The following is a 72,089-nucleotide window of genomic DNA, read 5'->3' on the forward strand; positions in this document are numbered from 1 at the left end:
TTTTTATTCAGCGTTCACCATGCGTTATAAACTACATGTTAACTTTATTCTGCGGGTCAGTATGATTCCGGCGATACCTATTTTATAGCACTTTTTTATGTTTTACAACTTTTTGCACAATAAAATTACTTTTGTAAAAAGAATGTATTTTTTCTGTCGCCAAGTTGTGAGAACCATAACTTTTTAATTTTTTTGTCGACGGAGGTGTATGAGGGCTTGTTTTTTGCGGGACGAGCTATAGTTTTTATAGGTACCATTTTTGGATACGTGCGACTTTTTGATCACTTTTTATTCTAATATTTGTAGGGCAAAGTGACCAAAAAACAGAAACTCTGGTAAAGTTTTTTACGTTTTTTTTTTAACGCTGTTCACCGCGTGCAATAAATAATATAATATTTTGATACCTCAGGTCGTTACGGTCGTGGCGATACCAAATACATATGGTTTATTATTATTTTTCAATAATGAAGGACTTGATAAGAGTAAAAGGGGGATTGTGTTTTATTTGATTACTTGAAACTTTTATTGTTTTCAAACTTTTATTTTTTGCACTTTTTTTACACTTTTTTATACTTTTTTTACACTTTTCTTCAAGTCCCACTAGGGGACTTGAAGGTCCAATGGTCAGATTTTTTTTTTTCTAATACATTGCACTACCTATGTAGTGCAATGTATTAGATCTGTCAGTCATTCACTGACAGCAAGCCGATTAGGCTTCGCCTCCCGGCGGGGCCTAATCGGCTTCCGTAATGGCAGAGCTGGAGACCATTGTGTCTCCTGTTGCCATAACAGCAGTCGCCAGTCCCGATTGCCTGTCGGGGCTGGCGATCTGCTAGTAACCGCTACGATGCAGCAATCGCTTTCGATTGCTGCATCGAAGGGGTTAATGGCAGGGATCGGAGCTAGCTCCGGTTCCTGCCGTTACAGGTGTATGTCAGCTGTACGGTACAGCTGACTTCCACCGCTGATGACGCCGGATCAGCTCCTGACCCGGCGCCATCTTGCCGGCAGCTACGGAAGCCGATCAGGCTCCGCCGCCGGGCGGATCTTGACCGGCTTCAGTGCTAGGCAGACCGGGAGGCCAGTATTAGGCCTCCGGTTGCCATTGCAGCCACTGGAACCCCGGCAATTTCATTGCTGGGGCTCCGATGAGCTGCAAACACCTTAAGTGCAGCGATCGCGTTTGAGCGCTGCACTTAAGGGGTTAATGGCGGGGATCGAAGCTAATTTCGGTCGCCGCCGTTACAGTCGGATGTCAGCTGTAAGATACAGCTGAGATCCGACGATGATGGCACCGACTCAGCTTCTGAGCCGGTGCCAAACATTTGCCGTAAATGTACGGCATTTTGCGGAAACTCAACTTTCCATGACGTACATTTACGGCAAATGTCGGGAAGGGGTTAAAGTGCATAACTCAAGGGTACTTTATTGCCCCATGTGCAACGTTTTTTTTTTTTGTTAAATGTGGGGCATACTGTAGGCCATTTTGTACTGGGGGACCACAATATATATATATATATATACACTACCGTTCAAAAGTTTGGGGTCACCCAGACAATTTTGTGTTTCCATGAAAACTCACACTTATATTTATCAAATGAGTTGCAAAATGACTAGAAAATATAGTCAAGACATTGACAAGGTTAGAAATAATGATTTTTATTTGAAATAATAATTTTCTCCTTCAAACTTTGCTTTAGTCAAAGAATGCTCCATTTGCAGCAATTACAGCATTGCAGACCTTTGGCATTCTAGCTGTTAATTTGCTGAGGTAATTGGGAGAAATGTCACCCCATGCTTCCAGAAGCCCCTCCCACAAGTTGGATTGGCTTGATGGGCACTTCTTGCGTACCATACGGTCAAGCTGCTCCCACAACAGCTTTATGGGGTTGAGATCTGGTGACTGCGCTGGCCACTCCATTACAGATAGAATACCAGCTGCCTGCTTCTTCCCTAAATAGTTTTTGCATAATTTGGAGGTGTGCTTTGGGTCATTGTCCTGTTGTAGGATGAAATTGGCTCCAATCAAGCGCTGTCCACAGGGTATGGCATGGCGTTGCAAAATGGAGTGATGGCCTTCCTTATTCAAAATCCCTTTTACCTTGTACAAATCTCCCACTTTACCAGCACCAAAGCAACCCCAGACCATCACATTACCTCCACCATGCTTGACAGATGGCGTCAGGCACTCTTCCAGCATCTTTTCAGTTGCAGCTAGAATAGTCATTTAGCACATTAACAATGTATAGTGTATTTCTGATTAATTTAATGTTATCTTCATTGAAAAAAACTTTCTAAGTGACCCTAAGCTTTGAACGGTAGTGTATGTGGAGAGAGATTAATTACCTTAAGATGGCTGGAGGATTCACCCGTCTTAGGCATCCTTTTGTTTGATTTTTGTTTTTGTGTTATTTTTCTTTTTTGTCTTGTGCCATAAGAGTGATAGGTCCGTTGACGGGACCCACCCTCAGATTCGCTTTGAGAAGATAGTGATGTTACTGAAGTTGAATGATTCAGTTGTGTCGAAAGATAATTTTTTCTCCATTTATACACTCTTTTCAGTACATAGTCGTTAGTGTCTCTGGAAAACTTCTTCGATTTTGTTTCTTTAATTTATTTTTCCCATTCTATAAACTGCTCTTCAAGTGTATGGCTTTTGAGGATTAGGAGGATTTGTTCCTCTATTGAGGTGTTTGAAAAGCAAGCCTATGACCTTACAAATCGTTTCTTGGCCCGTGGATACAGTAAAATATCTATCAAAAAAGCGTACCATTGTGCCAAGAATACTTCAAGAGAAAATCTCTTATTCCCTAAACCAAAACACAAGTCTGAAGTGCAGGTAAGGTTCACAACCAATTACCATTCACGTTGGTTTCAAATGAGAGAGATAATGAAACAATTCTGGCCTATTTTACTTACAGATCCCACTATTGAAAAATACATGACTAAATATCCAAGTGTCTCTGCTCGACGGTCGCAAAATCTTAAAAACCATCTCGTTAGGAGTTACTATTAACGTAATAGTCTTAAGTTTCCATTCGGTACTAAGGGCCCAAAGTGGTGGGGTTGTAAGGCGTGTGGATGCTGTATCACATGTCCTAACATTGAGAGGGCAACTTCCTTTACTGATTCAGTGGGTAAGAAAACTTTTACTATCACACATTCCATCTCCTGCTCAACAAAAGCAGTAGTTTATTATGCCATGTGCCCCTGTCCAAAATTGATGTCGGTCTTGAGAGAGAATTTAAGGTTCAGGTTAGAGAACACATGCAAAACATTTTGGGAGCAGTGGAGATAGAAACCCTGGAGTGGCTGGGCTATCTTGCGGTCTATGTGTCTGTATCGCGGTGGGTGTGGCTTTGTGACGTTAGATGCCGCTGACCCACGCCCATCTCGATGACGCATGGCCGGAAGTGTGCCGTCGGCCATCGTTATACCTGGCGCATGACGCCAATACAGGCAAACACATTGCCCGGATAATTTCACCTTACACTTACCTGATTGGTTGAACTAAGTTTAAATGGAGGTCTCCGCTGGAGAGACGCCACCCCCGGACGAAGGCATCCCGCCGAAATGCGCGTCGGGTCCGACGTCTCTCTCTCTCTGCAGAACGTTAACATGGGTATGTTTCTGTATATACATTCTTTCACATAGGTCTATTCAGACTTTTCTACTCATGTTACTGATGATCCTACCTTGTGATCAGTTACACAGTATACTTGTACTTTCATACATTGTGTAGTCATTATATTTGGGGATTTATATGGACTTCCGGACATACACATTTAATATCTCTTGTAAGTCTTATATGCATACTTCATGCCCGTGTTTTTCATTATTGCTTGTATATGCTCTCTGCACTGAGGGACGTCTCTTTCATGCTTTGCATGACTCATTTTTTATTTTTTGGCATACAATTTGTATTTTTTTTAAACATGACTATGTGTTAATTGTACCCCACACTCTGTAGGCTGTATACTAAATATTGTGGGTCAATACACCAAGATATACTTGGTTTGAATATGCTCTTGTCCTCACATGGTTCACAATAGAGACTTTACATGTGTATGCTATCAAGACTTTTTCCTGAATGTACCAATAGGTTATGTAAAAAAAAGTCTAGCAGGAGCAAGAATATTCTCCTAACTGTTTTTTCCCATTTTTCCCCTGAAGTAATGTTATAAAAAAAATAAAAGTTAACATAACTGGTATTATTGCATCCGTAAAAGTCTGAACTGTAACAGTATAGCGTTATTCAACCTGCTAGGTTAACGCCATAAAAAAAAAATACAAAATATATATATATATATATATATATATATATATATATATATCTACATATCTACATATATACATATATATATATATATATATATATATATATATATATATATATATATATACATATATACACACATCCACATATATATATATATATATATATATATATACATATATAAAACACGCAGATTGCTGTTTTGTGGTCACCTTAGCTTCTCAGAGAAGAGGAATACAACGTGATCAAAAAGTTGCATGTACCCCAAAATAGTACCAATTCAAACTACAGCTCGCCCCACAAAAAATAAGGCATCACACCGACAGAAAAATAAAATAATAATGGCTCTCAGTATGTGGCGACACAAAGCAATCTTTTTTTTTTTATCAAATAATTTTTTATTTATATAGGTGGTACAATTAAAAAAATAAAAATAAATTGGTATCACTGTAATCGTAATCATTTAGCACACAGTCACTTCACAGGGGAAGCAAAGATTTCTAATGTGGTTGTGACAGAGGATAGTGGGCACATTTAAATGTGGAGGTTTTAACCCTTTAAGGACATGGTCAACTTTGGTTTTTGAATATTTGTTTTTTCCTCCCCGTTTTCTAAAAGCCATAAAAGTTTTTTCTTTTTTCATCAACATAACCGTTTGGAGGCCTGTTTTTTGCGGGACAAGTTGAAGTTTTTCATGGCCCCATTATTGTACCATATAATGTACAGGGAAACTGAAAAAAAAAATTAAGTTGTGCCTTTCATTGTGCAGTAAAAACTACATGTTCAGTCTATTCTATGGATTGATACTCTTACACTTCTAATATGTGATTTATGGAAATAAGGAGATCAACCATTTGAGTGAACCAAAGAGATTCTGAAGTGTATTCTTGACCTCTATATAAACATAATTATATTTCCCTGTCAATTGTATCTGGTCATATACTTTTCAAAATTCCTTTTATTTGGGTTTAACAGCTTGCTACGATCTTGTGAGAGCACATTTCTGTATGCATCTCTAAAGATCTTTTTTGATATCCCATTTCTGAAAAACTCTAAAAGAAGTACTTAGATTTTGATATGAACTCTCCCTCGTTGGAGCAGTTCTTTAATAATCAAAGGTACTGCCCCTTCAGGATCCCACTTTTAAGAAGTAGAAACCTCTATAAATCCTGCCATAGTAACTTACTTTGTAGCCCTATACTATTATGGGGGCACTGCATATAGCAAAAATATATCAAAGACATTTGGTGCTGTACTGTATTATATATATATATATGTACTGATCTTGGTTCTGGCACTTTATATATGTATTGATCTTGGTTCTGGGGTTGTACTTATGTACTGAGCTTTGTTCTGGTGCTGTATATGTAAAGGATCTGCCTGGCACAGCTTCGGGGTTAACTCCCATAGGTAATCAGTCTACACCTGAATCTACGTCTCTGAGACTGACTCCATCTTCCACCACTCAGGATGGCAGGCTTAGGAGTGGGAGAGCCTATCGCAGCCTGGCCAGACAGAGCTAGCTCCCGCCCTCTGTCTATTTATACCTGCCTTTCCTGTTCCTCCCTTGCTTGTGATTCTTTCCGTGTGGTTTCCTGGCCCAGCTACAGCTCCTAACTATTTGATCCTGCTCCATACTGAACCTGGCTTACTGACTACTCTCCGGCTCTGCGTTTGGTACCTCGTGCTCTCCTGGTTTGACTTGGCTCGTTCACCACTCTGAGCGTAGGGACCGCCGCCCAGTTGTACCCCGTCGCCTAGGGCGGGTCGTTGCAAGTAGGCAGGGACAGAGTGGCGGGTAGATTAGGGCTCACTTGTTCGTTTCCCTACCCCCGTTGTTACATAATCACAAGCCCATACCTAGTCTACCCTGGTCGCTGACACCACTATGGACCCCCTTGAGACCCTGGCTCAGCAAATGCAGGGTTTCTCCCTACAGGTCCAGGCCCTGGCTCAGAGGGTCAACCAGCCTGATGCTACCTTGCTAGTTCCCCTCACCTCACCTCCTGAACCCCACCTCAAGTTGCCCGACCGGTTCTCAGGGGACCGGAGGGATTTTCTCTCCTTTCGGGAGAGTTGTAGGCTTTACTTTCGCTTAAAGCCTCATTTCTCAGGTTCTGAGAACCAGCGGGTGGGTATAATTATGTCCCGGCCCCAGGAAGGGCCCCAAGAGTGGGCCTTCTCCTTGGCTCCTGATGCCCCTGAACTTTCCTCCGTTGATCGTTTCTTTTCTGCTCTCGGACTCATTTATGACGAGACTGACAGGACTGCCTTTGCCGAGAGTCAGCTGGTGACCTTACGTCAGGGTAAGAGACCTGTTGAGGAGTATTGTTCTGACTTTAGGAAGTGGTGCGTAGCTTCTCGGTGGAATGACCCTGCCTTAAGGTGCCAGTTTAGTTTGGGTCTGTCGAATGCCCTGAAAGACCTGCTAGTTAGCTATCCCTCTTCTGACTCCCTAGACCAGGTTATGGCTTTAGCGGTACGACTTGACCGACGTCTCAGGGAACGACAACGTGAACGTTTATGTGTTTTCTCCTCCGACACCCCCATGATGCCTCCCGAGGTTCCGTTGCTTCGTTCCTCCCCGGAAGACTCAGAGGTACCTATGCAACTCGGGGCCTTCGTGTCCCCCCAACAACGTAGAGATTTCCGCAGGAAGAATGGTCTCTGCTTCTACTGTGGGGATGACAAGCATCAAGTGAACAACTGTCCTAAGCGTAAGAATGCAGCCGGAGAACTTCCGCGCCTAAGTGATCATCGGGGAGGTCACTTGGGCGCACAGGTATTTCCCGTAAATATGAAACGTAATAAGATCTTGCTTCCCTTTCAGGTCTCATTTGGTGGTAGGTCTGCTACCGGCAGTGCCTTTGTGGATTCAGGGTCCTCTGCTAATATCATGTCTGTGGAATTTGCTATGTCTCTTGCTATGCCTTTGATTGATTTGCCTAAACCTGTCCCGGTAGTGGGTATCGACTCCACTCCTCTTGCTAATGGTTATTTTACACAGCATACCCCTGTTTTTGAACTCCTTGTTGGCTCCATGCATTTGGAGCAGTGCTCTGTACTGTTGATGCAGGGATTATCGTCCGATTTGGTTTTAGGCCTTCCCTGGTTGCAGTTGCATAATCTCACGTTTGACTGGAATACTGGGGAGCTTACCAAATGGGGTAATGAATGTTTGACGTCATGTTTTTCTGTTAATTCTATTTCTCCCCCTGAGGAGGTGAACACGCTACCTGAGTTTGTTCAGGACTTCGCTGATGTTTTCTCTAAGGAGGCCTCCGAAGTGTTACCTCCTCATAGAGAATATGATTGCGCTATCGAATGGGTACCAGGAGCTAAGCTTCCTAAGGGTAGGATATTTAATCTTTCTTGTCACGAACGTGAAGCCATGAGAGAGTATATCCAGGAATGCCTGGCCAAGGCTTACATTCGCCCCTCTACTTCTCCGGTAGGTGCTGGCTTCTTCTTCGTAGGGAAGAAGGATGGTGGTCTTAGGCCATGCATTGACTACCGTAACCTGAATAAGGTCACTGTAAGGAACCAGTATCCCCTTCCTTTGATTTCTGATTTCTTTAATCAGGTTCAGGGGGCCAAATGGTTCTCTAAGTTTGATCTACGGGGGGCGTATAACCTTATCCGCATCAAAGAGGGGGATGAGTGGAAGACTGCGTTTAATACCTCGTCATGCCCTTTGGGTTGTGTATTGCTCCGGTGGCCTTCCAGAATTTCATAAATGAGATTTTGAGAGATTACCTGGGGATATTTCTTGTAGTGTACCTTGATGACATACTGGTGTTTTCCAAGGACTGGCCCTCCCACATTGAGCATGTCAGGAAGGTGCTCCAGGTCCTTCGGGAAAACAAACAGTTTGCAAAAACCGAAAAATGTGTGTTTGGGGCACAGGAGATACCATTTTTGGGTCAAATCCTCACTCCTCATGAATTCCGCATGGACCCCGCCAAGGTTCAGGTTGTGGCGGAATGGGTCCAACCTGCCTCCCTGAAGGTGTTACAGTGTTTCTTGGGCTTCGCTAATTATTACAGGAGATTTATTGCTAACTTCTCGGTCATCGCTAAGCCTCTTACGGACCTCACTCGCAAAGGTGCTGATCTCCTCCACTGGCCTCCTGAGGCTGTCCAGGCTTTTGAGGTCCTTAAGAAGTGCTTTATCTCGGCCCCGGTGCTGGTTCAGCCCAACCAAATGGAGCCATTTATCGTGGAGTCTGACATGTCCGAGGTGGGAGTGGGGGCTGTCTTGTCCCAGGGTACCAGGTCCCTCACCCATCTCTGCCCCTGTGCATACTTCTCCAGGAAGTTTTCGCCCACTGAGAGTAACTATGATATTGGCAACCGCAAACTCTTAGCCATTAAATGGGCATTTGAAGAGTGGCGCCACTTCCTGGAGGGGGCTAGGCACCAGGTAACGGTCCTTACCGACCACAAGAATCTGGTTTTCCTAGAATCTGCCCTGAGGCTAAACCCGAAACAAGCTCGATGGGCGCTATTTTTTACCAGATTCAACTTTTTGGTTACCTATAGGGCTGGGTCTAAAAATATTAAGGCCGATGCACCGTCGCGTAGCTTCATGGCCAGCCCTCCTTCGGAGGAAGATCCTGCTTGTATTTTGCCTCCCGGTATAATCATTTCTTCTATTGATTCTGATTTAGTCTCTGAAATTGCGGCTGATCAAGGTTCAGCTCCCGGGAACCTTCCTGAGGACAAACTGTTTGTTCCCCTGCAATACCGGCTAAGGGTACTTAGGGAAAATCATGAATCCGCACTATCTGGTCATCCAGGCATCCTGGGTACCAAACACCTCATTGCCAGAAACTATTGGTGGCCTGGGTTGCCTAAAGACGTTAAGGCCTACGTCGCCGCTTGTGAGGTTTGTGCTGGGTCCAAGACTCCCAGGTCCCGACTAGCGGGCTTACTACGTTCGTTGCCCATTCCCCAGAGACCTTGGACACATATCTCCATGGATTTTATCACCGATTTGCCTCCATCCCAAGGCAAGTCGGTGGTGTGGGTGGTAGTAGACCGCTTCAGTAAGATGTGCCACTTTGTGCCCCTCAAGAAACTACCCAACGCCAAGACGTTAGCTACCTTGTTTGTCAAACACATCCTGTGTCTCCATGGGGTCCCTGTCAATATTGTTTCGGACAGAGGGGTACAATTTGTTTATTTGTTTTGGAGAGCCTTCTGTAAGAAGTTGGAGATTGATCTGTCCTTCTCCTCTGCCTTCCATCCTGAAACCAATGGCCAAACTGAGAGGACTAATCAATCTCTAGAACAATATTTAAGGTGTTTTATCTCTGACTGTCAATATGATTGGGTCTCATTCATTCCCCTCGCTGAATTTTCCCTTAATAACCGGGTCAGTAACTCGTCAGGAGTCTCCCCCTTTTTCTGTCATTTTGGGTTTAATCCACGGTTCTCCTCCGTTTCACCTGGTAGTTCCAACAATCCCGAGGTAGAGGTCGTTCATCGGGAACTGTGCACTATCTGAGCCCAGGTTCAGAAGAACCTAGAGGCGTCCCAGAGCGTACAAAAAACTCTGGTTGATAGAAAACGTTCTGCTAACCCATTGTTTATGGTCGGGGATCTGGTGTGGTTATCGTCTAGGAACTTGCGTCTTAAGGTCCCGTCCAAGAAGTTTTCTCCCGGTTTATTGGGCCATATAAGGTCATTGAAGTCCTCAATCCTGTCTCCTTCCGGCTGGAGTTACCCCCATCTTTTCGTATACACGACGTGTTTCATGCCTCCTTCCTTAAACGCTGCTCCCCGTCCTTGGCTCCCTCGAGGAAACCTCCTGTTCCCGTTCTCACCCCTGAGGGGGTGGAATTCGAGGTGGCCAAGATTGTGGACAGCAAGATGGTCCAAGGCTCCCTCCAGTACCTGGTCCATTGGAGAGGATAAAGGCCTGAGGAGAGGACTTGGGTACCCGCCCGGGATGTTCACGCTGGGGTATTGGTCAGGAAGTTCCACCTTCGTTTCCCCAGTAAACCAGGTCCACTTAGAAAGGGTCCGGTGGCCTCTCATAAAAGGGGGGGGGTACTGTAAAGGATCTGCCTGGCACAGCTTCGGGGTTAACTCCCATAGGTAATCAGTCTACACCTGAATCTACGTCTCTGAGACTGACTCCATCTTCCACCACTCAGGATGGCAGGCTTAGGAGTGGGAGAGCCTATTGCAGCCTGGCCAGACGGAGCTAGCTCCCGCCCTCTGTCTATTTATACCTGCCTTTCCTGTTCCTCCCTTGCTTGTGATTCTTTCCGTGTGGTTTCCTGGCCCAGCTACAGCTCCTAACTATTTGATCCTGCTCCATACTGAACCTGGCTTACTGACTACTCTCCTGCTCTGCGTTTGGTACCTCGTGCTCTCCTGGTTTGACTTGGCTCGTTCACCACTCTGTTGCTCACGGTGTTGCCGTGGGCAACTGCCCCTTTCCCTTTGCTTTGTATTCCCTTGTATGTTTGTCTCGTGCACTTACTGAGCGTAGGGACCGCCGCCCAGTTGTACCCCGTCACCTAGGACGGGTAGTTGCAAGTAGGCAGGGACAGAGTGGCGGGTAGATTAGGGCTCACTTGTTCGTTTCCCTACCCCCGTCGTTACAGTATATATGTACTGAGCTTGGTTCTGGTGCTGTATTTATGTACTGAGCTTTGTTCTGGTGCTGTATTTATGTAGTGAGCTTTGTTCTGGTGCTGTATATATGTACTGAGCTTTGTTCTGGTGCTGTATTTATGTACTGAGCATTGTTCTGGTGCTGTATATATGTACTGAGCTTTGTTCTGGTGCTGTATTTATGTACTGAGCTTTGTTCTGGTGATGTATTTATGTTTTGGGCTTGTTTTTTGGTGCTGTATATATGTATAAACTTGGTTCTGGAGCTGTATTTATGTATTGAGTTTGGTTCTGGGGCTATATTTACAAAGTGAGCTTGGTTCTGGCGCTGTATATATGTATTGAGCCTGGTTCTGCTATTGTATTTATGTACTGAGCTTGGTCCGGGTGCTGTATTTATGTACTGGGGTTGGTTCTTGTCATGATCTAGGGGTATGTGAACCAACTAGGCAGCTCCGCCGTAGCAGAGTGGCAGCTGGCCAAGTCACAGTCTATACAAAGTTCATAGCACAAGGGTACCTGAGAAAGTCCAGACAGTAGCAGAAGCTTTTTAACACAGATGGGACTTAATGTGGCAGGTAGCGCCAGACGTGGCAGATGATACCAGTAGTGGCATGTGACACCACATGTGGTTTGTTACAGCAGGCGTGGCAGGTGACACCAGACGTGGTGTATAACAGCAAGTGTAGCGTATGACACCAGACGTGGTGTATAACTCCAACACTAGAAAGGCTCAGGAACAAATACAGCACGGGGTACATAATACAGGTAGCAGAGCACGGGAACACTGGGAGCAGGATACAACTAAGGGATAATTTGCAAGATGAACATGGCTAGACAACAACAACATCGCCCAGGCAAGGAATAGAAGGCCGGAGCCCTTTTTATAATCCAGGATGATCAGGGATAGATTAGGAAACCTAAACATATGCACGCACTGGCCCTTTAAGGCTGGGTCCAAGCGCGCACGCACACCCTAACATCGAGAGCAGGGTCGGGCGGCCACGAGTGCCGGCATCTACTAGGAGAGAGACACTGGCAGAATGCCAAAGGTCTGTGGCCGTGGCCGTCGCAAGGTAAGGAACGGCGGCGGTCCGTGACCACGGCCGTGATAGTTCTAGTATTGTATTTATGTACTGAGCTTTGTTCTGGTGCTGTGTTTATGTACTGAGCTTGGTTCTGGTGTTGTATTTATGTAATGAGCTTGGTTTTCGTGTTGTATATATGTACACAGCATGGTTCTGGTGCTGTATATATGTACTGAGCTTTGTTCTGGTGCTGTATTTATATACTGAGCTTGGTTCTGGTGCTGTATTTATATACTGAGCTTTGTTCTGGTAATGTGTTTATGTACTGAGCTTTGTTTTGGTGCTGTATTTATGTACTGAGCTTGGTTCCGGTAATGTATTTATGTACTGAGCATGGTTTTGGTACTGTATTTATGTATTGGGCTTGGTTCTGGTGATATATTTATATTTTAGGCTTGGTTCTGGTGCTGTATACAGTGAAGGAAATAAGTATTTGATCCCTTGCTGATTTTGTTAGTTTGCCCACTGTCAAAGTCATGAACAGTCTAGAATTTTTAGGCTAGGTTAATTTTACCGGTGAGAGATAGATTATATTTAAAAAAAAACAGAAAATCACATAGTCAAAATTATATATATTTATTTGCATTGTGCACAGAGAAATAAGTATTTGATCCCCTACCAACCATTAAGAGTTCAGGCTCCTCCAGACCAGTTACACGCTCCAAATCAACTTGGTGCCTGCATTAAAGACAGCTGTCTTAAATGGTCACCTGTATAAAAGACTCCTGTCCACAGACTCAATTAATAAGTCTGACTCTAACCTCTGCAACATGGGCAAGACCAAAGAGCTTTCTAAGGATGTCAGGGACAAGATAATAGACCTGCACAAGGCTGGAATGGGCTACAAAACCATAAGTAAGACGCTGGGTGAGAAGGAGACAACTGTTGGTGCAATAGTAAGAAAATGGAAGACATACAAAATGACTGTCAATCGACATAGAACTGGGGCTCCATGCAAAATCTCACCTCGTGGGGTATCCTTGATCCTGAGGAAGGTGAGAGCTCAGCTGAAAACTACACGGGGGGAACTTGTTAATGATCTCAAGGCAGCTGGGACCACAGTCACCAAGAAAACCATTGGTAACACATTACGCCGTAATGGATTAAAATCCTGCAGTGCCCGCAAGGTTCCCCTGCTCAAGAAGGCACATGTACAGGCCCGTCTGAAGTTTGCAAATGAACATCTGGATGATTCTGAGAGTGATTGGGAGAAGGTGCTGTGCTCAGATGAGACTAAAATTGAGCTCTTTGGCATTAACTCAACTCGCCGTGTTTGGAGGAAGAGAAATGCTGCCTATGACCCAAAGAACACCGTCCCCACTGGCAAGCATGGAGGTGGAAACATTATGTTTTGGGGGTGTTTCTCTAGCATGGAGGTGGAAACATTATGTTTTGGGGGTGTTTCTCTGCTAAGGGCACAGGATTACTTCACCGCATCAATGGGAGAATGGATGGAGCTATGTACCATCAAATCCTGAGTGACAACCTCCTTCCCTCCACCAGGACATTAAAAATGGCTCGTGGCTGGGTCTTCCAGCACGACAATGACCCGAAACATACAGCCAAGGCAACAAAGGAGTGGCTCAAAAAGAAGCACATTAAGGTCATGGAGTGGCCTAGCCAGTCTCCAGACCTTAATCCCATCGAAAATTTATGAAGGGAGCTGAAGATCTGAGTTGCCAAGCGACAGCCTCGAAATCTTAATGATTTACAGATGATCTGCCAAGAGGAGTGGGCCAAAATTCCATCTAACATGTGTGCAAACCTCATCATCAACTACAAAAAACGTCTGACTGCTGTGCTTGCCAACAAGGGTTTTGCCACCAAGTATTAAGTCTTGTTTGCCAAAGGGATCAAATACTTATTTCTCTGTGCACAATGCAAATAAATATATATAATTTTGACTATGTGATTTTCTTTTTTTTTTTAGATAATCTATCTCTCACTGGTAAAGTTAACCTAGCCTAAAAATTCTAGACTGTTCATGTCTTTTACAGTGGGCAAACTTACATAATCAGCAAGGGATCAAATACTTATTTCCTTCAATGTATATGTACTGAGCTTTATATTGGTGCTGTATTTACGTACTGAGCATGGTTCTGGTACTATATTTAGGTATTGAGCTTGGTTCTGGTGTTGTATTTATATACTGAGCTCGGTTCTGGTGTTGAATTTATGTGCTGAGTTTGGTTCGGCTGCTATATATATATGTATGTATGTACTGAGCTCGGATCAGGTATTGTATATATGTACTGAACTTGGTTCCGGTACTGTAGTCATGCACTGAGCTTAATTCTAGTGCTGTATATATGTACTGAGCTTAGTTCCTGTGCTGTATTTATGTACTGGGCTTAGTTTCTGTGCTGTATTTATGTACTGCGCTTGGTACTGGTTCTTTATTTATGTACTGAGCTTATTTCTGGTGCTGTGTCTTTATACTGAGCTTTGTTCTGGTACTGTATTTCTGTACTGAGCTTGGTACTGGTTCTGTATTTATGTACTGAGCTTGGTACTGGTTCTGTATTTATGTACTATGCTTGGTACTGGTTTTGTATTTGTGTACTGAGCCTAAACATCTGGTAGTAGGAAACTTTTATATATGATTACTGCAGCTGTGGTGAATTTTCATTATTCACACATGGATTCAACCATATTTAAAACTGTTTGTATAAAAACTCTCATTTAAAATGAGGATGGACTGGGTAGAGGCTTATTTAAAAAAGGAAACACATGTACAACAATTTTTTTTGAAAATTGAGAGAGCTCTATAGCAATCTTGCCTAGACACACACAAGAATTCATTAGAAAATGTTTTATTTAACAACATTTATTCAGGGTCAAATTTTATTGACTGATCCACCAGCCTCCCTCATATGATACAGACAATAAATTAGTATTGTGCGGAGGAGTTCCTGGTTCTACTTTGCTCATCTGGCCGTGGTCTTGTGCCAAGTCGGGTATGAGTTCTTAAAGTTCGATGAGAAGTTGTAAACATTAATATTGGGATTTAATATAAAAACAAAATTGTTACTATTAATGTTTATATTGCTCCCTCTTTTATTTACCTAACCTCACCATACGCAACTTTCCCCTTTCTTCCCCTCCCAGCTGAGATGTGAAAAGGTAGTATATACAGCATTTGTTTGTTTGTTTGTTTAGCTTTCCTTAAAAAAAAAAGCCCTTGTCATCTAGGCAATCTAATTGTTAAGAGATCTACCCTCAACTACAGGTTATATTTATATTTCTACTTTTAACTCATATTGATGTATCAGGACTTTAACATGTCCCAAACTTTTTTGTTTGCTGTTAAATGTTGCAAAAAGTTAATAAAAACATTTAAATACTAACATTAAAGCTCTATTCACATGACAGGGTCAAAGTGTCGGCCGTTAAAAACGTCCGTCTTGGTCCATTTTTGACAGCCGTTTTGCATCCGTTTTGCATTTGTTCCGTGTCCATGTTTCCTTTATTGATGGCCGAATGTGATACGATTTGCATTTGTTTTTCACTGTCCATTTTAAAAACTGATGAATTTTATTTGTAGATACTTCCACAGTGCACTCTATAGATGGTGCCACAGTTCCCTCTGTAGATAGTGCCACAGTGCCCTCTATAGATAGTGCCACAGTGCCCTCGTAGATAGTGCCACAGTTCCCTCTGTAGATACTGCTACTGGGCCCTCTGTAGATAGTGCCACAGTGTTCTCTGTAGATGGTGGCACAGTGCCCTCTGCAGATTGTGCCACAGTACCCTCTGTAGATAGTGCCACCAGTGACCTCTGTATATAGTGCCACAGTGCCCTCTGTAGACAGTGCCACAGTGCCCTCTATAGACAGTGCCACAGTGTCCTCTGTAGATACTGCCATATAGCACTCTGTAGAAAGTGCCACAGTGTCCTATGTAGATAGTGCCACAGTTCCCTCTGTAGATAATGCCACTGGGCCCTCTGTAGATAGTGCCACAGTGCTCTTAGTAGATGGTGGCACAGTGCCCTCTGCAGATTGTGCCACAGTACCCTCTGTAGATAGTGCCACCAGCGACCTCTGTATATAGTGCCACAGTGCCCTCTGTAGATAGTGCCACAGTGCCTCTGTAGATAGTGCCACAGTGCCCTCTATAGATAGTGCCACAGTGTCCTCTGTAGATACTGCCACAGTGCACTCTGTAGAAAGTACCACAGTGTCCTCTGTAGATAGTGCCACAATGCCCTCTGTAGAAAGTGCCGTTTGTAGATAGTGCCACAGTGCTCTTTTCAGATAATGCCACACAGCCCCTTGTAGATAATGCCACATACATCCTCTGTTGGAAGCGCCACACAGAGCCAACTGTAGATAGTGCCACACACCCTGTAGATAGCGCAACACAGCCTCCTGTAGATAGTGCCACACATAGCCTTGTAGATAGTGCCACACACCCTCTTGTCGATAGCATTGGTGCACCCTCTAGGAGTGTAATCCAGGGCATTGACGAAGCTCTGACCTGGGATTCCGCTCCAGAGGGAGCCCCTGACGTCAGTGTTTATATATGGACAGTGGCGTCAGAGACTCCTCCTGGAGCGGAATCCCTGGTCAGAGCATTGCCAGTGGAAACATGATAAATGCTTATGGCTGAAATGCCCCTTTAAGATACCCAAATTTTGTATTAACCTTATTCACATGAGACATAAAATCAAGAACTGCCACAAAAAAAGTTACATTTTTGGGATGTTTTCTGCAATTTTAACATGATTATAAACTCAGGAACCGGTCGACAGTTGACAATATTTGTTTGGATGTTTTCCATTGAAGTTTGGAAGCCTTCACCTCAGGAATCTTTTTGTGTACTTTTTGGATAATGATTTACAAACCTACTGTGTCTACTTTATCTAGAAGGCTGTTTCACTATTTTCCAATATCCTGTTTGTTTTTCAGGCTCTGTTGGCACAGGGCTTTGGTAGGTAGACCATATATGTACAAATGAATGGCGGAAATGGGTCAAGGGGTTGAAACAAGCTATACACAATATATAAATAATGATAAATTTTTGTTACATTTCCTAATTGCTTTCTTATTTATGAAATCATAACCAGTCCTCAGAGGTTCAATTACAATTTTCTTAACATATAAAAGCAACCAGACATAACCAGTAGTTTCTCGATATCCAGCTTCCGAAACTATACAACGTAAATAGAGACGTCGGCTTCTCTGACAAATGTGGACTCCTGAGGAAACCTTCAGTTATACATTAACTCGGATGAAAATCTTGAGACTAGATTCTAGCAGGAGATTACTCAAATGCTAAAACAACATCGTTTTATGGTAGGAGAAAGCAAAATCATGATATTTGCTTCTGAAAATCATTACAATTGTTAGTTATTTGCGTATAAAATCCTTATTAATTAGGTGGATCCTACTACAATCAATGAAATCACAAATTGCATGGGACTTATATAAACAGTATAGAATGTTTTCTCTAAAAAAAATTAAGATATAAAACTATTATATATCGGGCCTATTCCTGGTTGGTCCCATTTCTTTGCTATTGGGTGGTAAGAATCTGTTTAGGTCTCTTCTCTCTAGATAAACGACACTGTTAGCAAACAAGGGGAATTAATTGGCCAATGGGACATGGAAAATGGGTGGAAGGGAGAACAAAAACACCTTCAAATAATAAATTTTTTAGAACATTTTTAACTTTCCTTTTAATATGTATAAATTATTTTTTTTCAAACAAGTAACGTAAAGTAGTTAAACTTTCTACTATGAGGAGCAATGAATGGTCTTGGTGTACAAAACAAGGCAGGCTTTATGATTTTCTCTCTCTCTCACTCTCTTTTGTCTCTTTGAGATGCAATTTAAAATTACAACTGTGGGGGCCCACCATAATTTACATTTTATTTTAATGGAACAGTAACACACAAATAGGCCATTCTTCTCTAGGGTTTTCACTATCAGACCCCAAAATGAATCAAGACCCCTAAATAAGTTCAGATACACAGCGAGTATGTGTTTTAATTATCTGAGTGTTATGTAGAGTCAATATCATTTATTGTAGAGCATATGCGCTGAGCTAAATATTGTCCTCTATACAGTGGGAGCTTTCTATACCATTGGACCTCATATATATGTTGTTCTCCAATAGAGAAGGTTCATGGCTTATATTTCAAATTTATTGGACTTATAATAGGGTATTCTGAGTTGATAAAAAATATGAGGAAAGTGCCTCAATGCTGAACATGTGATTGCAACGCAGCCCAAAATAAGTTTTTTTTTTTATTGTTTGGACAATTCTATATAGCGCCCTTGTTTACATGCTGTCAGGGCTTGCTGTGGGCGGGATCACGATATCGGCAAATATCTATAAAATTATATTTCTATCTTCCGCCCTCCGGTCACTGCTCTACAGTTATACTTGCCACTTGTACAGTGATTTACTTTTCCTCATAAAAAATAATCTTCCCCTGGCTGTGATGTGCTTAACACAGAGGAGGAGGGAGTGGGAGAGAAATGGCATGTGATATGTTACATCCCGTACTTCTGGGCTTAATACCACATTAACAAAGTCCGAAAGGTTACAAAATCAGTCAAATTAAAAAATAAAGCAAGATCACGTGAAGGCATATCGGACGACTTTCAGAGACATTTTCTTGACACACAACACATTGGTGAGTGTTAAGCTGTATAATATTTATACCATTTAGATACATTTTTGAGGTTCAGAAAACCCCTTTAACTAAGCACTTAGAGTAATGAAAAAATCTTGATCTTTATCCCACTTAGTACAATTCATGTTTATATATTTTTCAGGCATTAACCATGACTGATGGAAACCAGTCAAGAGTAACAGAATTCCTACTTCTTGGTTTCCCGGGACTTAATGGTTTCAAAATTGTCGTCTTTCTTCTCATTCTTCTCATTTATATCATTACAATCTCAATTAATCTCTTTATTATTGTATTGGTTTCCACCAAACAGAAACTTAATTTCCCAATGTATTTCTTCCTCAAGCACCTCTCCTTAACAGAGATTTCCTTCTTAACCGCTGTCGTTCCCAACATGTTGCGTGTGATTTGGAATGAAGGGGCCACCATCTCCATAACTTGCTGCATTACTCAAACCTATGTCTATGTTGCTCTAGGAAGTACGGAGTGTTATCTCCTCACAGTAATATCCTATGACCGATATCTGGCCATATGCAACCCTTTGCGTTACACCACCATCATGGACAAACAACAGCACTATCTTGCCATTCTTTCCTGGGTTTTTGGATTCCTAATTACTCTAATTACACTCGGCTTCCTATGCCAACTCCATTTTTGTGGGCCAACAGTTATAGATCACTTCTTCAGTGATCTTATTCCTTTTGTAGAACTTTCATGTTCTCATACAAATGCCTTACAAATAGAGATTCTGGTCCTCACTTTTCCTATAGCCGTGATACCATTTTTTATCATTCTTAGCAGCTACTTATGTGTATTGATAACTATCCTGGGAATCTCTACCACCAGTGGAAGGAACAAAGCCTTCTCCACCTGTAGCTCCCACCTTTCGGTGGTGTCTCTGTATTATGGCACCATGCTTGCCATCTATTTGGTACCTGCTAAGGGACACTCGTCTAAAAACAAAGTCATAGTGTTAATGTACATAGTGGTCACACCTTTGTTTAATCCAATCATATATTGCTTGAGAAATCAAGAGATGAAGGCATCCATAGGAAATTTAATAACAAAAAAAACAGGAAAAAAAGTAATGGGGAATCATAGTTACAAGGAGAGATAAAAAAAAATCCTATTTAGCCTTGAAAAGAGAAAACTAAGGGGGGACATGATTAACTTATATAAATATATGAATGGCCCATAAAAGAAATATAGTGAAAACCTGTTCTATGTAAAACCCCCTCAAAAGACAAGTGGGCACTACCACAGTCTGGAGAAAAAAAAAGGTTCAATCTGCAGTGGCGACAAACCTTCTTTACTGTGAGAACTGTGAATCTTTGGAATAGCCGACCACAGGTGCTGGTTCTTTAATGTAAGAGCGGTGAATCTGTGGAATAGTCGACCACAGGTGCTGGTTCTTTACTGTGAGAACTGTGAATCTGTGAAATAGCCAACCTCAGGAGCTGGTCACAGCAGAAACAGGAGATGGCTTTAAAAAAGTCTTAGATAATTTCCTAGAACGAAAAAGTATCAGCTCCTATGTTAATGTGTAGAATTCTTGTTTGAATGTTGATCCGGTCTGATCACCACTAGGAATCAGGAGGAACATGTTTCCTTTATTTAGGACAGATTGTTTAATGCCTCATGTTTTTTTTTCTTTTTTTAAAACATCCTCTTGGTCAATTGGGGTAAAACAAAGTACTATATCCCTGCCCTTTCATCCATCCCTTGGCTGAACTTGATGGACATACAAGTCCCTCTCAATTAATTAGAATACCATCAAAATGTTAATTAATTCCAGTAAATCAATTAAAAAAGTGAAACTCATATATTCAATAGATTCATTACACACAGAGTGATCTATTTCCAGCATGTTTTTCCTTTAATGTTGAAGATTATGGCTAACAGTTAATAAAAAAAACTGAATTTAGTCTCTCAGAAAATTTGAATATTGGGTAAAAGTTCAAGATTGCAGACTCATGGTGTGACATTCTAGTCAGCTAATAAACACAAAACACCTGCATTGGTTGCCTAAGCCTTTAAATGGTCCAACAGTCTGGTTCAGTAGGCTACACAATCATGGGGAAGACTGCTGACTTGACAGTTATCCAGAAGACAGCCATTGACACCCTCCACAAGGAGGGGAAGCCACAAAAGGACATTGCTAGAGAAGCTGCTGTTCACAGAGTGCTGTATCCAAGCATATTAATGAAAAGTTGAGAGGAAGGAAAAAGTGTGGTAGAAAAAGGTTCACAAGCAACAGGGATAAACGCAGCTTTGAAAGGATTGTCAAGAAAAGACCATTGAAGAATCTGAGGGAGATTCACAAGGAGTGGACTGTGGCTGGAATCAGTGTTTCAGGAGCCACTGCACACAGACATATCCAGGACATGGGAGAAAACTGTTGCATTACTTTTGTCAAGCCACTCATGACCCAGAGACAACGTCAGAAGCGTCTTATCTTGGCTAAGGATAAAAAGAACTGGTCTGTTGCTAAATGGTCCAAAGTTCTGTTTTCAGATGAAAGGAAATTTGCATTTCATTTGGAAATCAAGGTCCTAGAGTCTGGAGGAAGAGGGGAGAGGCGTCAATCCAAGTAGCTTGCGGTCCAGTGTGAAGTTTCCACAGTCAGAGATGGTTTGGGGGCCATGTAATCTGTTAGTGTTGGTCCACTGTATTATATCAAGTCCAGAGTCAGCGCAGCGTCTACCAGGACATTTTCGAGCACTTCATGCTTCCCTCTGCTGGGAAGCTTTATGGAGATGCAGATTTATTTCTCCAACAGGACTTGGCACCTGCCCACACTGCCAGAAGTACCAATACCTGGTTTAATAACCACAGTATCACTGCGCTTGATTGGCCAGCAAACTCTCCTGACCTTAACCCCATAGATAATCTATGGAGTATTGTCAAGAGGAAGATGAGAGACACCAGACCCAACACTGCAGATGAGAAAAAGGCCGCTATCAAAGCAAGCAGGGATTCCATAACACCTCAGCAGTGCCACAGGCTGATCACCTCCATGCCACGCCGCATTGATAACACCTCAGCAGTGCCACAGGCTGATCGCCTCCATGCCACGCCGCATTGATAACACATTAGCACTGCCACAGGCTGATCGCCTCCATACCACGCCGCATTGATGCAGTAACTCATGAAAAAGGAGCTCTGACCAAGAATTGAGTGTATATACTGTATATAATTTTTCAGTAGGACAACATTTCGTTATTAAAAACATTTTTGAAATTTGGCTTATATAATATTATATAATATAGACACTACATTTTGGGTTTTCATTAACTGTTCCCATAATCATCAACATTAAAAGAAAAAAAATGCTGGAGGAAGATCCCTCAGTGTGTGATGAATCTATAGAATATATGAGCTTCACTATTTGAATTGAATTACTGAAATAAATGAACCTTTTGATGATATTCTAATTCATTTAGAAGGACCTGTACATTCTTTCAACCGTACTATGTAATTATGGATCCCTGTGGTCCTTCTATTCCTATTTTATCAAGTCTTATCAATGTAGGAGTCAATCAAACCTAACATTGTATGTGCAACTCAACTCTTGGATGTCTCTAAAGACCCATTTATACAAAACAATTTTTTTATTTGTTTCCACTCAGTCTGGCGGGGAGTGTCATGGCTGTCTAGCCCCTTCCAGACAAAATCAGGAGGGAACTAGATAGCAAAGGCATTTTAGGAAATGACCACTTATGTCCTCCCTATGCTCCTGGGCTTCCGCTTCCATCTCCCTTCTGTCTAGCATGAAATTACTGTGGAAAACCTGTCCTCTTCCACCCCTCGCACTGTTCAGAGAAATGCCCAATTGAACCTTTAGCTATTGATAAATGTTCATAAAGGGAATCAAGCTTATAGAAATCCAGAAAGTAGTCAGTGAGTGGGGCAAATGATTTGTCTTGGCCAATAAGCCGAGAGTGACTTGTTGTTTAGCATATATTATACATATGTCTCCTTTCAGATGGTTTCAATGCACCTTATACATCTTATAAGTACTTTAACATGAAGATGTATCTGTAAATAGATCCTTTTCATAATCACTAGTCTGTAATGTGTGGCATGCCATTATAGGAAACCATGTAGATGGGCAAAGCCCATATGATGACATAACTAGGGTTGGACCTGGGCACATTAGATAAAAGTATGTGAGAGAGCATGCATAAAGGGAAAGAAAGAGTTAACAATAGAATGGGTTCAGCCAAAGGGGTTTTCCAGGATTACAAAAACAAGGCTTCTTTCTTCCAGAAACAGCGCTTCAGCTAACCAATGGTTGTGTCTGATATTGTAGCTCCGTTCCATTTAAAGGAATACCTCAAAACTGCTGACAGGCTCATATAGTGGAGGGAATTTTAAGCTTATGTTTTTTCTTGAACGTGCAACTTGTATGACCAAAAACAAAAAAGGTATTTTTAAAATGCCCTTTCTCTCCACTTTATCGCCCAGTCAGCAGTTTTGAGACCTGCTGCCAGGTTCCCTTTAAGTGAATGGGCTAAACTGCAATTCCACACACAACCTGCGGACAAGTGTGGTATTGTTTTTCAAAGACAGCAGCCTTGCTTTACTAACCCTGGACGACCCCTTTACCTCCTGCCTCTTGAACTCAACCAATAAGATTGATAAGTATGGGTGATGAGCATTTTTTATTTATTTTTTTGTGGTATGGGAGCCAGCAGAGAGAGTTTCTACTTTTCTACACCTTTTCAGCTAGGCTGGCGCGTTGCCCGGGCCCAGAGAAAGTGACCATCTGAGTCTCAGTAACAAATACACTGGTGAGGCTACTCTATAAAGTGCGGTCAGTGGCAGGACCATCATAAGTAGAGGTCTAAGCAAGGAAATTCACAGTGCCCCCAAAATCAGGGCCATTTTAACACATTAATGGGCAGAGTGCAAAGATCTGATGAGTGCCCCCACACACGTAATAATGCCTATTTGGTGCCTCCTTTGTGCTCCACATATTACCCCCTTTAGGCCTCACACACTAATAATGCCCCCTTTATACTCCACTGTAATAGTTCTCCTCTTCATGTTTCCCATAGCAAATATATTGCCCCTTTTTTGCCCTACTGAATAATAATACCCACACAGGGTCATTAAGCAGGACCCCCTTTCTTCCTTGCCTCTACACCCCGTCGCTCTCTCCTGTGTTCTCTCACAAAACAGGTCCTGCCTCCTCCTCACATTCCTGACATTACCGCTTCAGTCTCCACTTTATGGGAAAGAAGATCAGAACTGGTTGCTGCCGGGACCCTCGTCCATAACAGCACTGCCCACAGCCTGCAAGCATAGGGTAAGTGATGCCCTCTGCTCCAAGTTTTAACTGTACTCATGTTAAGAAAATGGCGCTGCTGCCAAAGGGCCAGACACATCTTCTCTGTTTGACTTATAGCTAAAGCAGGCCTGCCCATGACAGTGAGAACCTCCATAATAGTAGCAGTTACATATGCCCTCAAAAAGTGTGACAACATCATGCCTCATAACAATCACAGTGCCCAATAATAGTGACAAAAAGCCATCATAAAATTGACAGCCACAGATATACCCATAACAGTGACAGCCACAATACCTCTATAACAGGGACAGTCACAGTGTCCCCTTAACAGTGCCAGCCACTGTGTCCCTAAAATAGCAATATTAACTGTGCCCCAGTTGACGTTTCTGCCACAGAGACACAAGGCCAGCCTAAAAGCCTCAATAATTATGCTAGCCAGAGGGGCCCCATAACTGTGCAAGCCACATAAGACCTAAAACTATGCCAGCCACACTGTTTTCCTTACTATATCAGCCATAGGGCCACCTTAACTGTGGCAGTCAGAGTGACCACGTATCTCCAAATGTCCAGACTAGGACTAGGACTGCTGATATGAATACAAAGGTCCTACCTCCCTCTGAGCTTAGTCGGACATTCCCTCCTCCAATCATCTATAGTTAGCATGCAGGTAGTGCTGAGTCAGTGTTTTGGTTTGCAATGCAATTCACATAGAGCTCCCCCTGTTGGCCACCTCTGACATTGTTTTACCAGTCCCTAAGTGCCCATGGCTAATAATGCCCCTAAGGTTCCACATCAACGCCATGATGGTCAACATTCCCAGTAGAAGCCTGGCCTAAGTGTAGTTCATCTTGGGGTTGGATGTTATAGCAGCCTTGTGTACGAAATATAATTTGCTGAAAGTTTTTTTCTAGCTATTAATTAATAAAAAGCTCAACCACAAATTCAGGTGATTTAGACTCTTCCTTTCAATAAGTCAATGGAGTGTGCTGTTTATGTGCACCCTGCTGCATTAGAACTTATCATGTTGCATTAAGGCCGTGTTCACAGAGTTTTTTGTAGGCAGAAAAAATCTGCCTCAGAATTCCATCAGGAATTTTGAGGCAGATTTTAAACTGCTTGCACGTATTTTTCCGAATTTTTTTTGTAGCGTTATTTGTTCACGGCCTCCGATTTCAATGGAAGGACAGGGGCAGAAATCGCACCAATGATGGACATGTCGCTGTATTTTTTCCGCGAGCGGCCAACAGCATCTGAGAAAAAATGCCTCTGCTTCCCATTGAAACCAATAGGAGGGGGGGGGGTGATTTCGGACATATCTTTGCTCTAATTCAAAATCAGCACCAATAAAACTCTGTGTGAACTGACCCTTAGTCTACCAGCTCTGACCTCGGATTTGTATAACTAGGCTTCTGTTTATCAATTCTGGTACCTGGTTTAGGAAACACCATCTGTAAGGCATCAGCAATAGCTATTGGAGACTACGGTATTGATTCCGACAAAACGACGGAACCCTTACACAATGGAGAAAAACAAAAGCCATTTGCACGAGATTGGTCACCATTGAAATCAATGGTGGTGCAAACGGAAACCTATGGTTTCTGTTTGTTTCAGTCAGGGCTCATAGAAAGCTCAGATGGAATGCCTGAACGGAGCCCTGACGAAGATGTGAATGAAGCCTTAGATTCTGCCCCCGATTAAGCCTAACCAAAAGCAATAGTGACACAGTGCACCCACGCCCCTGTCCAGAGGTAGGACGGTGACATGGATTATAATCAAAAACAACTATAGACATTTTTAGAACATATTGGAAATATGAAATATTTTTTGCTCAAATCCTCGGAAATCTATTTTAAGAAAAAATATATCATATTTGTTTTCAATTTCAGGTAATTTTACCCCTTCCAGCCGCCATTTTTCGGATTGTCACTTTCGTTTTTTCCTCCCCACCTTCCAAAACGCATAACTTTTTATTTTTCAGTCGATAAAGCCGTATGGGGCTTGTTTTTTTCAGGACGAGTTGTAGATTTCCACGGCAACATTTAGTGTACCAAATAAAGTAGTGGGAAACGGGAAAACAAAATGTGTGGGGCGGAATAGGTAAAAAACAGAAATTCCTCAATATTTTGGGGGGTTTGGTTTTTACGGTGTTCGCTGTGCGGTTAAAATGGCATTTTAACTTTATTCTGTTGGTCAATACAATTACGGTGATACCAAATTTCTGTAGAGGTTTTTTATGTTTCCTACAAGGAAAAAAACTGATTGTTAAAAATACAATCTGTGATTTGTCACTTTATTCTGAGAGCCGACATTTTTTTTTAGTTGATTGAGTGATATGAGGGCTTATTTTTTGCGGTGCGAGCTGTAGTTTCTATTGGTACCATTTTGGGGTACATGAGACTTTTTGATCACTTTTAATTCCATATTTTGTGCGAGATGACGTGACCAAAAAACTGTGATTCTGTATTAATTATTTATTTTTCACGTGTTTCACTGTGCGGGTTAAATAATGGTATATTGCGATTGTTCAGACTTTTATATATTCATTGTTTACATTGTGCTTGAGGCAAAATGGGAAAATATTTTTTCTAACTTTTAATATTATTGTTTTTTTATAGTATATTAAAAAAAAACTTTTACTGTATTTAACTTCTTTTCCTAGGGCTTCAACCAGCAATTGTTGGATCGCTTGTATGATCTACTGCAATACTAATGTATATCGTTATACTGAAAAACTCTCCTATGAAGCTCTGCTGGAAGCAGGGCTACATAGGAGTACAAAGATGGCAGACCTGGGGATCTTTATCAGGCCCCCAGGCTGCTATGCCAACCATCGGCACTGCACGATTGCATCGCGGGGGGGGGGGCGTTGCAACGTTACAGTTTTTCTAACCACTCAGTCACTATTAACCGCTGCCACTAAGGGGTTAAACGTGCAGGATCTCGCTCAAGCGGGACACCACTCATTACAATGGAGTGTCAGCTGTAAGATACAGCTGAGACGCTTGTTCATTAGAGCGGGCTCAGCCCGTGAGTCTGCTCCATACTTCCCCACCCGACGTGCAACATACATATACGCCGGATGATGGGAAGGGGTTAAATTAATAAATGCAAAGGACAGAATTGATTTGCCTAGTTCAAGATTTGCTGACAACCAGGTCCATTCATGAACTCACAAGAATCATTAGAGAAGATGTTTTTTTTTTAATGTATAGATATAAAATTAATAAATATGTTCTTAAAAAATCTTTCATTGCTTCATTACCTCAGTCAATTAAGCTAAACTGCAATGTAAATCCAAAGGTTTTTAACTTTGGCACAACCTTTCACAATGTTTTTAACAGATAATAAAATATTGGCCAGGATGTTTTTGAATGTGAATTCACTTCCCACGACATCCACAACTCTTCTTAGACGTGTGTATTATTTATTGTTAATGAATCCTGACTCCAACCTCTCTTACCACAACCTTCTCTCCTTTACTATCACATATTCTCTGCCTCCTCAGGTCATCCCTACCTGTCAGACATACAGAAATCTACATTCTATTAACACTCAGCAACTCATAGACAGTCTACAGTCCTCATTGTCCCCTATCTCTTCCCTCTCCTGTCCCAATCTGGCCATCAAACATTATAAAAACACTCTAAAAAACGCATTGGAAGAAGCAGCCCCCCCTACACTCCGAACCACTCGACAAAGACGACGACAACCCTGGCACACACCCAAATCCAGCTTTCTTCAGCGGTGCTTGAGATGTGCCGAACGACTGTGGAGAAAATCACATTTGGATGCAGATTTCCTCCATTACAAATTTATGCTCAAAATTTACAACTCTGCCCTTCACCGAGCCAAACAAGTCTACTTCACTTCTCTCATCTCCACACTATCTAATAATCCAAAACGCCTCTGATACTTTTCACTCCCTCCTTAGTCCTAAAGTGCAGATCTTAGTGCTGAAGAACTGGCCACTTATTTTAAAATAAAAATTTACAAGCATGATATTATCTCCCAGTCCCCGAGTAACATCGATCCCCTTCCCCCGCACACTCCCTCTTCTTCACTTTCAGCGTTTGACCCAATAACAGAAAAAGTCACTGCCCTCTCTTCATCTCGTTCCACTACCTGTCCTAGTGATCCTGTCCCCTCAGACCTCCTCCAGTCCCTCTCCCCAGCTCTCACTAGTCACCTGACTAATATTTAACCTTTCTCTTTCCTCTGGTATCTTTCCCTCCTCTTTTAAACACGCCATTATAAACCCATTACTGAAAAAAACAACTCTTGACCCAACCAGCGCTGCTAAATACGACCAGTCTCTAATCTGCCCTTCATCTCCAAACTCCTGGAACGCTTGGTCTACTCTCGCCTTATCCACTATCTCTCTGCTAACTCCATTCTTGACCCCTTACAATCTGGTTTCCGCACTCTACACTCCACAGAAACTGCCCTTACTAAAGTCTCAAATGATCTCTTGGCGGCTAAATCGGACGGTAAATCCTCTCTCCTGATTCTTTTGGATCTCTCTGCAGCCTTTGACACTGTAGACCACAAACTCCTACTTAACATGCTCCACTAAATTGGCTCTCTCTTGGTTTTCCTCCTATCTCTCTGACCGCTCGTTCAGTGTATCATTTGCTGGTTCTACTTCTTCTCCTCTTCCCCTTGCAATCGGGGTTCCTCAGGGATCAGTCCTAGGTCCGCTCCTCTTTTCTCTCTACACAGCACCTATTCGACAAACTATCATCAGATTTGGCTTACAGTGCCATCTCTATGCTGATGACACCCAATTATATGCCTCTTCCAGTGACATAAACTCTGCCCTAATACAAAACACTAGTGATTGTCTGTCCGCTGTCTCTAACATCATGTCCTCTCTCTATCTAAAACTGAATCTTTCTAAAACTGAGCTCCTTGTGTTCCCACCATCTACTAACCGACCTAAACCAGATGTCTCCATCTCAGTGTGTATCACTATCATAACTCCTAGGCAGCACGCCCGCTGTCTCTATCACTACCATAACTCCTAGGCAGCACGCCCGCTGTCTCTATCGCTACCATGACTCCTAGGCAGCACGCCCGCTGTCTCTATCACTACCATAACTCCTAGGCAGGACGCCCGCTATCTCTATCACTACCATAACTCCTAAGCAGCACGCCCGCTGTCTCTATCACTACCATAACTCCTAGGCAGCACGCCCGCTGTCTCTATCACTACCATAACTCCTAAGCAGCACGCCCGCTGTTTCTATCACTACCATAACTACTAGGCAGGACGCCCGCTGTCTCTATCACTACCATAACTCCTAAGCAGCACGCCCGCTGTCTCGAGGTTAGTTTTGGCATCCGATCTTGCCTTTACTCCTCACATTCAATCACTTTCACGCTCCTATCATTTTCACCTCAAAAACATCTCCAGAATCCACCCTTATCTTACGGAGGAAACAGCCAAAACTCTCATTGTTGCTCTGATTCACTCTCGTCTTGACTACTGTAACTCATTATTAGTCGGTCTTCCCCTCACTAAACTCTCCCCTCTCCAATCTATCCTCAATGCAGCAGCCAGGCTCATCTTTCTGACCAACCGCTACACCAACGCCTCTACCCTGTGCCAGTCACTACACTGGTTGCCCATCCCCTTCAGAATTAAATTCAAACTTATTACTCTCACCCACAAAGCTCTCCACAGTGCTGCACCTCCTTACATCTCCTCCCTCATCTCTGTCTACCACCCTACTCGCGCTCTACGTTCTGCTAACGACATTAGATTAAAATCCTTCATAATCCGAACCTCCCACTCCCGTCTCCAAGATTTTTCTCGTGCTGCACCGTCCTCTGGAATGCGCTACCCCAGACAACAAGATTAATTCCCAATATCTACAGTTCTAAATGTTCCGTCAAAACACATCTTTTTAGAAAGGCCTATAATATCCCATATCTGACTCCTTTCCTTGACCCCATTAGTCATCAGAATAAGATTTCCTCACACCTCTTGCACCGTGCTGCACTTCATGTCCGTCATACACAGATACTGGCTGGTGACCGGCTCATGCAGCTTTATGTGTACCACCCATGGCTGGACTATTGTACTGAACAAACACTTTTACGCATGGTGTCTCCCTTATTACCTCATAGATTGTAAGCTCTTGCGAGCAGGGTCCTCAATCATCCTGTCTGAATTGTAAATTAGCTTTGTCACTATGTAATGTCTGATATAGTCTGTTTATATTCCCTCTAAATTGTAAAGTGCGGCATAATATGTTGGCGCTATATAAAAAAAGATTATTATTATTATTATTATTATTATTATTATTATTATTATTATTATTAGTCCTCTCCAGGCTGCTGTCTGTTTCCTGTAGATGATGTAAGGCTTTAACCAACCAATCATATCTGTTCTTCTCTGTAGTGGGCTGGAGTCTGCCCTCTGCCTGTGGCATGCTGCATGCTGCTGCACAGGGCACTGTCTCCAGCCTCTCCAGTGTGTTACACCTCAATATGTGGCTCCCAGCATTCTGTTCACATCCTGTTCACATCATTTGTAATTATTTATGTACTCTATATAGGATACCCATCCCTACAGTTATATACAATCAAGCACACATCCATGCAATCTCCATAGGCAAACATTGCTAGTAGGTCGGGTGATACTGAAAAGCTCAGTCACTTTAAAAATGATACTATCATAGGAGGCCTCCTTTGCTACAGGTCAGTTTCTGAACGGCTAGATCTGTTCCAGTCACCTTTGAGTATTGTTATTGTAAAGCGGAAGCATCTAGGAGTAACAAAAGCTCAGCTACAAAGCGCTAGACCACGTGAAATCCCAGAGCGGGGCCACTGAGTCCTGAAGCGCTTGGTACATACAAATCTTCTATCCTCTGCTTTATCACTTATTACAGAGATCCAAACTGACTCTGGAAGTGACATCAGCACAAGAACTGTGTATTGAGAGAGCTTCATGAAATGGGTTTCGATGGTCGCTGCACATAAGTATAAAATCACCTTGCACAATGCCAAGCGTGGGCTGGAGTGGTGTAAAGCACGCGTTATTGGACTCTGGGGCAGCGTGTTCTCTCGACTGATGAATCATATCTCACTATATGGTAGTCTGATGGAGAAATCTGGGTTTGATGGATGCCAAGAGAATGCTACCTACGAGAATTCATAGCGCCTACTGCAACATTTGGTGGAGAAGGGATAATGGTCTGGGGCCGTATTTCAGCGTTTGGCTGATTATATCCATTAAAGGGTAATGTTATTACTAGAGAATAGATTTTAGACAATTGTTTGCTTCCATATTTGTGTCAACGAACACACTGAAAAATCTTGTGAAAAACCTTCCCAGAAAAGTGGGGTCTATTAAAAGGAAACCCATCTCCATATTAAAGTCCACGGGTTTTGGAATGGGATGTCTAATATGCTCATACAGGTTGGATGGTCAGGTGGTCACATACTTTTGGTTATATTGTGTAACTTTAGCTACTGATAGACATGATATAAGCCACACTTCCTCATGTGATTTCATATCAAGGATTTTTTGGTATGAAGTTAGCAGCTCTACTGCCGGCAGACACTGATTTCTGCAATGAAGACGGTGGACGGAAGCTGGACTAATCTTTTATAAAATGCAAATTAGAGGTGGATAGAGGGAGAATAGAAGAACATGAAATGCGTGCTAGGTTAGGTGGAGACGATGTTATAATGTGCCTACGGTTCTCAATAGAGATATATCTTTGGACATCTTTCTGGCTGAACCAAAGTTACACTTTTTGTCTGGAATATCTCTGCAGGAAGGATAAACTTTCGGACTCCCCACTTCAAAGTCAATGCCCATTGATGAGACACCAAGGATGGACTTCTGGCTGGGACACCCAAAGGTATTGTCCAAACCAGACAACCAAGCAAGATAACCAAGCCAGATATAATATATTCAGTAAATTATGTGACACGTTTATTTTTCAGAATAGTTTTTGCCTATCGTTTATCTTTCCCACTAAATAACTTTTTCATAACAACTCTCATGCCTTGATTCCTCAAGCAGTATATGATCGGTTTGAGCAGATGTGTTACTATCGTGTATAAAAAAGCAATCAATTTGTTGAGGGCCAAGGTCTCCTCATTGGCCGAAACCATGTAGTTAGTGATGAGTGTCCTGTAGTACAACATGGGCGTGGTGAGGTGGGAGCTACAGGTGGAGCAGGTTTTCTGTCTTCCTTGTGCAGAGGAGATTCTAAGAAATGTTATAAATACACAAAGGTAGCTCATGATAACTAAAATAAAAAATATGACAATTGAAGGAATAGCAACAAGCAGAATGTGTTACTGCATCGTGGCTCCCTCCGGCAGTAACAACTGGTCACTAAAGTTAGAGAACTCAGACCCACAATGCTCGGCTTTTTGTCCATGAGACTTTTCTGTATCTGTCGTACAAGTCAGATAATAAAACTAGAAAGGGCGCGTGTCTGTAGTAAATATGACAATTGTCACTTGCACTTTTCCTTCCCATTAAGCCACTTTTTCTTACCTCCCATTGTTTATAGACCAGTGAAGGAGATTTGAGTACAACAGCTGTAATAGAAGTGCCCTCCCCCCCACAAGAAGTCTTCAGCTATACAACCTGATTAAGGGATCTGTGGAGAATAATGACATTGGACTGTATCGAAAGAAGGTCACCTTAACCCCGTTTTGCCTGGTGTAGTTGGCTGCAAGCTGCCGATTACAGGTAGGGCCTAGTAGAGAGGGAGAAAGCTCTGCTCGGCTGTTTCCATAACTCCCATAAAGCAGGACCTGCATCTATCAGACATTTATGACATATCCTGTAGATACACCATAAATGTCTAAGATGGGAAAACACCTTTAAAAAACAAGCATTTATTTTCTTTTACACATCGTCGTATTCCAGGAGTCGTAGCTTTTTTACTTTTCCGTCGATTATGAGTCATCAAAGTCAAAGTATGCCAGCTTCACTCCAGCGTTTTAGGGTTCAGGTGGCTAAAAAATTCAGAGCGCGCTAGAGTGTGTTTTAGAGTCTATTTTACCTTTTGGGACTGAAAGTTTTGTATGGACAGACGCGGTCCGTTAAAGCATTTCGCCGTCACCGCTGGTGGTGAAAAGTGAAAAATGAAATCTTCAGGGAAGCGACCGGCGTCGTTTCTGACTCCGGAAGTTTACCACTAAAGTTCTAAGCAAGAAAAATGTGCAGTTTTGTGGTGGTGGCATGCTCGGTTCACGCCCAGCAAAAATGTTCAAAGCGCGTTGGCGAACATTGTTTTCTTTTTAATTATTGTTAGTTTGTGTTTTTATTTATTTAAATATTATATTCAATTTATTTATGTTTTCCTATAAAATGTTTTTTTTTATTAACACTTTTTTATTTTTACATGTGCTTCCATTTTTTTATTGCATCTCTTCACAATACATACACAGATGCTATACGGCAGCTACAGGGCATAGGAGAGTAGGGACGGGAGACGACCCTATCCCCTATGCTTCTGCTGTTGTAACTCTGAACAGTGCATGCTCTGTGGAATGCACAGTTCACATAGACCCAGCATAGAAGCTGGTTTGTGGGGGGAAAGACAGCGCCATTTTTTTTAGGACCGGCAGCAGGTAAGGTGCATGTGTGTGTGTGCGTGCGTAAGGAGGAGTGTGTGTTGTGAGGGTGGGGGGGGGTGTTTTGCATGTGAACAGGGCCTAAGAGTGCATACAAACAGTGCGGTTTTGCTGCATTTTTCTCGCACAGCCTAAAACCACATTGAAAAATGCATACGTTTTTACCGCAGTTTTCAATGCGGTTATGATGAGAACGTGCCAAAACCATACTGTGTAAATACACCCTAGGAAAATATTTTTTTATTGAACTAAAATCTCCCCCAAACAATCCTCAGAAAAAGTTTTATTTAAAAAAAATAACGTAATTTGCGACACATTCCCTTAAAAAATGTTCCGACAAGGATGGGATTTGAACCCATGCGTGCAGAGCACAATGGATTAGCAGTCCATCGCCTTAACCACTCGGCCACCTTGTCTACAGCTATTTTATGGTCATACCTCGTTCCTCAAAAGTGTTATACCATGATATTATATACATATTAGAAACATTCATTGTTTACTTCCAGGGAATACAATTCTGTCCATGGTCATGTGATGGACACACAGGTGCTGGGATCGTTACAGATACACTACGTGTTTCAAGCTGTGTCTTATAATGATGCCAGCACTGGAAGTAAACAACGAATGTTTCTACTAAGTAACAACAAGCAGAGATCTTGAAAACGGTGAAGAAATAATACAGAAAGTATATTGGAGAATTACATAACGTTTTTAAAAATTTTAACGGAAACACAAAGCGGAGCCCCGGTCCAGAGTCCTCGAAACACCCGTTAAGACCATAACCGAACATCAAAGAAAAACAAATCTAGAAATGATACAATCTGGGCCTTCAGAGCAAGGAGATCCTACTCCTACAGAAGAAACAGTAATAGGAGGTCCATGACAAGAAATATTAAGACTGGGTCCAGGCATGCCAACATTTTACATTACACCGATGTACATTAAACTTACAGGTTAACGAGGTTTAATTATAACAATGACTGTTTACTCTTCTGATAACCTCCGGGAGAGAAGTGGAGATGGGAGACGTCCAAGACCTTGTGATGGCCATTCTGGTGCTAAAAGATTATGATGAACTGTAAAAGCCGGAGAAATCTCCAGTAGCCTCATATGTAATACAGCTAGGACACGATTCCCTCAATGTCTGCACTAGTGAGGTCTGAGATCATTGGAAATACCTCACTCCATAGGGTTACCATAGTCAGACATGACCACCACATATGAAGGGATCACCCGGGTTGGCCACATTCTCTCCACTGTTAACCCCTTCATGACGGAGCCATATTTTCATTTTTCATTTTTCACTCTCTGCCTTCCAAGAGCCATAACTCTTTTATTTTTCCATCAATGAAGGGTGTGAGGGCTTGTTTTTTTGCGGGAGAAGTTGTAGTTTCTATTGGTAGCATTTAACCCCTTCCCGTCGTAAACAACTTTCAGATTTTTATTTAATTAAAATTTTTCCTCTCCACCTTCCAAAAGCCATAACGTCTTTATTTTTCCGTCGATATAGTACTATGAGGGCATGATTTTTGCGGGACGAGTTGTAGCCAGGGGCGTAACTAGGAAAGACTGGGCCCCATAGCAAATTTTTGACTGGGGCCCCCCTCCCCTGGGTGTCACACCCCCCCCCCTTGTAGATAGTGCCTTTTTTACAAACCCCCCCCTTTTGATAACGCCATACAGCCCCCCTGTAGATAACGCCATACAGCCCCCTTTGTAGATATCTACAGAGGGGGCGGTATGGCGCTATCTACAGGGGGGCTGTATGGCGCTATCTACAGGGGGGCTGTATGGCGCTATCTACAGGGGGGCTGTATGGCGCTATCTACAGGGGGGCTGTATGTCGCTATATACAGGGGGCTGTATGGCGCTATCTACAGGGGGCTGTATGGCGCTATCTACAGGGGGGCTGTATGGTGCTATCTACGGGGGGGCTGTATGGCGTTATCTACGGGGGGGCTGTATGGCGTTCCCTACAGAGGGGGCTGTCTGGCGTTATCTACAGGGGGGACTGTATGGCGTTACCTACAGGGAGTCTGTATGGCGTTCCCTACAGGGGGCGTCTGTAGGGAACGCCATACAGCCCCCCTGTAGGGAACGCCATACAGCCCCCCTGTAGGGAACACCATACAGCCCCCCCTGTAGGGAACGCCATACAGCGTCGTCCCCCTGTAGGGAACGCCATACAGCGTCGTCCCCCTGTAGGGAACGCCACACAGCGTCCCCCCCGTAGGGAACGCCATACAGTCCCCCCCTGTAGGGAACACCATACAGCGTCGTCGTCCCCTGTAGGGAACGCCATACAGCGTCGTGCCCCCTGTAGGGAACGCCATACAGCGTCGTCGTCCCTGTAGGGATCGCCATACAGCGTCGCCCCCCCTGTAGGGAACGCCACACAGCGTCCCCCCCCGTAGGGAACGCCATACAGTCCCCCCCTCTAGGGAACGCATACAGCGTTCCCCCCCTGTAGGGAACGCCATACAGCGTCCCCCCCCTGTAGGGAACACCATACAGCGTCCCCCCCTGTAGGGAACGCCATACAGCGTCCCCCCCTGTAGGGAACGCCATACAGCGTCCCCCCTCCCAAAAAAATGCGACCTACAGTGTGTCCTAATAAAAGACATGTATCCCCTATCCACAGGATCGGGGATACATGTGTGATCGCTGGCAGCGATAGGGAGAACGGGGGACTGAAAGTCCCCCAAGTTCTCCATCACTCACCTCTGACTTCCGGCGTCTGCGCAGCTCAATAAAAATGAAAGGAGCGCTGGTCACGCATGCGCACAAGCGGGACTGGCGCTCCATTCATTTCTCCGGAGCTGCCGACACAGACCCCGGAAGTCCGAGGTTTGTGATGGAGAACGTCAGGGGACTTTCAGTCCCCCGTTCTCCCTATCGCTGCAGGCGATCACACATGTATCCCCTATCCTGTGCATAGGAGATACATGTCTTTTGTTTAATGGCAGAGCGGGGAGATACCTCCCTGCTCTGCCGTACTGTTCAGTGGCGTCCCGCTGTAGCAGCCATAGCGGCTGCTAGCGGAGCCTCCGGCCATGGTGGGGGCCCATGCCGGCGGGCGACACGGGCCCCCTCATGCCGCAGGCCCCGTAGCAGCCGCTACTGCTGCTACGGCGGTAGTTACGCCACTGGTTGTAGCTTTTCGTAGCACCATTTATTTTGCCATATAATGTACTTGGAAACGGGAAAAAAATTATCTGTCGGGTAGAAAATGAAAAAAACAGTGATTCCTCCATGGTTTTTTGCACGCCGTTTTTACAGAATTCCCTGTGCAATTAAAACAACATGTTAACTTTATTCAGTGGGTCAATACGATTATGGCGATACCAAATATATATTGTTTTTTCTATATTTTACTACTTTTACAAGTAAAAACCTAAGTGTAAAAAAGAAAATTTATTTTGTGTCGCCAAATTCCGAGAGCCATAAGTTTTTATTTTTCCGTCGACTAAGTGATATAAGGGCTTATTTTTTGCGGGACAATCTGTAGTTTTTAATAATACCATTTTGGGGTACATGCGACGGTTTGATCACTTTTTATTTCATTTTTTGTGGGAGATTAGGTGACCAAAAAATAGACATTCTGGCGTTTCCAATTGATTTTATTTTTTTACGGCGTTCACTATGCGGGTTAAATAATGATATATTGTAATAGTTCAGACTTTTACGGACGCGGTGATACCAATTATGTTTATTTATTTAATTTTTTACTATGCTCTAGGGGGAAAATGGGAAAAGGGTTTTTTTTTTAACTTTTAATTTTTAATTTTTTTTTACACAAAAAAACAACTTTATTTAACTCATTTTTACTTTTTTTATTAGTCCCCCTAGGGGACTTCAACCAGCGATCGTTTGATCGCTTGTACGATATACTGCGTCTGGGCCTGGACTTTCCCCAGGGTAAATGGCTTAGATTGGGACTGCCATTGGGATTCCTTTAGGTTCGGTAGATTGAGACCCTGGGGACAATCACTATAGCACATTTTCCTTTTGACAATATTTTCACCAGATCCTCAGCGCCTCAGATTGTATAGTGAGTCATAATAACTCCTTAATTGCTCTGCAATGTCTTGTGTGTTTGTGAGTGTATTTGATATAGGATTGTTTTTGCCTTCTTTTTGGCTATTAGAGCCAATAAGTTTAGTTCCCTTGTCACTATATACTGGTACTGTACATCTTGTGCTGTCTATGCTGTACAAATAAGTCTTAGCCACTAGCAGTTACAGCCTTCTGTGTCATCTCATTGATAGATGAGAGTGAATGGAGTAGATATTTTTTTAATGCAATGGCTATTCCTCACTTTTTAGATGGTTCGTGGTTTGGGTGATATAATTTACAGAAGTAGAAGGTGGGATGGGAATTTTACCTGTAGCAAAATGTGTTTCCTGTAAAATTGCTATTTCAGTACTGTTGGACCTGAGGATTTGGAATATTGTAGATTGTTTTGTGGGTTAGTTTATTCCCTTAACATTCCATGTAGTTACATGTATATGTTCATGGTCAACTTGGATCAGATCACCTATCAAATAAACCAACTGGATGTCAACATGAATGTTAGTTAGGCACCAGTGTTTTCTTGACAGCAGTTGCTAGTATCTGTGGTGTAATGGGGGGGGGAAGGTGGGGGTGGAAGGAAATAGTAGGACTGTTACCCATGAATATAGGGCTTTGGCTTAATTTCTCTCTCAGAAGATAGAAAGCACTAATGTCTCCTCTAATGAGAGGCAAACCTTCATGTTAATGGTAAGAAGCTCCACTTCCAAGTGGATTCACATAGAGAGAAATCAAACACTGTCTAGAAACTTAGAAAGTTGAACAGTGATTCACAATGGGTTGGTGAATGTGTTGGCTCATCACGGTGAGGTCTCAATGACCTGTCTGTTGTGGAGCATCTCTTGTGGCATTAATGCTCTTTAACTGAATGCCAGGGTAAAACCTTGGGAGGACTCAGGAGGACTGTAACATCAGTCATGTGTAGTCAAGACGGGAGCTTTTCTGGTTCCAGGCTGAGGTCATTATAAAGAGGCAAGAGGTCATCTGGTCTTCTAAAGGTTTTTAGAGAGCCATTGACAGTGGAGGACAGGCTAAATGGAAGTAGCCAGTGGTATGGCATGGTGTTTGCCTTTAATTCATCAGTCACCTGCTTTAGTTGCCTGGATTTGATGAGGTTATCTTTCAAAGGTCAACGCCATAAACTTTCTGGCTTTTTTAAGCGCTTCGTCTCGGTGTGTGAAGTTTAGAAGTCTGCATGTTTCGGCTTTGGTCTGAGAGCCCGGTGTTCCCTTTCTGCCCCCATGGATGTTGCATGTTTTGGCCTCAGTATTGGTTTTAGCATGGCATAGGTTTTGGTTATAATATCCGGAATAGTAACGCTTTTTGGTATCTGTCTCAGATGTTTTTGCTTCTTCTTCCTCTGTTGTCTTGGTCTTCTATAGAATATTTAGATTGGTCTGACAGGTTTTGAGAGCAGTATTTGAAAACTCGCCATGTAAGGAGTGAGGCCTTAGTTTCTGCCAGGTGCTCTACAAATCCACCAATTTACCTTTTTTTCCATGTTTCAGGTTAACTTTTTTATGATAAGTTTGAGAGAGTTGTTTTGTATTATTTTTTGCATGGTCTGTTGTGACAGTTGGATGAGGGAGGTGGCACCACCATGTTCTTCACCACAAAAGCTTTCTGCGTCTAAAGAATCTGCAACATCTGACGCTGGAATTGTTAAGGGTGCCATTTTGTTAGGGCCTCTATTAGCTGCAGAAGTCTTTTGCCTACTTTGCCCATACTGGTCAGTATGCTGAGTCTTTAGAATACTACCAGGAGGTTGATATAACAGAATACAGTTAGAACGCATTTAAATAGTCTCTAAGTTAAGCTTCAACCCCTTCCCCTCAGGTTTCTCAAGGGAGGGTTATTGACAAAAATAGTCCAAGGAAAATTTAGATCACAGGCCCTCTGAATTATCTCTTTGTGAGTTGGTGAATTTGAATGTTTAAATGACTATTCCAGTAAATGATCTGGTGTTCAATGAGAATCAGGTGGATAGGCAGTCTTAAAAAATTGGAGCAGTGCTCCCAAAATACTGGTAGCTAAAGGTAATTTTCAAGACAATGTATGTAGGTGCCCACTATGGCTGACATGCATTGCCAGAGTTCCAACTGGTGGATTATGGGTTTGAAAGCAACAGGGACAGTACAAATGCCCTTTCCCCCTCTTCAGATGACAAGTCAGTATGCAGCAGCATTGTGTAGATCCAGAGGTCTCCAAAAGTGTGCCCGGCAATGCAGGGCTTGGATGAGCAGAAAATTGAGCCCATTCCTCAGTTTCACAAAAACGCATCTTCAGGCACGTCAGCTGTGGCCTCTTAGAGGCAATATATATTTGTCCGAAGGTGAGGATGGCTGCCAGGACCCATTCTTGTGGCAGAAGCTCATTTAGTAGCGGCCTCTCACTTGTGAAATGTTGCAATGCCGACCAGTAACAAATGGTGAAAATGTATGACCTTCGCTGCTTCCCCAAGGTGATTACAGATGCGGGGACTCATTTTTATGGAATTTAATTGCTTTGCAGGCACAGCTGGCACTGGATTAGGCTAAAATGTAGCAAAGTGGATAGTGTGTCTTGTTCGGCGCTGGTACTGGCCATGCAGCCTCATCATGAGTATTTTAATTCACGATAGAGACCATAACAGTGATGCATCCTATATGATAATGATGAAACTTGTTGACAATAGGACACTTATAGTATATTTGCTGTGTCTTTCTTTACTGGATAAAATAATAATGAGCTGTTATTTCATCATAAATACCCTAGGTCTTGCAGCCGGCAATTGTACCTGCTATGTTTTTAAGTGGAACCTAAACACATTAATTTAAGGACGATTTCTACATATGATATTTTTATGAAATGATTCCTGTACGGCATTCTTAATGTCTGTATTTCTCAGACTGTATATAATGGGGTTGATCAAAGGGGTAAGCACAGTGTAGAGCAGGGATAGGATCTTACTGATGGTCGATGAGTGACCTCTTGTTTGAACAACATAAACAGCAAATAGACAGCAGTAAAATATGGAGACCACAGTGAGGTGGGAGCTACAGGTGGAGAAGGCTTTCTGTCTACCGGTACTGGATGGAATCCTTAAGATGATGGACACAATTTTAACATAAGACGTAATGATTAATATGGTTGCCATGATGACTGCAGGTATACCTAGTAAGGAGACTTCAAGATGGATGATGAAGGTATCAGAACAAGCAATTTCCAGCAAGGGGACAAGGTCACAGAAAAAATGGTCAATTGTATTTTGTCCACAAAATGTTAATGTTAGTGTATTTAGAGTATTAACGAATGCACAGAAAAAACCCAACAACCAGCAGATGACGACCAGTTTCACACATGATGCACTTGTCATGATAGAGGTGTAACGGAGGGGGTTACAGATGGCCACATATCTGTCATAGGACATCACTGTGAGGAGAAAACACTCAAATACTTCCGAAGTACAGAAAAAATAAAACTGAGTGATGCAACTAGTAAAAGTGATGGTCTCCCCATTTTTCAGTATAATATGGAGCATTTCGGGGACAATATCTGTTGTCAACAAGATGTCGCTGATGGACAGTTGTGTGAGGAAGAAGTACATTGGAGTGTGGAGGTTCTTGCTGATGGACACCAGGGTGATGATCAGGAGGTTCCCACATATCGTAAAAAAGTAAATAACAATGAAAAGACCGAAGAGAAATAATCTTAAACATTGACTGCCTTGAAATCCTAAGAAAAAAATCTCTGTCACCTCCGTCAGATTATTTTCCTGCATTTAGAACAATAATGTAGATCTCATGTTTAGTCCAGATATTCTGAATACAATATCCCTATATTTATAATAAACTAAAAGACATAATTCCTTATATAATAAACCCACAACTTGAGTTCATGTCTGTTCCTCTTCATTATAACCTTCAACACAAAATACAAGCAAAGTGGCCCATTGGATTAATGTTGTCAAATCCCACAACAAACTAATATAAGAAATTGTAAGTGGGGAAGAGGGGGGGAGGAGGACCTCCAGCTCACCATTCGTTGTGTCTGGGGACAGACAGCGCCCGGATTCCCGCACGGCCAGCGGCAAACAACAGGAGAAAAAAGTGAACCAAAATCCATCGCTGGGTGAAAGTAAAAAGGAACTCCTGTTCCAATTTTAATGGTATGACAATAAAAATAACTAAATAGGATAGTTCTGCAGTGTGATATATTTAGATAGGTATTACCCTCTTACAATTTTATATATAATATGTTGGAGTAATTCACACTAGGTGTACACGACCAATTATCGATATATGAAAAAAGGAACGGGGAGTGGGAAAAGTAGTGTGTTACATCAATGTTAAAAATAAAAAATACTTTATTGAATAATTATTAAAAACAATGTTAGATGAAAAAATGATGACGTTGTGCCAAAGTCCCCTAGATTGGCACACTGAGACAATATTATGTCTAAATTAATTGCTTCGTTTTATTAAAGATATATGTGTCTAGCCTCCCCCTGTGTATATGCGAGGAGGCTCTGCAATAGTCCCTGATCCAGAGATTAAAGTGTTAATTATTAGCAAATGGCTGTCCCCCTCAGTATCAATGACGAGACAGTCAACCTGCATATGACACTAAAGGTTCCTCCAACGGGCTGTAATTAAAGCCCTGCGGTGGAGAAATCCCTGCATCCTCTAAGAGGACTAGCTAGCACGCAACAGTCTCAACTCTGCTGTGCCGTGTCTACTTGCATGGGACACATGCACATACAACCCATATGGTTGTATTGATGCAGGGATTTCTCCACCGCAGGGTTGGAGGAACCTTTAGTGTCATATGCAGGTTGACTGTCTCGTCATTGATACTGAGGGGGACAGCCATTTGCTAATAATTAACACTTTAATCTCTGGATCAGGGACTATTGCAGAGCCTCCTCGCATATACACAGGGGGAGGCTAGACACATATATCTTTAATAAAATGAAGCAATTAATTTAGACATAATATTGTCTCAGTGTGCCAATCTAGGGGACTTTGGCACAACGTCATCATTTTTTCATCTAACATTGTTTTTAATAATTATTCAATAAAGTATTTTTTATTTTTAACATTGATGTAACACACTACTTTTCCCACTCCCCGTTCCTTTTTTCATAGTTCTGCAGTGTGAAGAGTACAGGGATGAGTGATGGGTAAAGGATCAAAGTTTTCCTTGTTGGAATGTGCATACGCGTTTCTGACACATGCATACCATGAATAAGGACGAGACGTGTCAGAAACGCGTAGGCACATTCCAACAAGGAAAACTTTGATCCTTTACCCATCACTCATCCCTGTACTCTTCATACTGCAGAACTATCCTATTTAGTTATTTTTATTGTCATACCAATAAAATTGGAATAGGAGTTCCTTTTTACTTTCCCCCAGTGCTGGATTTTGGTTCACTTTTTTCTCCAACAAACTAATATATATGGGGTGTCCCCACTGTCCCTAGATGGGAGAAATTGGGGGAAATAAGGATCACTCAAGTTCTGCCAGGAGATAAGCTATCCTCGCTTGGCATACACAGTAATGTGCAAAAGTTTTAGGCAGTTGTGGAAAAATGCTTCAAAGTAACAATGCTTTCAAAAATAGAAGTGTTAGCAGTTTTTTTTAATCAATTAACAAATTACAAAGTGAATGAACAATAAATCTAAATCAAGTCATTATTTGGTGTGACCACCCTTTGCTTTCAAAACAGCATTGTTTCTTCAAGGTACACTTACACACAGTTTTTGAAAGAACTCAGCAGGGAGGTTGTTCCAAACATATTTGAGAACTAAGCACAGATCTTCTGTGGATGTCGCTTCCTCAAATCCTTCTGTCTCTTCATGTAATCTCAGACAGATTCGATGATGTTGAGATCAGGTCTCTGTGGGGACCTTATCAACACTTCCAGGTACTCCTTGTTCCTCTTTACGCTGAAGATAGTTCTTAATGACATTGGCTGTATGTTTGGGGTCGTTGTCCTGCTGCATAATATATTTGGAGCCAATCAGACGCCTCCCTGATGGTATTACATGATGAATAAGTATCTGCCTGTATTTCTCAGCTTCGAGGACACCATTAATCTGGACCAAATCCACAACACATTTGCTGAAATGCAGCCCCAAACTTGCAAGGAACCTCAACCATGCTTCACTGCTGCCAGCAGACACTCATTATAGTACCGCTCTCTAGCTCTTTGGAGAACAAACTTCCCTGTTACAGCAAATATTTTACATTTTGACTCATCAGTCCAGAGCACCTGCTGCCATTTTTCTGCGCCCCAGTCTCTATATTTTCATGCATAGTTGAGTCGCTTGCCTTGTCCCCACATCAAAGGTATGGCTTTCTGGTCGCAATTCTTCCATTAAGGCCAGACTTCTCCGAACAGTAGATGGGTGTACCTGGGTCCCACTGGTTTCTGAGCTGATGGCATTGCTGAACATCTTCCAATTTTGAAGTAAGGATGATGTGCCTTTGATCTGTTGCACTATTTCCTTGGCTAATCACTGTGTCTACGGTCCTCAAGGTTGCCATTTCTTTGTACTTCTTTAAAAGAACTTGAACAGCATATCTTGAAACCCCAGGCTGCTTTAAAAATTTTGCCTGGGAGAGATCTTGCCGATGACTGCTATAACTACCTTGTGTCTTGTTGCAATACTCAGTCTTGCCATGGTGGACCTCTAACATTAGACTGTTTTCCACAACCTCACCTTTGTAGCAGAGTTTGGCTATTCCTCACCCAGTTTTAAGCCTCCTGCACAGCTGTTTCTGTTACAGTTAATGACTGTGTTTCAACCTACATATGAAAATGATGATCATTATCACCTATGTAGTACGATTAGTTAATCATATACCTGACTATAATCCTACAAAATCCATGATTTTGTGCAAGTGTACCTAGAAGTATTGATGCTGATTTGAAGGCAAAGGTTGGTTACACCAAATATTGATTTTACTTATATTTCTCTTCTGTTTATTCACCTTGCATTTTGTTAATTGATTAAAAAAAATGTTTTATTATTTCTAGTTTTGAAAGCATTCTTACTTTTCAGCATTTTTCCACAACTGCCTGAAACTTTTGCACAATATTGTATGTATATATACATATATATATATATATATACACACACGATTGAAAAAGGTGAGACTCATATATTGTATAGATTCACTACACACAGAGTGATCTATTTCCAGCATTTTTTTCTTTTAATGTTGATGATTATGGTGACAGTTAATGAAAACCCAAAATGTAGTGTCTCAGAAAATTAGAATATTACATAAGCCCAATTTCGAAAATGATTTTTAATACGGAAATGTTGGCCTATTGAAAAGTATGTCCAGTATCTGCACTCAATACTTGGTCAGGGCTCCTTTTGAATGAATTACTGCATCAATGTGGCGTGGCATGGAGGCGATCAGCCCGTGGCACTGCTGAGGTGTTATCAATGCGGCGTGGCATGGAAGCGATCAGCCTGTGGCACAGTTGAGTTGTTATCAATGCGGCGTGACATGGAGGCGATCAGCCTGTGGCACTTCTGAGGTGTTATCAATGCGGCGTGACATGGAGGTGACCAGCCTGTGGCACTGCTGAGGTGTTATCAATGCGGTGTGGCATGGAGGTGACCAGCCTGAGGCGCTGCTGAGGTGTTATCAATGCGGCATAGCATGGAGGCGATCAGCCTGTGGCACTGCTGAGGTGTTATCAATGTGGCGTGGCATGGAGGCGATCAGCCTGTGGCACTGCTAAGGTGTTATCAATGCAGTGTGGCATGTAGGTGATCAGCCTGTGGCACTGCTGAGGTGTTATCAATGTGGCGTGGCATGGAGGTGACCAGCCTGTGGCACTGCTGAGGTGTTATCAATGTGGCGTGGCATGGAGGCGATCAGCCTGTGGCACTGCTGAGGTGTTATCAATGCAGCGTGGCATGTAGGTGATCAGCCTGTGGCACTACTGAGGTGTTATCAATGCAGCGTGGCATGGAGGCAATCAGCCTGTGGCACAGCTGAGGTGTTATCAATGCAGTGTGGCATGTAGGTGATCAGCCTGTGGCACTGCTGAGGTGTTATCAATGCGGCGTGGCATGGAGGCGATCAGACTGTGTCACTGCTGAGGTGTTATCAATGCAGTGTGGCATGTAGGTGATCAGCCTGTGGCACTGCTGAGGTGTTATCAATGTGGCGTGGCATGGAGGTGACCAGCCTTTGGCACTGCTGAGGTGTTATCACTGCGGTGTGGCATGGAGGCGATCAGCCTGTGGCAATGCTAAGGTGTTATGCAAGCCCAGGTTGCTTTGGTATCGGCCTTCAGCTCGTCTGCATTGTTGGGTCTGGTGTCTCATCTTCCTTTATACAATGCCCTATAGATTCTCTATGGGGTTTAGGTCAGGCGAGTTTACTGGCCAATCAAGCGCAGTCATACGGTGGTTATTACACCAGGTATTTGTACTTTTGACAGTGGGGGCAGGTGCCAAATCCTGCTGGAAAATTGAATCAGCTTCTCTATAAAGCTGTCAGCAGAGGGAAGCATGAAGTGCTCTAAAATGTCCTGCTAGACGGCTGCAAGATTTGATATAGTAGGCCAAGATTTCGGTATTAAAAATCATTTTTGAAATTGTGCTTATTTAATAGACACTTTATCTTGGGTTTTCATTAACTGTTAGCCATAATTAGAGATGAGTGAACTTATGAAAAGTTCGGTTCGGCTGGTTCGCCGAATTTCATGAAAAAGTTCGATTCGGACCGAACTAGTTCTGACCGAACCTGTAATACAAGAAAGCCCCTAAAAATCGTGTATAACAATGTTTTAAAGCCCTAGAAGCCCTGTATAACACTCTTAGGTCACCCATGAGTGTATCCAAGTACTTTTGAGCTGTCTTTAAGGCAAAGTTAGTGTCAAAGTTACGCCAACATGTATGGCTATAGGAAAACGGATGGGACACGGCGATAACTAACAGAAACCACTGCACTTGTGCATGTTGTATGCTTAATGCATTGTTAAAAAAGGTACAAAAATTAACCATTTTTGGCGGCAGATGCCTGCCAGGGTTCATACATATAAGGTGGGAAAAGAAGAAGCAATGGCTTTTGACAAACCCCAAAAAAATGTACCCTTTATGGTGGCAGATGCCTGCCGGGGTTCATCCATACATGGATGTAAAAGCAACAAGCAATGGCTTTTGAGTGCAAGCCCTTCAAAAATTTACCATTTTTATTGGCAGATGCCTGCCGGGGTTCATCCATACATGGATGTAAAAGCAACAAGCAATGGCTTTTCACAAGCCCTCCAAAAATATACTCTTTTTATTGGCAGATGCCTGCCGGGGGTTCATCCATACATGGATGTAAAAGCAACAAGTAATGGCTTTTCACAAGCCCTCCAAAAATTTACCCTTTTTATTGGCAGATGCCTGCCAGGGTTCATCCATACATGGATGTAATGTAAAAGCAACAAGCAATGGCTTTTGACAAGCCCTCCAAAAATTTACCCTTTTTATTGGCAGATGCCTGCCGGGGGTTCATCCATACATGGATGTAAAAGCAACAAGCAATGGCTTTTGACAAGCCCTCCAAAAATGTACAGTTTTTATTGGCAGATGCCTGCAAGGGTTCATCCATACATGGATGTAAAAGCAACAAGCAATGGCTTTTGACAAGCCCTCCAAAAATTTACCCTTTTTATTGGCAGATGCCTGCCGGGGTTCATCCATACATGGATGTAAAAGCAACAAGCAATGGCTTTTGACAAGCTCTCCAAAAATTTACCCTTTTTATTGGCAGATGCCTGCCGGGGTTCATCCATACATAGATGTAATGTAAAAGCAACAAACAATGGCTTTTGACAAGCCCTCCAAAAATTTACCATTTTATTGGCAGATGCCTGCCGGGGTTCATCCATACATGTATGTAAAAGCAACAAGCAATGGCTTTTCACAAGCCCTCCAGGCCTGCTTGTAGCAGACAGCAGTGGAGGTGTATTGGTGGTAGTAGAGGTAGCCAACGGACAGCAAGGGTGGTAGTAGTAGTAGTAGTAGCAGCACATTAAAATAGACTGGACAGTCACAGGACAAAGCCCTGAGGTGGGGCAGGCCTCAGGCCTGCTTGTTACAGACTAGTAGTAGTAATAGTAGCAGCACATTAAAAGAGACTGGACAGTCACAGGACAAAGCCCTGTGGTGGGGCAGGCCTGCTTGTAGCAGACGGCAGTGAAGGTGTATTGGTGGTAGTAGAGGTAGCCAACAGACAGCAAGGGTGGTAGTAGTAGTAGCAGTACATTAAAAGAGACTGGACAGTCACAGGACAAAGCCCTGTGGTGGGGCAGGCCTCAGGCCTGCTTGTAGCAGATGGCAGTGGAGGTGTATTGGTGGTAGTAGAGGTAGCCAACGGACAGCAAGGGTGGTAGTAGTAGTAGCAGCACATTAAAACAGACTGGACAGTCACAGGACAAAGCCCTGTGGTGGGGCAGGCCTGCTTGTAGCAGACGGCAGTGGAGGTGTATTGGTGGTAGTAGAGGTAGCCAACGGAGAGCAAGGGTGGTAGTTGTAGTAGCAGCACATTAAAAGAGACTGGACAGTCACAGGACAAAGCCCTGTGGTGGAGCTGGCCTCAGGCCTGCTTGTAGCAGACAGCAAGGGTGGTGGTGGTAGTAGTAGTAGCAGCACATAAAAAGAGACTGGACAGTCACAGGACAAAACCCTGCATACGAACGTCTAAAGCGAACGCAAACCCTCCTGGATATGGCCAGCACACCCTTCAAACCAACATATGACTTTAAGAAGCGTGTTATGACCAGATTGATCACATGTGCCATGCAAGGAGCGTGTGTCAGGTGACCTAGACGCAGTGCAGCCACAACGTTCTTCCCTTTATCAGAGACAACATTGCACAGTGTGAGTTTCAGAGGAGACAGCCAGCGTGCGATTTCCTCCTTGATGCACAGCAGCAGCTCCTGCCCTGTGTGGCTTTTCTTGCCCAGGCTCAGCAGGTGTAAGACAGTGTTGTGGAGCTTCACCTTGCACCTATGAAAAGAGGAGGGAGGAGGAGTGGAAGATACGCTGCGTCCTGTCGGGGACGGGAAGACCTCCATTGAGGAGGGCAAGGAGGAGGAGGAGGAGGAGGATGGTAGGCGCCTGGTGTCCGGAGTTGAACCAGAAAGATACAACCGTGGAGGTGGTAATGCCTGGCATTGCTGCGGTGGTGCATCGGACTGCAAAATATTGACCCAGTGGGCCGTGAAAGACATGTACTGTCCCTGCCCATAGTTGCTGCTCCACGTGTCGATGGTGGTATGTACCCTGCTGCACACGGATAATTGCAAGGACTGGCACACCTTTTCCTCCACGTGCTTGTGCAAGGCAGGGACAGCTGTTTTGGAGAAGTAATGGCGGCTAGGTATTCGCCACCTAGGCTGAGCGCACACCATCAATTGCTTGAAGCCGTCGGAGTAGACCAGGTGGTACGGCAGCGACTGCACCACCAACAACTTAGCCAGGTGTGAATTAAACTGCACGACAAGTGGATGACTGGGTATATTTTGTTGCTTATTGGACAACGATTCCGTAATGGATAACTGACGGGACGTAGGAGGAGCACTAGATGACAGTGATGACGACAACGACATGGTGGATAAGGCCTGGCTACTACTTAGATGACAGGGACTCGGAGCAGGAGCAGCAGGGGCAGAGGTGTCTTCATTTGATGTACATGATGGTGGGGCATGTCGATTGTCCCACATGGCCTTGTGATGCCGCTCCATGTGTTTACGTAGAGCGGTAGTTCCTACATTGCTGCCCTGCCCACGCCTTACTTTCTGCTTGCAGATATACGGCACTGTGCCATGTTTTCGTCTTCCGGGAAGTTACAGAAAAATTGCTACACGGCAGAGTACCGTAAAGAGGTTGTACCACGTCCACCACCACCACCACCCGAGCTTGCCCCTTGTCTGGCAGGCTTTTTTCGGGAGCCTACACCAGTAGCATCAGTGTCGCCGTCACCGGCTCCTGAGCTGACCCTACCGCTGCAACATTTTGCAGATTGACTTCTGCCCCTACCTCGGCTTGGCTGTTTATCACTGCCAATGCCGCCACTACTACCCTCCTCCTCTGACGCCGTCAGCACCTCGTCACCTGGTTCCCACGTCCTGTCTAAAACAACATCATCATAGCCCTCCTCATCATCCACGCCACTTTTGTCACTGTGTTGTGAATGTGATGGGACATCATGGCGGGCTCCATGCCCCCCTAATTACTGCGTCTGCCACCACGGCTACCACCAACACCCCCAATACCACAGCTATGCGTCTCGGACACTTCTTCCACCTCCACCACCGCCGCAACACACTCCGTTGGCTGACTCGCGGAAAACAAATCATCACTATGTTGTTCAGTATCTTCCTTCGCACCCGAGGAGATGTCTCTTAGGACTCTCAGGAAAGATGGCTTCCCGCTAGGAAGGGGGAGTGAAGACATAGATGATGGAATGGAAATGCTAGAAATACCCATATTACTACTGTCACTGTGCCAAGGAACTGTAGAGGATCTGGAATCCAACGAAACCTGGCTTGAAGCCAGATCGTCAGAGTCTTCCTGCTGAGATGACCGCGAGCCAGCCAACCAGTCCACAATGGCGTATTGCCGTATAGGCTGCCTCAGCTGCCTGTATTGCAAGTTGGATGCAACGGGGATGAGCCCCTTCTAAAAGTGTATTCACACACTGGCTTGGCAAATAGCAATGAATGAGAATTTCTATCAGCCACTGTGCACTCACTCAGGGAATGCTGGGCATTGTAGTACTACAAAGGCTGCCACAGCTGCATGTATTGCAAGTTGGATGCAACGGCGATGAGCCCCTTCTAAAAGCGTATTCACACACTGGCTTGGCAAATGGCAATGAATGAGAATTTCTATCAGCCACGCCACGGTGCACTCAGGGAATGCTGGGCGTTGTAGTACTACAAAGGCTGCCTGTATTGCAAGTTGGATTGTTATGTTAACGGCCGGGGATGAGCCCCTTCTAAAAGCGTATTCCCACACTGGCTTGGCAAATGGCAATGAATGAGAATTTCTATCAGCCACTGCACTGACTCAGGGAATGCTGGGCGTTGTAGACCTACAAAGGCTGCCTTAGCTGCCTGTATTGCAAATTGGATGATACGGGTATGAGCCCCTTCTAAAAGCGTATTCACACACTGGCTTGGCAAATGGCAATGAATAAGAATTTCTATCAGCCACTGTGCACTGACTCAGGGAATGCTGGGCATTGTAGTACTACAAAGGCTGCCTCAGCTGCCTGTATTGCAAGTTGGATGCAATGGGGATTAGCCCCTTCTAAAAGCGTATTCACACACTGGCTTGGCAAATGGCAATGAATGAGAATTTCTATCAGCCATGCCACGGTGCACTCAGGGAATGCTGGGCGTTGTAGTACTACAAAGGCTGCCTGTATTGCAAGTTGGATTGTTATGTTAACGGCCGGGGATGAGCCCCTTCTAAAAGCTTATTCACACACTGGCTTGGCAAATGGAGAATTTGTATTGCAATTTGGATGTTGATTGTTGAGAGTAGAGTAGACTCCCGCTGTAGTGGATGAGCCCCTTCGATTGCTGGATTCCTGGCTTTTAGATTCCTAAAGCTTTCCCTTACTGCACAGAGATGCTATTTCTACAGCTCCTGTCTGTAAAATGGCCGCTGAGCTCCGTGCATAGAATTTTATTGCAGGCTTGAGCCCGCCCCTATGCTGCCTCCCGATTGCCTGGGAGAGCCGTTTGCAAGGCATTATGGGGTAGCCTGATGTCAGGTGATATTGTGAAATCCTCCATTTTACATCTAACATGTGGCAGGCGCCAAAATGTAGCCGAGTTCGGTCAAAACGGGTTCGGCCAAACCCGGTGAAGTTCGGATTCGCTGCGAACCGAACTTTTCCCGATGTTCGGACCGAAACCGGGTTCGGTTGTCCCGGTTCGCTCATCTCTAGCCATAATCATCAACATTAAAAGAAAAAATGCAGGAAATAGATCAAACTTTTTTTTCTTAATGGATCAGTTTTATTCTGCATATTATGTATGATGTACTTGTTTCCCTCTATTTTTTGTATATAATTAAAAAAAAAAAAAAAGTGAATAAATATATAAATGAATAATCTCTCCTCCATCTCTGCCCTCTCCTCAGCCTATACTCATCAATTTGCCTTATTATTTTTATTCCATTTATTTTCATTGATAAATCTACTCTATTCCTGATCAGGGCTTCCATAAATTCTCAAGTCTCCTTTAGGCCTCATTTACACGAGCGTAATATACGCGCGTGCGACGCGCGTGATTTTCACGCGTGTCGTACGCACCTATATTACTCTATGGGGCAGTTTAGACGTTGCGTGAATTTTGCGCAGCGTGAGTGCGTTGCGTAAAACTCACGACATGTTCTAAAATCGTGCGTTTTTCGCTCATCACGCACTAATTGAAGTCAATGGGTGCGTGAAAACAACGCATGCCACACGGACGCTACTGCGTTGCATGCGCGAAAATCACGCAAGAGCTGTCAAAAGGATGAATGTAAACAGAAAAGCACCACATGCTTTTCTGTTTACAAACATCCAAACGGAGTGTCAAATTAGAGATGAGCGCACCGAACTTCACCGGGTTTGGCCGAACTCGTTTTGACCGAACCCGGCAAAAAATGTTCGGGTACGCGACGTCAGGAGACAGTCACTGTCCACGGTGCTGACAGAGTTAAACTGGTTCAGCACCATGGACAGTGACTTCCGATCACAATATACATATACGTGTAAAAAATCAAGAGGTTCTGACTTACCGATAACTCCCAGCTTATTTCTCCAGTCCGACCTCCCGGGATGACAATTCAGTCCAAGTGAAGTGACAGCTGCAGCCAATCACAAGCCAAGCACACAGGCTGCAGCCAATCACAGGCTGCAGCGGTCTCATTGACTGCCGCGTCATCCTGGGAGGTGGGGCCGGATGACAAGAGAGGGACGCGTCACCAAGGCAACGGTCGGGAGACCGGACTGGAGGAAGCAGGAAGTTCATGGTAAGTATGAACGTTTTTTTTTTATTCACAGGTTGGTGTATATTGTGATCGGAACTCACTGTCGAGGGTGCTGAAAGAGTTACTGCCGATCAGTTAGCTCTTTCAGCACCTTGGACAGTGACGGGCGTCGACTAGCCTCATCTCTATGATGGCGGCTGCGCGAAAATCACGCAGCTGCGCATCATACACGGATGACACACGGAGCTGTCAAGTGCCTTTTGCGCACGCAAAACGCAGCGTTTTTTGCGCGCGCAAAACGCACACGCTCGTGTAAATCAGGCCTTAATCTGATTTTTTTTCCAGAATTCCCTCATAAACATTATGCTTATTATCGCTACTACCAAAATATTTGACTCACTTTTATTGGCATTACATGAGCCCTATATGACATAACTTGAAATACTTTTCTACTTACATTTAAAAAAAAGACTTACCCCAACTTAAGTCTGTCAAGACATACTGGGAGTTGTAGTTTCTTAACAGCGGGATTGCTAAATTTGAAGACCATGCACAATGATAAAATAATACAAATGCAGTCATTTAAAATTGTCTTACTGAGGTTTTTTTTGTCTATAAAATCTTCCAACCTTCCAATTCTACCATTAAAGGGAAATCCATTACCCTCTGGAGCACCTTACCATAGGAACCATTTTCTTTTAAACATATTCTCATGTTTTTGGATCAATTTGCTTTTGATTACTACTTAAAAATATGAATACAGTATGTAAGGACAGCATGGAATGGTGGACAATATAGATTTAAAAAAAAAGTCAAAAAACATAATTCCACAGTCACATTAAAATAAATATCAAAACGGAGGCTCTAGGTCTGGATTCACACATGCAGATTTCAGAGAAGTTTTTTTTTTCTTTATAGCCAAAGCCAGGAGTGGACCCAAAACAGAGTACATTGAGTTTTTTGGTGTTGTTTTTGATGTGGAAACCACGTCGGAAACCGTTTCGGAAACCGCTCCAAAATGCGTCCGAACACGCCTCCCATTGATTTCAATGGGAAACCTAAAAAAAAGCTCGCTGGAAAAATAAGTAGCGTGCCCTCTTGTTCAGGCGTTTCCTTCTCTGACTACACATTGACATCAAAGGGAGGCAGAGAAAGCGTTTTTTGTGGCATTTTTTACCCCCGGCACTCAATGGCCGCAGTCGTAAAACGCGGCAAATGTTCTGATTGCAGGTCAAAATCTGCCTCAAAATTCCTGAAGGAATTTTGAGGCAGATTTTTCCGCCTGCAAAAAACTTTGTGTGAACAGTGCCTTAGAAAGGAAATTTGTGCATTTTTCGTGACTTTTTAATTGGTGTTTTTACCATATTTTTTGGTCATTTTTATATTGCGGCCAGATGTTACATTAAATCTATAGTGAAATATAAAATGCTCTTCAAACAACTACTTTTTGGTTTGTGGCGTTTTTTAGGTGACATTGCGGTCTGTGGCGTTTTTCTAATTGCGGCATGCTCCGGGTATGGAGTTTTTTCACGATTCTCTTTGTGTTTGACTAAAAAAACTGCCTCAAATACTTGATTTTTTATTTCAGCCTAATGGTGTACGTTGATCCTATGAGAATGTCACAGTATATGTCTATGATAGATCCCGAGGCACAGTCAGTGAGTGAAATCTCTGATACATAGAAGTACAACAATTTGTATATAAAACTTTAAAAAGTCCTCCAACCATACTCACATTGCGCAGCTCCATGGCCCTGAAAAGAAATGTTCCTTTTTCTTGACATAAATCTTATTTCTCTGAGTCATATAATTACCATGAATGAGGAAATCTCGAGTAATTAGTGATTGTTTTATCAGATGATGTGTTATAATCAGACACTGGGACATTTTATATAGAACGTGTCACACAGTGACTACCTGTACCTGCATATATATATATACACAGCACGAGGCAAGGGACCATGGGAAAATACTCTATGGAGACTTGGTCATTGCCTCTTGTGATCCAATCTAATAATCTATTCATTGACAATTAGCAGCTTGTCCCCAGATCACCCACATCACTTATTTCAGGAAAAAAAATAATCCTTTGCAATTTTGCATTTCTTCCTTCTACAAGTTAATGATGATGTACAGGATTAGAAAAAACATTCTGCTTTATTCCAAAAACAGTGGCATGCCTGTCCATAGGTTGTGAGTGTTGCAGTTCAGCCCTATTATCCAAACGGAGCGGCACTGACACGTCCGCGACGCTGCCAACTTCGCTGGTACCATGTTCGGCCCGGCTGTCAACTAGCCTGTTGATGGTCGCATGTTTTTCCGGTAAAACGGCGCTTTAGCTGCAAATTCTAGCAGCCATATAGAGTGTATTAATTAATAGCCGCTCAATTTTGCAGGTAAAGGACCGTTTTACCCGCAATAATGCACGGCCATTAACAGCAGTTGTTGGCTGCATCGTGACCAAGTCAGGGTCGGTCCGTTTTGACTTACCCTAATTGGCAAAACCAGACTCAATCCATGAAAAGGTTGTGGCTCAGTTCCTAGAAGAAAGCAGCCATGTTTTTTTAATCCTTGACAACATCTTTGACATCAGAAACACATATTAAGAAAATCTAGCGCTGATTATATTATTGTAGGTAGATTTTAAATATAGTAAAAAAGTTCTAGAAATAAACCTGGACAGAGGGTCCTGCTCATGATTCTTTACAATGGGGAATAAGGCTTGTGGTACATTGGGTGCTGGTTTGTCACAATGGGCCCATCATAAGACATCTTTATTCCACTTTCGGTTTGATTTAAAAAAATAAATATCTGAGTTGTAGGTTCATACTGGAAGGCTAAGACAACGTCCACATGTAAGAGAGTCAGGTTCTTGTGTGTTGGCTTTGACCTTGACATGGTACCCCACTCGAAGATGGCGCAACTATGGAGATAAAGACCGATAAGTTGAATGTAACTTCACTCTGACTGGGCACAATGTGTAATGGTTACAAACAGTGGCACTTAGATTGGCGGTTAGAGTCTGAAATGGGTATACAGCGTGGAGGTTACAAATGTCGGCCCACAGCTTGTCAGTTACAGTCTTAGATTTTGATGTGCACTTAGCTTGGCGGTTGCAGTCTCTAATGGAGACATCGCTTGGCGGTTACAGTCTCTAATGGGAACTTCGCTTGGCGGTTACAGTCTCTAATGGAGACTTCTCTTGGCGGTTACAGTCTCTGATGGGCACTTCGATTGGTGGTTACAGTCTCTAATGGAGACTTCTCTTGGCGGTTACAGTCTCTGATGGAGATTTGAGAGAGAAAAGCACGGCGCCACATAGTGTGAGTAAGCCCAAGATATAACAAACTTAGTTTGACAGATGGAGGCTTACCACAGGTGAAAATGTCAGGAGCGGGTAAAAGGTAGATAAGTGATGGATGAGTGCTGCTGCCGAGATCCCAGCCGGTCAATCTTTGAAGGACCACCGCAATGTGAATGAGTAATTTGTTCGGTTCGTGGCCTGAGGAAGATGCCGGTGCGGCATTGAAACGCGTAGCCTACAATAAAGTATCAATTCTAAACTACTACTGTATTCGTTCCTGAGTAGCAGCGCCGTATGGGGTCCCGTTTTTTCAAACAAATTACACAGTCTCTGATGGGCACTTCCATTGGTGGTTACAGTCTCTAATGGAGACTTCTCTTGGCGGTTACAGTCTCTAATGGAGACTTCTCTTGGCGGTTACAGTCCCTGATGGGCACTTCTCTTGTCGGTTACAGTCTCTGATGGGCACTTCGCTTGGCAGTTATAGTCTCTGATGGACACGTCTCTTGGTGGTTACAGTCTCTAAAGGGCATTTCTCTTGGTGGTTACAGTCTCTAATGGGCACTTCTCTTGGTGGTTACAGTCTCTGATGGGCACTTATCTTGCCGATTACAGTCTCTGATGGGCACTTCACTTGGCGGTTACAGTCTCGAATGGACACTTCTCTTGGTGGTTACAGTCTCTAATGAGCACTTCTCTTGGCGGTTACAGTCTCTGATGGGCACTTCTCTTGGCAGTTATAGTCTATGGTCCTTGGTTTTACTTGCAGGCAGGGGTGACAAGGCTTTCAGGATAAACAGGGCCTTCTCCAGTCACACAGCATTCTCCCTGGCAGATCCGAGTATTTCAGCAGTCTGGTTTAGGATCAATAAGCTGGTAGCAGTCCACAAACGCTCAGCTGGATGCACAGGGTCACTGCTTTTTTAGCAACAATTCCTGGCAGGGGTCACTCCTCTCCACAGATCTCTTCAAGATCTCATGGACAGTCCCATACGCTACTTGTCTCGCACCTGACAGGATCTCTGTATGCTCTTAATACACACTCAACGTTCTCCTCGAGGAGCGCCAAAACACCGCCCCATATACCGATGTAGCCATCTTTATCTTGATTATTAACGCATTAAATACATAGTGGCAAGAAACTTTAACACTTTCACGTTGCTGATCTGTAGATCTACTTCGGGAAAGGGTCTTTAAAAATGGCGCCTGATAAAAAGCAGGGTGGGCGCCATAGCTGCCGGGTCTCTGCTGTGTTGCACATAAGGGACCCAGCGGCAATGCATGCAATCACTAACCATTGACCTCTGCTTCATATTGACCCTGGCTTGTCTTACTATTCTCCTGCTCTGCATTTGTTACCTCATACACTCCTGGTTTGACTCGGTTCGTCCACTACTCTGTTGCTCAACTGCCCTTCTTCCCTTGCTTTTGTGTACCCTTGTTTTGTTGTGTCTGTCGTGCACATACACCGCATTCCAAATTATTATGCAAATGTTATTTTTCGCTGATTTTCCTAAATAGTCGATGTAAATGTCAGTCAGTATAATCTTCAAGCCATCAACCGTTGGAGTATAATGCAAATTTTATTGATTAAATCTCCTAATGATAACAGATTTTTTTTTAGAAGTCAAAAACTCAAAATGCACTGTTTCACATTATTATGCACAACAGAGATCAAAACATTTTAAAGGTTGTAAAGAGAACTAAAATGGTAATTTGCTGAATTTGCAGCATCAGGGGGTCATATTTACAGAAATCAAAAGCTCTTTCAATCAAAAAAAACTTAGCAGGCCAAGTTACATGTTAACATAGGACCCTTCTTTGATATCACCTTCACAATTCTTGCATCCATTGAATTTGTGAGTATTTGGACAGTTTCTGCTTGAATATCTTTGCAGGATGTCAGAATAGCCTCCCAGAGCTTCTGTTTTGATGTGAACTGCCTCCCACCCTCATAGATATTTTGCTTGAGGATGCTCCAAATGTTCTCAATAGGGTTGAGGTCAGGGGAACATGGGGGCCACAACATGAGTTTCTCTCCTTTTATGCCCATAGCAGCCAATGACACAGAGGTATTATTTGCAGCATGAGATGGTGCATTGTCATGCATGAAGATAATTTTGCTACGGAAGGCACGGTTCTTCTTTTTGTACCACGGAAGAAAGTAGTCAGTCATAAACTCTACGTACTTTGCAGAGGTCATTTTCACACTGTCAGGGACCCTAAAGGGGCCTACCAGCTGTCTCCCCATGATTCCAGCCCAAAACAGGACTCTGCCACCTCCTTGCTGACGTCGTAGCCTTGTTAGGACATGGTGGCCATTCACCAACCATCCACTACTCCATCCATCTGGACCATCCAGGGTTGCACGGCACTCATCAGTAAACAACACAGTTTGAAAATTAGTCTTCATGTATTTCTGAGCCCACTGCAACCGTTTCTGCTTGTGAGCATTGTTTAGGGGTGGTCGAATAATAGCTTTATGCACACTTGCAAACCTCTGGAGGATCCTACACCTTGAGGTTCGCGGGACTCCAGAGGCACCAGCAGCTTCAAATACCTGTTTGCTGCTTTGCAATGGCATTTTAGCAGCTGCTCTCCTAATCCTATTAATTTGTCAGGCAGAAACCTTCCTCATTATGCATTTATCTGAACGAACCCGTCTGTGCTCTGAATCAGCCACAAATCTTTTCACATTACGATGATCACGCTTAAGTTTTCTTGAAATATCCAATGTTTTCATACCTTGTCCAAGGTATTGCACTATTTAACGCTTTTCGGCAGTAGAGAGATCCTTTTTCTTTCCCATATTGATTGAAACCTGTGGCCTGCTTAATAATGTGGAACGTCCTTCTTAAGTAGTTTTCTTTTGATTGGGCACACCTGGCAAACTAATTATCACAGGAGTCTGAGATTGATTACAATGATCCAAAGAGCCCTAAGACACAATACCATCCATGAGTTTAATTGAAAAACTAATAATTAAATGTTTATGACACTTAAATCCAATGTGCATAATAATTTGGAACACGGTGTATTGAGTGTAGAGACCGTCGCCCAGTTGTACGCCGTCGCCTAGGACGGGCTGTGCAAGTAGGCAGGGATTGAGTGGCGGGTAGATTAGGGCTCACATGTCTGTCTCCCTATCCTGACATTATATAGCTAGATGACAACTTTCCCCTAATTGGTCCCCTAAAGGCATACTAATCTATCTACTATGCAATGTCTCCATAGGCCCGATGTCACACTCTACGGAATCCGGCCCACTGCTTCCCTTCCAATGAACAAGTTGTTGGGGCTCCAATCAACTGATGTTTCCCTGAGGACTATTCAGGCTTCCAGCTCACCAATGCACCTCTGATGGTCAAGCCCCAGATTTTACACTTTACAAAGCCAAACACAGGTCTGCTTGTCATCACACACACGGACTCTCCGCACTTAGCTTTTTGGCGCCAAAACATGACCTTCAATTAGCTTCTCACTGTCCCTCCTAACAGTTACATGGTGCAGTGTCCCAGCAACACAAGCACACGCTCACAATATCATCAGGCCCTAGCTGACATTAGCACTTCCTTCTGTAGCTGACAGCTGAGAAACCAACCATTCCGACTGCCAGCTTTATCGAGACATGGCAGGGCATGGTAGCGCCGCTAAGTACCAAGGATGACAGTTCCAATAACGAAGGACCCAGAGGTGCACAATCAGCACACAACACAATATCACATGTACACAACCTACATATATAAAGAATATTTCATTATATACAAGGCAATAACAATAAAATAGTAAAGTAATTCTGCTCAAACAACTGAGAAGTCGATCAGATACTGAAAACATTGAGGTGAAACAATGAATTAAGGAGGTTTATATGTTTATCCCTCTTACATCTTTTTAACAAATTTAAACCTTTCTAGATATATTTACATTTGGTGGAAAAAAAAATTCAGTTCGGATGCCTATTTTACATGTGTGATGTATGCCACAAGCTTATAATGAATGGGGGCACACCGGCTTTGGAGAGCAAAATTTCCATAGCTGGTTTTCAGACACCATGTTATAAATGTTGTGATGTACCAAAACCCTGTAAAAACATGACCCACCCCTATGAAGGGTAGAAAGAACGTTACATGGTCCACTTGCTACTATATCGAGGCTCATGTGGTACAGCATGGTGGGTCAGCGCCTCTCTTGGTATAATAACACACATGCAAAAGTGGTTTTCTGCAAGTGACCAAAAATAATTATCCTGCAATTGGGGACCTGGAGGAGGATTGTTGTGAGGGGGGGGAACAGAGCCTGAATACAGGGAAGCTATACACAGGGATATCCTCAGCTCAGCTCCCTGGCTCCTTTGTTATTCCTATATGGCACATTCCCAACCGCGATTGTTGTCCAGCACTAGATAGACTTAACAAACATATATTGTCTATGAGCAACCCATCATCCGCCCTTTATTAGATGTATTGTGCTTGTAGAGAGTATGAATCAGTTTATTAGATTAATAGCGGTATGCGTGGAACCTATGGAAGGCAGAGGCTACCCTTAGTTGAAACAGAAGGGACTGGTTCAACCTATCCAGAGGGAACGCATACTGCTATTTGTGGGGCTGTAATTCCTGAAAAGATGGCTAGTGTCCTCCGGAAGAGTTGGAGTTAAAGAAGACATTGACGGCTGCTTCCTACCTGCACGTTTAGCTACAGTAGCAGAACCCAACTGTTTTACTGATGATGGCATATTTAACATAGCATGGCTATTAGACTGCTCAAAAGTGTACTGTCATGGTCAGCAATGATAGATAGATAGATAGATAGATAGATAGATAGATAGATAGATAGATAGATAGATAGATAGATAGATAGATAGATAGATAGATAGATAGATAGATAGATAGATAGATAGATAGATAGATAGATAGATAGATATGAGATAGATAGACAGATTATCATTATAGATAGAGGAATATGGTGTTCGCTGAAGGGGGACTGCCAGGTCGCTACCTCTTGAGGTGGTCCCGGAGGAGTTGCTGCTGGCCAAACAGAAGCTAGGCAGAGACAGGCAGATGGTACCTTGGTTGCAGTAGACAGGAGCTGGATTACTGGAAGCACCCAGAGGTACAGACTCAGGATACGGAACCTTCGCAGGATAACACTAGGTTTGTTCAACTTTTCTCAGGCACTGGGGAAAGGGGAAGGTTCACTTTTAAGGACCAGGGTGTGCAGGGTTAGGCTGGGGACATTATTACTGGTACACACTAAATGCTAACTGTAAATGAATCCTACAAGTGGTACAGGTTGGGGATACCCACCGTAAATAATAGTAACCACAACATAATAAAACATAGGTATCCTATCCACTTACACTATATGTCCAAAAGCCTAATAGGCCTGCTTTCAGTAAATAACTCTAATACACTGCACTATGTATGTAGTGCAGTGTATTAGAATAGCGATCAGGGCTTCATGCCTCCAAGTCCCATAGTGGGACAAAAAATAAAAATAAAAAAAGTTAATAAAAATGTTATAAAAAAGTAAAAAAATAAAAGTTTCAAGTTAAAAAAAAAAATAACCGCCTTTTTCCCATAATAAGGTTTTTATTATAGGAAAAAACAGAAAACATTAAAAAAGCACAAATATTTGGTATCACCGCGTCCGTAACCACCCGAACTATAAAAATATCACACTATTTTACCCGCACAGTGAACACCGTCAAATTTTTTATAAAAAAACATTCCAGAATCGCAGTTTTTTGGTCACTACCCCTCGCAAAACAGAATAAATTAAGTGGTCTAAAAGCTGCATGCACCCCAAAATTATACCGTTAAAAATTACAACCCGTCCCGCCGAAAACAAGCTCTCACAGCTCTTTTGACCGAAAAATAAAAGTTATGGCTCTCAGAATATGGCGACACAAAAAAATTTCCATTTTGCTTCCATTTTGGTCGTGCTCTCCACCCACCTGTCCTGGGCTGTTTTTAATTAGAACAGAATATATTTGGTTCCTACCTGTCCTGAGCTCACTGTGGGTTCAACCCAAGAGATAAAGGTAAGTCTCCATAATAGGGATACAATGTTCAGCGTAGGGACCACCTGATAGAGGTCGCCTTGTCGTGGCAGGTGGGCTTGCACATTTTGATCAAACTGATCGCTAAGAACCGCACATTTATTAACGTAATAACTATAGCAGTAATTCAATAAAAAGAATAACAATGCATAATAAACAATAAGTGTGTGTGTATATATATCTTAGCGCCTGCGGTGTGCATCTGCATTCTCTTGTTGCTGGTAATACATTAGTCACGGCAGATTAGCACCTGCATATCTATTTCATGTTTTAGGAGAAGCTGGCCAACCCTCTTTGTTTGTAGTACCTGAAGTATTAGTGACAATGAGTTATGTACTGGATATAAAAGGATTTCACCATTTTCCACATCTTATGATTGGTGCTCTGGCTGTGTCCGACCCCATGCAACCTTTGAGAAATTTCATCTTTTTCTTTTACATTTTATTTTTATTGTTTAACAAATTGAAGTAACAAACAAATTACAAAGTTACAAAATCCAGGTAATGATTCCTTATCTAGAACAGCACCAGTAAAGTTCTGTATTTACCAATGTTATAAATTAACATTAACATGTATATATATACAGGTCCTTCTCAATGAATTAAAATATCATCAAAAAGTTAATTTATTTCAATAATTCAATTGAAAAAATGTCTCTCATATATTCTATAGATTCATTACACACAGAGGGATCTATTTCTACTATTCTTTGTACTTTGGTAGGCACCCTATGCATAAAATGCCATGCCTACCCCCAGCTGTAGTAAGTACAGTCAGATAATAAGCTGTAAGGTTTGGGCTACTTGGTATCATGGTATCTTGCAGCCACGCCCGAGTTGTGATAAAATCTCAGGACTACCGTTACGACTCTGGCAGAAATACCAGCATGGTTGCAACAAGTTTCCATGTAGCCCGTTCCCGAAAAGACAATATGCACTAGAGGAAATTCTATACTTTCGATCTATGTATAATGGCAAGTCCTGATTAGTTTTTTTTATAGATCTTTGGTCTCATTTCTAAATTTTCCTGATTGTAAAAGTCCATTCATCTATTGTATAAAAAATACTTCCAAGCAGTGCGCCATTTTCTGTCTGTACTCACATATAGGTAACAGAAAAGCATGCGCCCGCACTTGTTCTCCCATTCGGACTTTATATCCATGTAACGGCGTCTGGGGGTCATATCATTATCGAATATCACGTGACAACAAAATTATGTCATCATGTTTTTGACGGTCCGTAATGACCCCAAATATAAAGCCATTATGTTATTTAACTGGCTACCGAGAAGCTGGAGGTTTAGTTTAAACACCCTGGGAAGAGTATTGCAAGGAGATGAAATAGAAGCAAGGTCAGGCAGTCTAGGCAATAGGCAGACGACAGGTACAGATGCAATACCAGGGGAGAAGCATTAATATAGTTGGATTAGCTTAGATTCAGTCACAGTGATATAGCAGTGCGGGGTGTGTAATGCAGTATTGTGTATACAGTAGGGAAGTCAGACCAGCTAAGGTTTAATAATGGTGTAGTAGCAAAAGTGGAGTAGAAGCAAAGTGGAGTAGTAGCAAGTGGGGATGAAGCAGTAAAGAAGTCAAACAAGCAGGGTCATCAATGAGTCAAACACAATGTAGGGGGATAAGAGAGGGCACTAGAGGGCATATAGCTACATAAGGAAATTTATGTAAAAAGAAAGAGAATTTTACAAGCTTCACAGTCTCTAACGAGCGGTCCAGGGTTTGTTCTGATAAACTAAACCTTTCTTACAAGTGAATATCAATCCTTCTGGACCCCAAGATCAAGTATTCCCGAGTCAATAGCAAATCCCAACCTGCAAATCCTGGCCACATGGCATTCTGATAGGTGGAGATCTAATACATTATCTCCAGTTATCAATTTCCCTGTTGGGTGACCTCATGGGCCAGTTGGTAGATATCTGGATCTGTGGTGTCATCTAGTAGTGGAAAGTCAGCAAGATTCATGGCCTGAGCACACAGTCTTGGAAATGCCGCTTGGCAGAGCGTGAACCCACCGTGTCAATATTAGACTTGGCTTAGGGCTAAACCACTGGGTGGAGTCTGAGACATTGTTGGATCCTGAAACATGGACACGGGCAGTGTGGCAATTAAAAAACATATTGCAATTTTGCTGCTTTAAAGGAAGTCACTCGATCGTCCACAGAGTTTTTAGAAGCAGCTGTAGGTGCTTCTATGTTGGTTGTAGAGAAACGCCTTAAAATTGTAGGGTCTCCGTTACAATATACAGTGAAGGAAATAAGTATTTGATCCCTTGCTGATTTTGTAAGTTTGCCCACTGTCAAAGACATGAACAGTCTAGAATTTTTAGGCTAGGTTAATCTTACGAGTGAGAGATAGATTATATAAAAAAAAAAAAAGAAAATCACATTGTCAAAATTATATATATTTATTTGCATTGTGCACAGAGAAATAAGTATTTGATCCCTTTGGCAAACAAGACTTAATACTTGGTGGCAAAATCCTTGTTGGCAAGCAGAGCAGTCAGACGTTTTTTGTAGTTGATGATGATGTTAGATGGAATTTTGACCCACTCCTCTTTGCAGATTCATCTGTAAATCATTAAGATTTCGAGGCTGTCGCTTGGCAACTCGGATCTTCAGCTCCCTCCATAAGTTTTCGATGGGATTAAGGTCTGGAGACTGGCTAGGCCACTCCATGACCTTAATGTACTTCTTTTTGAGCCACTCCTTTGTTGCCTTGGCTGTATGTTTCGGGTCATTGTCGTGCTGGAAGACCCAGCCACGAGCCATTTTTAATGTCCTGGTGGAGGGAAGGAGGTTGTCACTTAGGATTTCATGGTACATGGCTCCATCCATTCTCCCATTGATGCGGTGAAGTAGTCCTATGCCCTTAGCAGAGAAACACCCCCAAAACATAATGTTTCCACCTCCATGCTTGACAGTGGGGACGGTGTTCTTTGGGTCATAGGCAGTATTTCTCTTCCTCCAAACACGGCGAGTAGAGTTAATGCCAAAGAGCTCAATTTTAGTCTCATCTGACCACTGCACCTTCTCCCAATCACTCTCAGAATCATCCAGATGTTCATTGGCAAACTTCAGATGGGCCTGTACATGTGCCTTCTTGAGCAGGGGGACCTTGCGGGCACTGCAGGATTTTAATCCATTACGGCGTAATGTGTTACCAATGGTTTTCTTGGTGACTGTGGTCCCAGCTGCCTTGAGATCATTAACAAGTTCCCCCCGTGTAGTTTTCGGCTGAGCTCTCACCTTCCTCAGGATCAAGGATATCCCACGAGGTGAAATTTTGCATGGAGCCCCAGATCGATGTCGATTGACAGTCATTTTGTATGTCTTCCATTTTCTTACTATTGCACCAACAGTTGTCTCCTTCTCACCCAGCGTCTTACTTATGGTTTTGTAGCCCATTCCAGCCTTGTGCAGGTCTATGATCTTGTCCCTGACATCCTTAGAAAGCTCTTTGGTCTTGCCCATGTTGTAGAGGTTAGAGTCAGACTGATTAATTGAGTCTGTGGACAGGAGTCTTTTATACAGGTGACCATGTAAGAGCTGTCTATAATGCAGGCACCAAGTTGATTTGGAGCGTGTAACTGGTCTGGAGGAGGCTGAACTCTTAATGGTTGGTAGGGGATCAAATACTTATTTCTCTGTGCAAAATCCAAATAAATCTATATAATTTTGACTATGTGATTTTCTTTTTTTTTTTTTATATATATAATCTATCTCTCACTGGTAAAATTAACCTAGCCTAAAAATTCTAGACTGTTCATGTCTTTGACAGTGGGCAAATTTACAAAATCAGCAAGGGATCAAATACTTATTTCCTTCACTGTATTTCCAAAATCACTGTACAAAGGGAAAATAAATAAGAGAATCGGCCTCGAATGGTGTGATAACATAACGGCTCCAAAATTATGCAAAATTAGTGTTTATTATACTTCCGGGAAAAGCCTTTTGCAAAAATCGAGCCGGGCTGAGCCGCGTGCTGGACATTGACGTCTATGTTGATTTTACTTATACGCTTGCATTTTATGGCTGTTTATGAGTATAATAAGAATGTGACATCTTTTTGGAGCGTTTACGTTATCACACCATCAGAGGCCGGTCCTCTTCTTTCTTTTTCCCTTGTAAACTGATTTAGGAAGCTGCGTTCCGGTAATGAAGTATATTTTAATGAATAACGGAGACTCTACAATTGCAAAGTTTTCTCTACAATCACAAAAGACGCAACTACAGCTACAGCCGATTCTGAAAACCCAGAGGTCGATCCAATGACTTCATTTAAAACTATAAACTGCGGAAACCTTTATTATTAATGATGAAATGATGACCTGTTTCTTATCCGGTGTTGCAGCTCTCCGGTTATTCCAGCATTTTTTATCATACACTCCTTTTATTGTTTATTTTATCAGAGACGCGGGCAAAGCAAAATGTGGCAATTACAAAAATTGCGACATTTTTCTACGTGTAAGTGCAGCGTTCCCTATTTCCCACTTAAACAGGCGCACAGTATGCTGATGAGGAAATGATTGTAGTTCATCTGCTGTGCAGCTTCAGCTTTCCTACTTTTCTTCACATGTGAACAGAGCCGTGTGTCAATTTAAAAGTCTGTGTAATTTTGCTCCTCTGTAAATGCAGCATAACTTTTTTTTTCTTTTTTTCTTAAAAAAAATTGTGTAATTTCACAGCCATATAAACATGTTCACAGCACAGTGGACACACAGTGGACACATCAGGTTTAAAAAAAAAATATTATCTTAAAAAGCAGCTGTTGAATATACCTAATATTTGTTACACATGTAGCCCTTGACACTCTGACCTATCCTAAAGAGGTTCTGTGACACGCGCTAGGCCCACAAAAGCCTTGTGAGCAACGGCTATTTTTACGCACGTTTACAATTTAGTTCTAATGAAAAAATAATGTCTTAAAAGCGAATCGCCTCAAAGCCATCAAACTTCTGACACCTGCAGCAGTTGACACTCTGACCTACCCCAAAAAATGGCAAGGGTCTGCGTCGCATTCTTAGCCCCCCAAAAGCCTCTTTAGCTGCTTCTGTTTTATGCACAGAGTGCGTAATTTACAATTTAATTCTAATAAATAAACGATATCATAAACAATAGTAGTGCAAAAGCCCTAATTTTTGAAAAATATTTCCGTAACTGTTTATTGTGAAGTTCCGAGCCCTGGAACGTTCATGCATCACCATGTCCTGAGTATGTCTACCACAACTCATGAACCTGCGTTGTGCGGTTCACCCAGAAAAACCTCGTCACGACGGCTGTATTTTAGGCTCGTTTACAATAAAGAAACAATATCTGAGGAACTAATCGTCCAAAAGCCATAACATTTTATATACTCGTAGCCTTTGACACTCTTACCTACACCTTAAAAAATCAGGGCACCCAAACAAACGTAAAATTGTTGAGCAAACAAATCCCTGTGCTCAATCATTTATTGCTGTCAACCCCGGTAGTTTTTATTTGTTAACACTGTAATGATGTTGTCGTTAACCTTTTGTGGACAAAATATTATTGACCATTTTTTCTTTGAAAGGCGCTGATTGACAGGGAAGCGTTCAACCCCAGGAGACCTGTGCAGAAGAGAGCAGGTCTCCATTGCTGCTGGACAGCGTGGGAACAGGAAAACACACTCTAGCGCGCTCTGAATTTTTTTCGCCACTTGAAGCCTAGACCGCTTGTTAGAGGCTGGGATGCTTCTAGCACTGCCCATAAACAGTGACATAAGTAGTGGACAGAGAGCAGTAAAATATGGAGACCACAGTGAGGTGGGAGCTACAGGTGGAGAAGGCTTTCTGCCTACCTGTACCGGATGGAATCCTTAAGATGACAGATGCAATTTTACCATAAGAGATAATGATTATGATGGTCGTCATAATGACTACAGGTATACATAGTAAGGAAACTTCAAGTTGGACCATGTAGGTTTCTGTACTTGCAATTTCACCGAAAAAATGGTCAATAATATTTTGTCCACAAAAGGTTAACGACAATACCATTACAGTGTTAACGAATGCACAGGAAAACCCCAATAACCAGCATATGACGACCAGTTTCATACAATATCCACCTGTCATGATAGAGGGGAAAAAAGCATTTTTTCTTTTTGTAACTTTTACCTTTTTATTTTTACACTTTTATAAAATATTTTTATTAACATTTTTAAACATTTTTTTTTGTTCCAGTAGAGGACTTGAATACCTGCTTGAAAAGCCTTACAGCCCCCCCTGTGGATTGTGCCATACAGCCCCCTGTAGATTGTGCCAAACAGTCCCCCTGTAGATTCTGCAATACCGCCCCCCCTTGTACATAGTAATATAAAGCCCCCACCTCCCCCTTGCAAACAGTGCCATACAGCCCCCCACCTCCCCCTTGTAGACAGTGCTCCCACCTCTCCTATGTAGACAGTGCCCCCCAAATGAGTAAAACAAATAAATTGTACTCACCTAGTTCCCGTGACGAACAGAGCTGTTCCACAATGCCGACGGGATCCTTGCATAGGCCGGCGTGATCCAGCGACATCACGCCGGTCTGCACAGGAATCCTGTCCCTGTGCCTGATAGGCTGCAGGCCAAATGGCCTGTAGCTAGTAAATGGCTGTCATAGGATTCAATGTTATCTGCGTCCTAAGGATGCAGATACTATTGAATGTATCGTCGCTACCACCCTAGCAGCCATAACGGCTGCTACTTGCTTCACGGAGCTTGGGGGGTCCCATCCTGGCCGACGCCCTCATGCCCGGTGGTGCTGCTGGCAGCTGATATGGCTGCTACAGTGGTCGTTACTCCAGTGAGAAGGAGAGCACAAGCACAAGCAGAAGAAGCGAGCAAGCATACCTTATATCTGATGACCGCAGATATTACCAGCAGCAGGACCATCTGTAATCACCTTACCATCAAGAGACCCTTCTAACAAAAATACATTTCCAAAGAGGAGAAACTGACAAGATCTTCTCTGTCATTTCTAAATAAATTCCTCCATTCTGAGATCGGATGCAGGGAGTAAGTGTGTAAAGGATTCGCCAGACACAGGTTCTGTGTCGACGCCCGTGGGCAATCAGTCTGCATCTGCTCCTATGTCTGTGAGACTGACTCCATCTTCCACCACTCAGGATGGCAGGCTTAGGAGTGGGAGAGCCTATCACAGCCTGGCCAGACGGAGCTAGTTCCCGCCCACTGTCTATTTATACCTGCCTTTCCTGTTCCTCCTTTGCCTGTGATTCTTCTATGCTTGTTTCCTGGCTTGCTGCTGCTGCTTGTACTACTGATCCTCTGCTTGTTTTTTACCTTGGCTTTCTGACCACTCTCCTGCTCAGCGTTTTATACCTCGCTCTCTCCTGGTTTGACTTGGCTCGTTCACCACTCTTGTTGCTCACGGTGTCTCCGTGGGCAGCTGCCCCGTTTCCCTTAGCTTCTGTGTACCCCTGTCTGTTTTGTCTGTCTTGCACTTACTGAGCGTAGGGACCGTCGCCCAGTTGTACGCCGTCGCTTAGGACGGGTCATTGCAAGTAGGCAGGGACTGAGTGGCGGGTAGATTAGGGCTCACCTGTCTGTCTCCCTACCCCGTCATTACCTAATCAAAGGCCCATATACCTTTTCTACCCTGGTCCCTGACACAAATATTGACCCCCCTTGAGACCCTGGCTCAGCAAATGCAGGGCCTCTCCCTACAGGTCCAAGCCCTGGCTCAGAAGGGCAACCAGCATGATGCTACCCTGGTAGTGCCCCCCACCTCACCTCTTGAACCCCACCTCAAGTTGCCTGACCGGTTCTCAGGGGACCGGAAGACTTTTTTCTCCTTTCGGGAGAGTTGTAGGCTCTATTTCCTTTTAAAGCCCCACTCCTCAGGTTCTGAGAGCCAGCGAGTGGGTATAATTATGGCCTTGGCTTCTGATGCCCCTGAACTTTCCTCTGTTGATCTTTTTTTTTCCGCTCTCGGGCTCATATATGACGAGACTGACAAGACTGCCTTTGCCGAGAGTCAGCTGGTGACCTTACGTCAGGGTAAGAGACCCGTTGAGGAGTACTGTTCTGACTTTAGGAAGTGGTGTGTAGCTTCTCGGTGGAATGACCCTGCCTTGAGGTGCCAGTTTAGATTGGGTGTGTCGAACGCCCTGAAAGAACTGTTAGTTAGCTATCCCTCTTCTGACTCCCTAGATAAGGTTATGGCATTAGCGGTACGTCTTGACCGACGTCTCAGGGAACGACGACTGGAAAGTTTTTGTGCCTTCCCCTCTGACCCCCCCATGATGGCTCCCGAGGTTCCGTTGCTTCATTCTTCCACGGAAAACTCGGATGAACCTATGCAACTCGGGGCCTCCGTCTCTCCCTAACAACGCAGAGAGTTCCGCAGGAAGAATGGTCTCTGCTTCAACTGTGGAGAAGACAAGCATCAAGTGAATAACTGTCCTAGGCGTAAGAATAAGCAGCCGGAAGAACTTCCGCGCCTAAGTGACCATCGGGGAGGTCATTTGGGCGCACAGGTATTTTCCGTATATATGAAACCTAATAAGATCTTGCTTCCCTTTCAGGTCACTTTCGAGGGTAGGTCTGCCACCGGCAGTGCCTTCGTGGATTCAGGGTCTTCTGCTAATATTATGTCTGTGGAATTTGCTATGTCTCTAGCTATGCCATTGATTGACTTGCCTAAACCTGTCCCGGTAGTGGGTATCGACTCCACTCCTCTTGCTAATGGTTATTTTACACAGCATACCCCTGTTTTTTAACTCCTTGTTGGCTCCATGCATTTGGAGCAGTGCTCTGTACTGGTGATGCAGGGATTATCGTCCAATTTGGTTTTAGGCCTTCCCTGGTTGCAGATGCATAATACCACGTTTAACTGGAATACTGGGGATCTTACCAAATGGGGTAATGAATGCATGACGTCATGTTTTTCTGTTAATTTTATCTCTCTCCCTAAGGAGGTGAACAATCTACCTGAGTTTATTCAGGACTTCGCTGATGTTTTTTCTAAAAAGGCCTCCGAAGTGTTACCTCCTCATAGAGAATTCGATTGCGCAATCGATTTGGTACCAGGAGCTAAGCTCCCTAAGGGTAGGATATTTAATCTCTCTTCTCCCGAACGTGAAGCCATGAGAGAGTATATCCAGGAATGCCTGGCCAAGGGTTAAATTTGCCCCTCTACTTCTCCGGTAGGTGCTGGCTTCTTCTTCGTAGGGAAGAAGGATGGTGGTCTTAGGCCGTGCATTGATTACCAAAACTTGAATAAGGTCACTGTAAGGAACCAGTATCCCCTTCCTTTGATTCCTGATCTCTTCAATCAGGTTCAGGGGGCCCAATGGTTCTCTAAGTATGATCTACGGGGGGCTTATAACCTTACTCGCATCAAAGAGGGGGATGAGTGGAAGACTGCTTTTAACACGCCCGAAGGTCATTTCGAATACCTCGTCATACCCTTTGGTTTGTGTAATGCTCCTGCGGTCTTCCAGAATTTCATAAATTAGATTTTAAGAGACTACCTGGGGGTATTTCTTGTAGTGTACCTTGATGACATACTTGTGTTTTCCAAGGACTGGTCCTCCCACATTGAGCATGTCAGGAAGGTGCTCCAGGCCCTTCGGGAAAACAAACTGTTTGCTAAAACCGAAAAATGTGTGTTTGGGGTGCAGGAGATACCGTTTTTAGGTCAAATCCTCACTCCTCATGAATTCCGCATGGACCCCGCCAAGGTCCAGGCTGTGGCGGAATGGGTCCAACCTGCCTCCCTGAAGGCGTTACAGTGCTTGCTTATTATTACAGGAGATTTATTGCTAACTTCTCGGTCATCGCTAAGCCTCTTACGGACCTCACTCGAAAAGGTGCTGACCTCTTCCACTGGCCTCCAGAGGCGGTCCAGGCTTTTGAGGTCCTTAAGAAGTGCTTTATCTCGGCCCCTGTGCTGAGTCAGCCTAACCAAATTGAGCCATTCATCGTGGAGGTTGATTCCTCCGAGGTGGGAGTGGGTGCTGTCTTGTCCCAGGGTACCAGGTCCCTCACCCATCTCCGTCCTTGTGCCTATTTCTCCAGGAAGTTCTCGCCCACTAAGAGTAACTATGATATTGGCAACCGCGAACTCTTAGCCATTAAATGGGCATTTGAAGAGTGG

The 72,089-nt window shown here is 43.2% G+C and overlaps 2 protein-coding genes and 1 non-coding gene across 3 annotated transcripts; 1 reads left to right on the forward strand and 2 right to left on the reverse strand.

Moving 5' to 3' along the window:
• The first annotated feature begins 18,784 nt into the window (after nucleotides 1-18,784).
• Nucleotides 18,785-19,747, forward strand: LOC142750620 (olfactory receptor 6B1-like). The gene has a single exon (XM_075859616.1). It carries the CDS (start codon nucleotides 18,785-18,787, stop codon nucleotides 19,745-19,747), a length of 963 nt encoding a protein of 320 aa, XP_075715731.1.
• Nucleotides 19,748-33,863: 14,116 nt separating this feature from the next.
• Nucleotides 33,864-33,945, reverse strand: TRNAS-GCU (transfer RNA serine (anticodon GCU)). Its single transcript has one exon. It is a non-coding gene; the product is annotated as a tRNA-Ser (tRNA).
• Nucleotides 33,946-40,412: 6,467 nt separating this feature from the next.
• On the reverse strand, nucleotides 40,413-41,360 carry LOC142750621 (olfactory receptor 11L1-like). The gene has a single exon (XM_075859617.1). The coding sequence runs from the start codon at nucleotides 41,358-41,360 to the stop codon at nucleotides 40,413-40,415; it is 948 nt and encodes a 315-aa protein (XP_075715732.1).
• Nucleotides 41,361-72,089: the final 30,729 nt, after the last annotated feature.

Source organism: Rhinoderma darwinii, chromosome 3, assembly GCF_050947455.1.
Source record: "Rhinoderma darwinii isolate aRhiDar2 chromosome 3, aRhiDar2.hap1, whole genome shotgun sequence".
Classification (NCBI taxonomy): Eukaryota; Metazoa; Chordata; class Amphibia; order Anura; family Rhinodermatidae; genus Rhinoderma; species Rhinoderma darwinii.

Bases quoted from the DNA above. Each gene is read 5' to 3' on its own strand.
- LOC142750621 (XM_075859617.1), bottom strand. From the start codon at position 41,360: ATGCAGGAAAATAATCTGACGGAGGTGACAGAGATTTTTTTCTTAGGA.
- LOC142750620 (XM_075859616.1), top strand. From the start codon at position 18,785: ATGACTGATGGAAACCAGTCAAGAGTAACAGAATTCCTACTTCTTGGT.